The following is a 69346-nucleotide window of genomic DNA, read 5'->3' as shown; positions in this document are numbered from 1 at the left end:
TTGTTTTCATATCTCATGTTTTAATTTCCCCCAGAAAAATAAAATCAATTTGCATAGAGATTGCTGTTCTCAAGGCAGAGAACCGCATGCTGAGAGCCAGGAGCCTGAGGGTGGGGTCTGGGTGCTCCCCTGCTGGCTTCCCTCTTCCTCCCCCTCCTCTTCCTCTCCACCCCTCCCCTTCTTTCTTGCTTCCTCACCCTTCTTCCTCTCCAGTTTTCTCCCTCTCCCGCTCTTGGGTCTCTTTCCTTCTGTCTCTTCTTTTCCCTTCCTCCTTCCCTCTCCCTCTTTTCTACCCTTCCATCTTCTGCCTTCTTTAGGCTGGTCCTGCACCTCTTCAGCCTGCACCTCTGAAGTTTCTAGAAATAAAAAGCAGGACAGATGAAGCTCCACTGACCCAGGAGTGCCTCCTCCTGTCCCCTCTTCCTCCTCCTCGTCCTGATGCACCTGCCTCCCCACTGGCCTTCGAGATAGCGGCCAGGCTGCCTTTACAGTCACGAGGGTCTGCAGCAGCCTTTCTTATGTGGCAGCCTTTCTCTTTCCTTTGGACTCCTGGGGTAGGAAAGAGCCTTGCCAGGAGCAGAAGATTGGGTACCCCCATCCAGCTGAGTGGGTTGGGGGCGTGTGACTGTGTCTATGGGAATTGTGCATGTTCTCTGTGTATGGCTGGGAGCATGTGTGTGCACACATGCACACAAGTCTGTGAGCACCGCCCGGGTTGGTGCAGTCGTGCCTTGTCTGGGCTCCCAGCAGTCGGAACAAAAGACCAAGTGTCAGATGGCTGCTGGCTCTGGCCCTTTTAGATCCCTCCTCCAAGTTCAATTTGCACCAAGTCTGGGCGTTAATGGGTCGTAAGGCCTTGCCCTTGGGCAATTACCTTATCACAGCCGACCATCTATGGCACCCAAAAAGTATTTTCATTAAACAAGTGTGTGTGTGTGTGTGTGTGTGTGTGTGTGTGTGTGTGTAGTGAGCCCAGTGCAGTCTGGCCTGAAGCTCTGAGGCAGATCTGGAGTTTGGGACTGTGCATCAATCCAGGGAAAGCCTCAAACCCAGGAAAACTTTCCCTCAGCCACACCCCCCAACTCCCCAGGCTTTTTAGGGGCACCAGGAAGGATGAGAATGGGGATGGAAAGATCAAACACTACCTGTTCTCCACCTCCGATTGGCCAGTTGCCAAGAGGAAGCTGCTGGAATTGGACTCCTTAGGCCCTTGGGGCTCCTGCTTCTTCCTGCTTCCAAATGAGTACAGGGGAGAGGGAGGTGTCTCTCTCCACCCCTGTCAGCTGGGGCAAAGGTCTTGGAATTTTCTGGAAGCTCCCCCAGTAGGAGGGCATTGTTCTATGTATTGCTGTCTCCCCTCTGTCCTCCTGGATGCTCAATGTAGTCTCCCTGGTTGAATGAATGAAAAAATGAATAAATGATTCTCACATAAGCAGGCTATCTGGGTTCAAAGGAGAAAAGCTGAAGGACATTGGCTCAAATCTTAGGGACTCAGTGGGCCATCTGTGTGGTGAAGCCCAGTCACAGGCTGCTAGTCCTGAGTCTGGTGGCTGGGTTGGGTGAGAACATGGAGCCCTGCCTACAGTTGACACTCTGCTCTTTCCCTTGGCAGTAGGTGGCTTGGGTCCATCTGTCTGTGCCTCTGCTATGCTTGGGCTTAGCACATGAAGTACAGAACCAATGCTCAACGATTGTGAGTTGCCCTGACCTCTGGAATATGTCTCCTCTGCCCTGGGGATGTAAAGCTGCCCTGTCGTGGGGGGGATATGGGGGTTATCAAAACTCTTGTTCTAGAATGAGGAAATAGGCTATGCTCTGACTCAAGGTATCGACATCAGTTTCCCCTGGATGTCGATACCCAATATCAGGCATGGAGTGAACACTCAAAGGAGTGAATGAGTGAATGAATGAATGAATGGATGATTGAAGCTGAAGCCTCCTAATGGTGCCAGGATTTTAAACCCTAGAGGCATGGTGGAAATGGGGAAATCGAAGACCGGGAATTAGAGCTAAGAGAAAGTGTGGGGTGGATGAACTTATCCGAGGCATTTGCAGTTTCTGGAGATCTGGCTTTGGCTTCAGGTGTGCCGCAGAGGAAGGAGGCAGCCATCATGAGCCTTTGGGCCTGCCTGGTGCCCGGCCTTCATTGGAATGTGTGGGTGGAAGGGGTGCATGGCTTATTTGTCTAGGTGAATTAGAAGCACAATCCCGGGCTCCCAGAGGGAGCCATTGGTTCATATTTATACATTTGGTCTTACAGGTGTAAAATAGGGTTCCTTTATGCTTATATCGTAATTTTTCATTTGAATTTCAAGGCTTTATTCCCTTCCTTGGATTCAAGCCTTCCACCTGAACTCGATTCTCTCCACAACCATTAATTCCTTCATCACAGAAATGAATTCTATCTAATTTTCTATAGTAGCAGTTAGAGCAGATCAAAAAAAGTGCCCCGGCAAAAGCTCCTTCCACCACGGTGGCTGTCGGCTCCCTGCACCCCGCCCCCACCAAGGCTGAGGTTTGGAAATCAGGGCCTGAGAGCCTGAAAATGGACCTCCCCTCTCTCACTCAAGGCCCTGCTGGCTTGTGGGGGCGCAGCAGTGTTGTGCATGCTGGAGAAAGCGGTCCTCTCTTTCAGAAAGGTCTATTTCACACTTGCAAAGGCAGGCAGTGAGCACCAGGAGCCTCACACTGGAGATGAAGTGGTAAAAGCCCAGAGATGTGAAGTAAATTCCATGGAGCCCCACAGCTTGTATGTTGGAGGCGGCTGGGCTTGATTCTTTTTATCTTTAATAGCTCTGGGGGCTAGAGATAGCTCAGCAAGGAAGAGTGTATGTTGCTCTTGCAAAGGGCCTGAGTCTGGTTCCCAACACCTATATTGGATGGTTCATAACCATCTGTAACTCCAGCTCCAGGGATATGACGCCCTCTTCTGGCTTCTGTAGGCATTGCACCCATGTGACAGATACCAGACATGCACAGATACACATGAAGAAAAACAAATATAATTTTTGTGTGTGTGTGTGTGTGTGTGTGTGTGTGTGTGTGTGTGTGTAAGAGAGAGGGGGAGGGAGCGAGGGAGGGAGGGAGAGAAAGGGATTGTGTGTATTTGCAGTGTTCACATGTACACATATATGCATGTTATCTACATGTGTGTTCATGCTAATAATTATTCATTGGTGCAGGCACATGAGCCCATGGTTCTCTGGTGTGGTAAAAAAAAACGGTTTGTGAATGGAACTATGTGTAACCTTGGTTTCATGTCTTGGGAGGGTTCCCCACAGAAAGTCACTCAGCTTTTATCCCTCCTAAAGAACAAACACAGTAGCCTCAGCGTGTAGGAGCCTCTGGCTAGGCAGAGCACAGCGGCTCTAAGCTAGCCTGGCTGCGAGAGGCTCATCACCTATGCTCAACAAGAGTCATTTGCTTGCAGTCCTACGTAGTTACCCACATTCCACCAGCTGCAGAACCAGTTGGCTGGCATCAACTATTATCACCAGGGGCTGGAGCCATCGGTCTTTGGGAGTCACTGGGGCGTGATGACCTGTGACCTGTGATCCCAGCCAGCAGGGGTAGGAGCCCAGTGGGTTGAGGGTCATTTTGGAATTCTGGAAAACCTGATGAGCCACTTTCCAACTAGGACTTTTCATTATGTAGCAAATCAAAGACACTGCCCCAGGCTGCAAGCTGGAGAGGGCCGGTGGGTTGGGCAGGGTATGGGCTAATAGACCAGGGGGCCCCCTGCCTGGTGACCAAGTGGATTTCAGAGGAGCAGAGTAACATATGAAGAAGGGAAACCAGTGGCCAGGGAGCTTCCGTGAGTAAGAGCTCTCACTGCAAGCATGAGGATCTGAGTTCAAATCCCCAGCACCCATGTAAAAAAGTAACTCTCTCTCTCTCTAACTCCAGAATTAGAGGACACGGAAGATCCCTGGGTCAAGGCAATAAGACAGAAAGCAATAAAGGAAGACATGGTACCCTTCTCTGACCTCTTCATAGATGCTTATGAGTATATACTCACATGGATTACACATACACACACAGACAGACACACATACACACACACACCAAGTTAAAAAAAATAAAAACAAAGAAAATGACTGGCCCGAGAAGATACCTTTAGAGTCTCTGCTTTAGAGGCCTGGATATCTTTGCTATATAAAGAGCTTTTGTAAATCAATAAGAATGATAAACAAGTTCTGAGCCAAGGATACAGAGAGGCATTTTATGAAAAACATACCAGGGCCTGGAGAGATGGCTCAGAGATCTGGTGCCCTCTTCTGGACTGGAGGAACACATGGAGTGCTGTATACATAATAAATAAATAAATAAATAAATAAATAAATAAATAAATAAATAAAACTCTTTTTAAAAAAAGACATACCTGAGGGCTTCAAGTGTGTGAAAAAATTTCAGTCTCACCCAATATCCAAGTAAAAGGAAATGAGAGCAACAAGATGCCACACTCTCCCACCAAAGTGGCAGCCACGAGGGGATGATGGTATCAGGGCTAAGGCCCTGGAAACTTTTACTAAATTAATACCAGCTTGCTGAGGCGCAGTTGGAATGTCTGAGAAGCTGTAGCAATGTTCATCGCCATCCTTGGCATATCATTCCTGTGTCTGGGGTTGGTCACGCATGTGTGCCGAGACATAAGAACATCCCAACATTCCCACAGTGGGGACGCGGGATAGGACCAAAACTTGTAATGATGGGATAATGACAGATATGGTAGGAAACATCCATCTCATGGAATGTTCTGGAAGCATCGTGCGGACCGGAAAGAAGATGTGCAATTGTGCTGTGCGTATTTTTTCCTCTCTGTCTTAGCCACCGTCTGTGCATGGATTAGCTCGCACCGTTCTCACAGCTTGCAAAGTACTAGCAGCATTTCAGTTCTTATGGAGAAGAGGGGTGGGCACGGCACCCCCTCCTTCAGTCCCGCTCCCTCCCTTCCCTTTCCTCTTCCTCCTCGTCTTCCTCGTAACCCCAGCACTGCAAGGTAGGAGAACAAAGCAAAGAGCCACCCAATCCAACCCAGGCTCCTGACTGTGGAGTCGGTCACCAGAGGTGTCCCCAACCCCACCTGTGAGCCTCTGTCTTCCCTCTGTTTCTCTCCTCTCAGGAGGCAAGAGGCCCTGCTGTGGTCTGACCCTCTCACCTACACAGTAACAAGCCGAGACACCCTTGATCATTGCTGTGGCATGCCTACCAGGGCTGGAACTGCCTGAGTCCACCGTGTCTGTACGACTCTGTGCATGTGTGTGTTCATGAGAGCACGCAAGGGGCATTGCACAGGATACACACGCGTGTGGAAGCCAGAGGTTGAAGTCAGGTGTCTTACTCCAGCACGATTCATCCTATTTTTTGGGGGGGCGGGATAGGGTCTCCCTCTGAACCTGGGCTCACTAACTGGGCTAGCTTGGTTGGCTGGTGAATCCCAGAGGGTCCTCCAGCCTCCACCTCCCCACGGATGGAGTTTCAGGTGTGGCTTTTCACATGGGTTCTGGAGATTTGAACTCCGGTCCCCTTGCTTTCACAGAGGGCATTTTACCCACTGAGCCCTCTCCCCAGTGCCTCCTTGACTTTGAGTCCCAAGCCCTAAGAAACGCACCCTTCTGCTCCAGGTGAAGAAAGTCACTTTTCTGTCTGAACATCAGTGTAGCATTTAGGGCGTGCGCTGATGAACCTTGCCACAGACCAGCAGCCTCTCAGTGTCTCATCTCCTGGGAGCTTGTGGGGAATGAAGCATCTCAGACCCCATCCCTGCCCCCAAAAGACCCCACCTCCCAACAGACCCCACCCCTTGCCCCAACAGATTCTTCCTCACCCCAACAGACCCACCTCTATCCGCATCAGACCCCAACCTCACTTCAACAGGCTCTACCCCATCCCAACAGACCTCACTCCACCCCCAACAGACCCCACCCCCAACAGACCACCCTACTCCCTACAGACTTCACCCCGCCCCAAACAGACTCCACCCCACCCTCAGCAGACCCCACCCCCAACAGACTTGCTGAGTGAGAGCTCTGAAGAATGGGAAGGCAGGTGGAGGCAGCAATCTGTGTTTCTGAAAGCCTTCTGGAAGATTCCAAGGCACATGACTGGTGAGTCACTGATGCTGAGGGCCTAGTATGTATAGGATTTGGGATGTCTGAGGAGGACGAACACTTTTCCCATCTCCTTGAATACTCCCAGAGTGACCGGCTCTGCTAAACTCATTTCTGAAATTGGGAAGCCAGGCTCTGGTAAATGAGTAAGTGTCTCCACTAGCCCTCCCTCACAGCACACAGAGACAGCTGATTAATGGGAACAACTCCCTGAAGATCTCTCCACATACATTAAGCCAAGAAAGTCTTTGAGAACTCTCTGTAGTGCTGGTGTCCGCAGAAGTTCCCTCCGTGACTCTCCTCCTGGAAGAGAGCATTATCTGTTTCTTTGTGACTTAGACAGTGTCCTCGACTCTTCGTAAATTTTTGTTACTATTATTGATTCTTATTTTATGTGTATGAGTGTTTTGCCCGTGTGTATGTGAGTTCACCAGGTGTGTTCCTGGTGCCTGTGGAGGCCAGAATAGGGCATTGGTTCCCCTGGATCTAGAGTTAGAGAGTGTTGTGAGTTAACAGATAGTTTTGAGTTGCAATGTGGGTGCTGGGAATTGAACTCAAGTCCTCTGCAAAACCAGACAGTGTTCTTAACCACTGAGCCATCTCTCCACTCTCCTCCTCCTCGTCCTTCTTCATATATGTGTGTGTGTATGTTTAAGTATGGTGTGTAGGCACATGGCTCATGTGTAGTGGTCAGAGAGCAATCTCTGGTGTGTATTCTAGCCTGGCAAGCTCCAGAGCTTCTGACAACTCTCTGTCTCACCATAGGTATGCTGGGATCACAGCGCATGCGCTGCTCCTCCTGGCTTTAAGGGGGCTCTAGGATCTGAACTCAGGTCCTCATGCAAGTATGCCATCCACTGAGCCATATCCCCAGCCCATGTATTCAATCCTAGGCCTTTCTCTCTAGAGTTGGCTCTGCAGGTCACAGGCCTGGGCACCCACTCCAGCTAACATAAGTTACTAAAACAACATTGTGCCCCTTCCTTCCTTCCTTCCTTCCTTCCTTCCTTCCTTCCTTCCTTCCTTCCTTCCTTCCTCCCTCCCTCCCTCCCTTGCTCCCTCCCTCCCTCCCTTCCTTCCTTCTCCCTTTCTCCCACCTTCCGCTTTTTGATAGGGTCTAACTGTGTATCTTGAAATGAATTCACTATGTAGACCAGGCTGACCTCAAACTCACAGATATCTGCCTGCCTCTGCCTTCCCAGGGCTGGGATTAAAACCATGTGCTACCATGCCCTACAGTATCTTACATTGAACAAAAGATTTATTTACTTGCTATGTATACAGTGTTTGCCTGCATGTATGTATATATGCCTGCCAGAAGAGGGCACCAGATCTCATTCAAGGTGGTTGTGAGCCACCATGTGGTTGCTGGGAATTGAACTCAGGTCCTCTGGGAGAACAGCCTATGCTCTTAACCTCTGAGCCATCCCTCCAGCCCAGTAGGTTACTTCTTGACCAGGCCTCCTTGTCCCTTGATTTAATTACAGGCTCAGGGGCCCCTGACCCTGAATCCATGAATTGATACCTGGAGCTTCTGTTGGGTTTTGCTGGGTACTGTTGAAGGTGAAAGAGTGAAGCTGAGCTTTGTGGACTAACTTATTCTAGGGAAGGAAGCTGAGTCTGTGTGTGTGTGTGTGTGTGAGTGTGTGAGTGTGTGAAAGAATGTGAGGGTTTGACTGTGCATGTTTGTGCGTCTGATAGTGTGTCTGTTCCGGTGTGTCCTGCTGTGTGAGATAGGGGGTGTTCATGTGAGTAAGAGTGAGCATGTTTAAGAGTTCCTATAAGTGGGCATCTGAGTGTGTGAGTGTGTTTGAGTGGATTTGTGTGGTGTGTCCCCCAGAGCTCTTCTGGGTCTGTCTGTACTGAACTTCTTGACTCTTCTCTGCAGCGAGTGGTCACAGGACTGGGAGGCCTAAACCACCTGCAGCTGCCTCCCCTCCTGCCATGAGAATTCTTTTCTCTGTGAAACAGCTCTGCTGTCCTGGAACTCACTCTGTAGACCAGGCCAGGCCTCAAACTCACAAAGATCTGCCTGTCTCTGCCTCCCGAGTGGTGGAATTAAAGGCATGTGCCACCACTGCTCAGTTTGCCACAAGAATTCTTGCTGTGAATGTTGCTACAAGACAGTGAAAAAGACTGTGGGTCACTTGAAGCTGAGAGCCTTTTCTTTTCTTTAAGACAAGGTTTCTCTGTGTGACAGCTCTGGCCGTCCTGGAACTTACTCTGTAGACCAGGGTAGCCTCGAACTCAGAACCCTTTCTAAGGGAGGCTGTTCTTTGATATTTTCTGGAATTTTCTTGGGGGAAAAAAGTATTGGATTAAAAAAGCAATAGTAGAGATACAGCTCAGAGGTTAGGAGCACTGGCTGCTCTTCCAGAGGCCCTCGGTTCTGTTCCCAGCATCTACAAAGCTGTTCATAGGCATCTCAAGTTCCAGGGGAATCCAAGGCCCTCTGCTGGCCTCCTCAGGCACTGCACACATATGGTACATGTACATACATGTAGGCAGAACATGAATATACATGAAGAAAGAAACCCTCAAGAGCAAACAGATTCATTCTTGGCAGTCAGGAGAATGAAGGGAATGTGTCTGGAGGCTGGGGATGCGCGTGCGTGCGTGCGTGCGTGCGTGCATGTGTGTGTGTGTGTGTGTGTGTGTGCATGCGCGTGCATTCTCTCATCTCATGCAGGAGGCCCTGGGTTCAGCCCCATCAACTGGGCATGGTGGAGCACACCTGCAATCTCAGCATTCCAGAGGTGGGGGCATGAGGATCAAGAGCTCAAAAGGCATACTTGTTTCTACAACGAGTTCAAGGCCAGCTTGGGCTACATCTCATAAGTAAATAATTAGTCACAAAAAAGGGCCGGGCATGTGGTTGAATGCTTGCTTAGTATCTACAAGGCTCTAGATCCATTCTCAGGGGTGAGAAAGCCAGTCAGGGCCAGGAGCCTGCGAAGGGCATCTCCTTCTCAGGGGTGAGAAAGCCAGTCAGGGCCAGGAGCCTGCGAAGGGCATCTCCTTCTCAGGGGTGAGAAAGCCAGTCAGGGCCAGGAGCCTGCGAAGGGCATCTCCTTCTCAGGGGTGAGAAAGCCAGTCAGGGCCAGGAGCCTGCGAAGGGCATCTCCTTCTCATCCCATCTCTGCAATTTTGGAAGCTCATCTGTATCACACACTCACCCGGAGCAGACAAGTGTGAGAAGCCATGGAGCTGGGAGGATGGACTGGGGTCCTGGGCTGCCTGGGACGCCAGTCAAAGGGATATTTTGTCTACACAGGAGTGTGCAGCTGGTTCAAAGCTTGGGTTTTTGTTTTCTTTTCCCTTGCTTGGACTGGCCACTTTAATTTCATGAAGAAGCAATTTGAGATTGACTGGGGAAAAATAATATTTTCACTCAAGACCAGGGATCCAAATTGGCCAGTTAATAGGGGAGGGGCAGGGCTATCTTTGAAGGAGCTGGCCCTCGGGCAATCAGAGCCAAAGTCAGTTTTGTTCTTACTCCAATCCAGGGAGAGATGACGAAACAGGGAGACCCAGAGCCTGTCCTCCTGGGAGGGCTACTTAACAGGTGTGCTGGGTCACTGTTTACCCCGAGGTGGGGTGAGGGGCTGGGCCCACAGTGGGGAGCAGTGAGCACAGCTGCTGTGTCCACTAGACAGAACACTGAAGCTCTGGGTCATGCTGTTTGCAAAAATAAAATAAGCCAAAGGACAAGAAAAAACAGCTTTGTGTAGATGTAAGTGGATTGCCGGAATCAAACGTCAGATTGCAGGTGTCCATTGTGTTTATTACTATTATTATTTTTATTTCAGATAGACAGGCATAGAAAGGTCCACCATGCTCTCCTTCCCCCACCCATTTTTAAAAATTTATTTTATGTGCATTGCTCTTTTGCCTGTATGTATATCTGTGTGTGGGTATCCAATTCCCTGGAACTGGAGCCACAGACAGTTTTGAGCTGTCATGTAGGTGCTGGGAATTGAACCCAGGTCCTTTGGAAGAGCAGCCAGTGCTCTTAACTGTTGAGTCATCTCTTCAGCCCCAGACTCAAGTTATTGTTGTCGTCCTCCTCATCCTCCTCCTTCTCCTTCCATCATCATCATCATCATCATCATCATCTTCTTCTTCTTCTTCTTCTTCTCCTCCTTCTTCATTTATTTACTATGTATACAGTGTTTTGCCTGCATGTATGCTTGCACGCCAGAAAAGGGCACCCGATCTCATTATAGATGATTGGGAACTACCATGTGGTTGGTGGAAACTGAACTCAGGACCCCCGGAAGAGCAGTCTGTGCTCTTAACCTCTGAGCCATCACTCCAGCCCCAAGTCTCATCTTCTTAGGCCTGATCTGGAACTTGCTATGTAGGAGAATGACCTTGGCCTCCCCCATCCCCAACCTAGAGTGCTAGGATGCCATCACACCCAGATTTTTATTTATTTATGTATTTGTTTTATGGTAAAACAGACATAACCCTTGTTAAAGCCGTCTCTAATTGTTGGGGAGGCTGAGGCAGGAGGATCCAGAGCTCAAGACCAGCCTAGGCTACAAAGTATCAAATGATATGGTGAGAATGACAAACTTTAACAGGTGCAGCCATTTCCACTGTTTGACCGGAACACCTGCTTGATTTACTTCCCGTCTCCGGAGATCCAGCTGTCTGGGTTTCCTGTTGGTAAAGTTGCAGTGTGGGTCCTTGGGAATCTAGCTTCTTTCATTCATCACATGTTCCAGGCCCTGTTGATCCCTGAACCTCTTCTTCAGGTATTCCTGAGTGCAGATGCCTGTTTCTGCCCATTTGAGTCTGGTGGTGCCCCGGGCAGCTGGTCAAGGGCACAGGAGGGGAAGTGTGGGGATAGCTGCCTGGGACTGGGTAGATGGGGTCCGATGCCAGCCCGTTGGGGTCTTTGCCTGTGGGGAGAACTGATGGGACTCGCTTTTGGATGAGGTGATCTAGTTAGGTCACCCATGTAGGCTGGGGTGCTGCGTTTTCTCACCAGCTAAAGGAAGTCATGTCATGCTTGCAGGGGACATTGTGCGGATGAACAGTCACTTTAGATCACATGCGAAGCGCTGTCACTAACACTGTCACTGCCCAAGTGTGTGAAGCTGATCGCCCTGGTCTCTGAAAGTTCCCTTCAGTTCTCCAGCAAGTCTCAGCTTGTGACTCACTGGACACCTGGACCTCAGTTTCCTCACCTGCTTGCTCTATAAAACGCTGAGCTAATTCACAAGGGAAGCTGCACATCGGCTGGGGGATGGCTCCGTTGGGTGAGATGGATCACACAAGAACCTGAGATCTGTGCTCAGACCCCACCTACATGCTGAGTGTGGTGGCATGCATCTGTAATCCCGGATCTGGGGGACAGCTGAATCAGCAAGTTCCAGGTTCGCATGCACATATGTGTGAACATACATACAAGTGCACATACGTGTGAACATACATACGAGTGCAAGATAAAGAAAAGTCCTGAAGGGCTGCTGCAAGGAGAAAAGGGGAGAGTAATTGAACGTGAGAGTTGGATGGGAGTTAAAGTTAGAAACCTGAACAGTTAGGTTTGAGCGGACGACTAACTAGTTAAGAGCATGTGCCCCTCTTCCAGAGGACCCAGGTTCGATTCCCAGCACCTACATGGTGGCTCACAACCATCTATTACTCCAGTTCCAGAGGGTCTGATGCTGTCTTCTGGCCTCTTTAGGCACGAGATACGCAGGTAAAACACTCGCACACAGTCAACCATGAGATAACGTGCCCAGCAGTTTCCCTGGCATCTGCCCTGCTCCCAGCTGTGATATGGCCAGATTGTCTTCACTGCTCTACTGGAGACTGGAGACAGGAAATAAACCTTGTTGTGAAGTCTAGGGACACTGTGTCCCATTCAGGAAGTCACTGGCGCCTCTAGATGACTCCATTTGCTTTCTCTGTTCTATGCCACTTCCTTCTTGAGCTCATTCCCTTTGGAGTGCCGGGCTAAGTATTCCAAGTATGGCTCCCAAGCATTATGTCCTGGGATCCTCAGAACACGTATTAGAATCTTAATGAGCCCATTTCACAGATGAGAAGACTAAAGGTCAGAGAGGTTAACCCACTGGCTAAAGCTACTCCAGTGGCTTTCACTGCTAGAACTTGCGGTTCTTGACGGGCCAGTTTCCTCCTCAGTGAGCAAAAATTTCCGGTGAGCAGCAAATATGCAGGCAAGTTTGTTGTCATAACTAGGGAGGGTGGGTCTCCCATGCTCTGGACAGTGGTCCAGATTGGGTAGAGTGGGCCTGGTGGTGATGGGAGCTGTGGAGAAGCTGAGAGGATGCTGGGAAAATGGTGTGCTGTGGTTTGGGTATGCTTTTTCTTTAATTGACTTATTTTTATGTGCATTGGTGTTGGGTCCCCTGGAACTGGAATTACAGACAGTTGTGAACTGACATGTGGGTGCTGGGAATTGAACCCGGGTCCTTTGGAAGAGCAGTCCACGCCCTTAACTTCTGTGCCATCTCTCGGGCCCTGGTTTGGGTATGATTTAAGGATATCTGTCAGAGTCCTCAGTTGGAAGGGTGCTAGCTGGCACGGCTGTGTTGAGAGGGTGGTGGGTCCTTTAAGAGGCGGGCCTAATGGGAGGCTTTTCCCACTGCAAAGTGTTTCTCAGGACCCTGGCTAGTTCCTGCAAGAGCAGGCTGGGGGAAAATAATGATCCTGCCCTTGAATTTCAGGCCTCCTCTCCTGCCAAGTGCCTTCTCCTGTCTCTTGGCTCCTACCACGATGCTCTTCCATGTCCCGATGTGGCCAGGCCCTACTCCAGACGCTGGCACCACGCTCTTCAGCCTGCGGAATGTGAATTAAAGAGACCTCTTTGCTTCGTAAAACACCACAAACCAGGTATCTTGTTACAGCAATAGAAGTCAGACCACGATACTGTGCCTCCAGTGTGACTCGGGGTTTGGCAGCTGCAGCCCCTCCCTGTCCGTCTCTCAGAGTAAAAGCCTACAGCATACCCACAGCTCGTGGATGTCTGCCCTGGCACACAGTTGGCTGTGGCTGGGAATCGGCGGCGGAGCTTTAAGATTCGAGGCACACATTTGTATTTACTTTAGGTTGATGAGAAGTTGGGTGATGAAGGTTTAATCCTAGACTCACAGAAGCTCCGTGGGTGCTGATGCTGGTCCCCAGGAGGGATTTGGAGTACATACTGAAGACACCCAGGGGAGGACAGGTCACACCCCCACCCCCACCAGCTTGACACCTCTTCCTCTTGTCTGCTGGGAGGATGAAGCAGCCCCTCCCCATCCCCCCATGCTGCGGGCAAGACTCACTGAGAAGCTGTATGTTATAGAGCCCGGCCCTGTCCTCCTTATTTTTGAGAATGGGTTGCGTGTAGCCCAGGCTATCCTCAAGTCAGCTTGTAGCTGAGGATGACCTTGAACTTCTGACCTCCCGGTCTCCCGAGTATTGGGATTACACCCCTGGTTTATGTGGAACTGGGGGGAGGTTCGAACCTAGGGCCTTGTGCATGCTAGGCAAGCACTCTGCCTACTATACCACACTTCCAGCCCCACTGCTCAGTTCTCACGTTCAGAGTTAGGAGGTCTCAGAGATGTCCAGTCCAGTCCATCACGATGGATGAAAGTGAAGCCCGGACTTATGCTGGTGGAGGGGTGAGCACTTGCCACTGGTCAGAGGAGGAGGAGCCGATGGGAGAGCTGAGCCCAGCCTGCAGAAGCCCTCTCCCCCTGAACCAATCTGTAATGAATGGCTTGTGGCCATGTCTCCTTGGCCTCTGGGGCAGACCTGCTAAACCTGTATGGGAAGCTGCAGTGGGCTGGGCTCCTTTGTTCCCTAGCTACTATAAGGGGGGGTTGATGGCACCTTCCATCCTGGCCCAGCCCTTGCCTGCAGCCAGCCACCCCCGGGCTGGCTGTCTAGGCTGTCATTTATGGCTAGTGAAGGCTGTTCTGAGTGTGGTGTCCTGCCAAGGGGGTTGTGGGGGAGTCTCTGAGGCAGGGGGTGCACAGAAGACAGCTGCCAACTCCAGGCTGAGCAGGGGCATGAATCCTGTAGTCAGGCAGCCTCCCCTCCCTGTCTGAGGCCCCTGGGGCGATGCCACCCAAGCCAGCCGGAACTCTGGGAGCCAGCGTCTCTGCCTTAGCTGCTGACTTTGGCAAAAAGGGAACCCTCCTCCTGCCTACGAGAGATGGGGTTTGGAATCAGAGGAGGAACGGGAGGCAATCTAGTTACTAACACGCCGTGCAATACTGTAAATATTCTGCTGACGGCCCCAAGCCTAGAAAACAACCCCGACCCTCCAATAATAACAATAAAGACGATGAAGCAAGACCCGGAACCTTCCAGAAGCCTGTCTCTCCTTTGGTAAAATGTTATGCCCATAGGAAATGAAGCCAGCTCCCTGTCCCCCACGGTTCCTCATGACTCCCCACAGCCCACCTTCACTTCCGCACCTCAGTCTTGGGCTAGGGCACCTCCCTGTGTTTGTGTGAGGGCACAGCAGTCCTGGGGTGGGCACCCACCTGAGCTCCCGTCCTATCCTCTAGCCTGTCTCCCAGCACCCCACATTTACATGTGGCTTCAGAAAAAGCCGTCTGGAGTTTTCCATTAAATCTGGGAGTCGATAGGAAAGGAGTGACCTGGCTACTTCAATTAAATTTTCCCCCTTTCAAATCATGAGGGTTCTATTTCCTTGGGAGAGGGGGTGGCGTCTTGCAGGGTGGTGTGGCATGGAGAGCGGAAGGCTGAGTTTGAATGTTCTCTCTCGATAGCAGATAGGGCCAGCATGGAAAATTACCCCTATCAGTCAGTGCGGAGGGGAAGGCGAGGCCTGGCCAGCATACCAAGAGCCTGCCAGCCCTTATCATAATCCCAGGAGACAGCCGCCCCCCCCCACCCCTCCCTCATCAGTCACCTCTGCTGTTCCAGGCAAGTGTCACACTGGCTTCCCTGCTGAAGGAGCCAGATAGCACGGAGTAGGGCTGGCGCAGCGGGCATAATAAGAAGTGAAAATTGCTCCTAAGGAAAGTTTCTCAGGAATTAACTTCGGATGGGTGGAGAAGGTGGCATGGGGGTGCATGGTAAGGAGAGTTCGGGGAGCAGGAGGCGGAGGAAGACCTGGGCAGGAATATGGAGGGCTTTCTGCAGGCTGAGGACAGAGGTCGAGGCCATGGGCATTGCATGGCTCTGCTGGGAAGTGTGTGTGTGTGTGTATGTGTATGTAAAAGGGGAGCACGTGACTGCGAAGACCTCAAAGACCCTGAGATGCCCAAGGGGCGGTGTCTGAGTTCTTCTGTTGGTACTGACTGTACCAAGTAGCGGGCTCCACATCTCTGCCTCCCCTGGAGGTCTGGCTTGATGCCTTTGCTTATTCTTCAAGTTGGAGTCTCTATCCCTGCCACCTTGGCCTAGTTGCTTCTCTCCGGTGACTTCCCCTAAGGTTCCCCACCCCTGTGCGGCAGACCCCTCAGCCTGCTGCCACACACGGCTTCTAACCCACACTCACATGGGTGTGTCGAACATTTACTCACTGTGCACCTGCTCCGAGCTCTGTTTTCCCAGCATGGAGGAGGGTGGGGTCAGGGCAGACCAAACCACTTACTTTCCCTGGAGCAAAGGCAGTGTGTTCTAAGGAACATGAAAGCTGCCATTTGTGGTGGTGGCTGTGGTGGCACATGCCAGTAGGCAATTGCTGAAGAGGTTGAGATGGGAGGACCATGAATTCAAGGCCAGCCTGGGCTTCTTTTCATAGGAAACAGGCAACCATTAGATGGATTTCAACTATGAGAATCTGGCTAATCTCCACCTTGACTCCCATTGTATTGATTGATTGGTTGATTGATTGATTGATTGATTGACTGATTGAGACAGGGTCTCACAAGATAGCCCTGGCTGTCCTGGAACTCACTCAGTAGACCAGGCTGGCCTTGAATTCAGAGATCTGCCTGCCTCTGCCTCTGTGCTGGGATTAAGGGTATGCGCCACCACACCCAGCCCAACTTCTATTCTTATTCTGCAGGGTTCTCAGGAGTGAGGTTGCTTGGTGTGGAATTGGCTCTGTGCCAAAGGTCCAACTGACTCCTCTTGGCCTTTTCTGCCAGCCCACAAGTGTCCACACTGGGAGGGGTCTGTGTCGAGCCCTCTGGCTTTACTGCCAGCCTACAAGTGTCCACACTGGGAGGGGTCTGTGTCGAGCCCTCTGGCTTTGAGTCCTGGCTCACTCGCTACTTTCAGGCACCTTCATGAGGCCTCGTCCACCTGCCTCAGGTTCCTTATTCACAGATTCAGGGTGCTGGATAGTAATGACTCTGTGGATGGTTGACTGGGATTGATGCATTACTTTGGAAAATTCTGGAACTTCAGCTAATGGTCACTTGTCCCCCTGGAGGCTAAGATGAGGAATGGGGAGGAAGCTCTGTCTCCTCCCAATCAAACTCACCTTTTCCTTGGTCACTTGGCACACAACTGAGGGGCCAAGTTGGGGTGGAGAGCCAGTGTGGTGATGTGTTATTTATGATTTATTAAAGCTTGCCTGAGGATTCAGAAAGCAAAGTCAGCCACAAGCCATAGAAGCCAGGCACACACCTTTAATCCCAGCAGCCAGAAGCTAGGAGGTGGTGGTACACACCTTTAATCCTAGGACTCGGGATTAAGAGATAGACAGAGCTCTGTGAGTTCAAGTCCACCCAGCGATACACAAGAGTGATTCAGTCTAAAAGAGAATTAAAGTTCACACCTTTAATCCCAACATTAGGGAAGTATGTGAGACAGAAGCAAGGTCTCAGGCGTTTCTTCTCCAGCCACAGTGAGCAGAGGCAGCAGTTTGAGACTTGGTGAAGAGCTCATGTGTGGATCAATCAGCTTTTTAGCCAGAGCTGAATGTGAGAGTGGCCGGCTGCTTTGCTTTTCTGATATTCAGCATGAAGCTTGAACCCCAATATCAGTCTCTGGGGGATTTTATCTTTTGTGCTACAGGCCAGCCCCTTGACTAAGCTGCCAACTGATGAAATCAGATTCCCAGAACGGTATGCAAACCTCCAAAGGCCATACAGCATCTGGAAGGACTGTGTCTTGAATGGAGGGCACCTCTGGCTCCTGTCTGGCCCTTGGAGTGGGCAGAGAGGTGGTGGGAATGTGGCTATGAGTGTCTGCATGAGCACCGGGGGCAGGGGGGAGAGCTGCTGGCTATGAGCTGTGGCTATGAGTGTCTGCATGGGCACCGGGGGCAGGGGTGGGGGGGGAGAGCTGCTGGCTATGAGCTGTGGCTATGAGTGTCTGCATGGGCACCAGGGGCAGGGGTGGGGTGGGGGAGAGCTGCTGGCTATGAGCTGTGGCTATGAGTGTCTGCATGGGCACCAGGGGCAGGGGTGGGGGGGGGAGAGCTGCTGGGTAAAAATGCCATCTGCCTCCTCCTCTCACAGCTCTCAAAGGAGCCCCAAGCCTTTACATGACAATGCCACCATCAACTCATAAATCCTCAGGCCTGCTGGGGAGAGAGGTGGGTGGTATCACGCAGGCCAGGAATGAACCTTAATTAGCTCTGCTTTAGCTTTTGGGAGTTGTCAGGTGGACTCCACGTTGTCAGTGTTCCTGGGTGGGTGTGGGTGGAGATCCAGGGGCTGAGAGGGATGACTCTGTTGGCTCATCTCAGCCTGGATCTGGTCCACCAATTCAGGGCCTAGCGGTTGGCACAGTATAAGGGTTGGGTTTCTATGTTGAGAGGAACGGGACTCATCTGAAGTCCCATGGGTAGGAAGGAGCCAACTATGAAAGTAACACCAGTGCCACCCCCCAGCATAGAGTGATTTCACTATGGGTTAGGGCAGCAGTGTGTGTGTGTGTGTGTGTGTGTGTGTGTGTGTGTGTGGTCTGTGGGGATCCAACCAACCACAGGACTGCTCAGATGAGTTTAACCAGGGCCAGAATTCAGCAGAATTCAGTCACATAAGCGGGAACTTTATCTTGTTGGAGCCATGCTGAGGGCCTGGAACAGGCAGGGCCTGTGGAGTTCAGGTTTCGGGGAGCTCTGCCTCCTGGAGTAGGCAGTTCCCATCCCACAGGTGTAGAAACTGAGGCTCAGAGACGTGACAGGATTCATCCAAGGTCACATCCCTAGGCCTGTACTAGATTCTGGGAGTCACAGACTGCCCCAACACTCTCCTGGGAGGACCTCAGAGAGCTGGGAGTAACACTGCAGAGGGCTGGACCTCAGACCAGCTTTGTGGAAAGTGATTGTCAAAGTTTTTTCTTTTCTTTTTCTTTCTGTGGTGCCAGCCTTGGAAACAAGGACCTTGTTCTAGGCAAGCACTCCTGGCTCTTGTTTCATGGGTCTTTTTTGTTCAAACGGGTGTTGTGTGTTCACAGCAGGGCCCAGGGTTCCAGACCAGCATGGCTCAGGTTGCGAATGGGACAGACACAGACACTGGGCTTGTGCTATCCTGTCCTACCTGCTCTGATTCTTAAGGACAGTGGCAACAGGATGGAGAGGGGACAGGCATGTCTCAAGGGGGAGGGGAGCAGGTGTGCCTCAGGAGAGACAGCCAGATTTAGCAAACAAAAAACAAATAAAAAAATTGCAGGTTTAGCAAACCATAGCACAGACGGAGCAGATCAAATTGCCCAGTGAAATGTGGATTTCGAACGAATGGCAAACACATTTTTAGCATAAGTGTGTCCCCAGCCTTTGTCTTATGACATGTCTGCCAAGGTTTGTTTCCTGGGTAGAGCAGATAAGGTGCACAGAGCAAAATGACCTCCCTGGGCCTCAGTGTCCCTGTGTGGGGCAGAAATCCCATTCCCCAGCAGACAGGAGTGAGAAAACCCTGAGAACCTCCAACGGCTGCCTCAACCTATGGCGATGATGGGACCTGGGGAGGTGACTACCATCATACCTTACTACTTCTAGGCTTGGTAGAGCTGAGGCAAGAGGATTCATCTGAGGTCATGGGAATTGGTCAGAGCATGTACTTATTCATTCACTCATCCATCCATCCATCCACCCACCCACCCATCTACCCACCCATCCACCCACCCATCCATCCACCCACCCATCCACCCACCCACCCACCCACCCATCCATCCACTCACCAGTGTGCACACCCCTCCTATCTACATAGCATATTTTAGAGGATGAGAACACGGCGCCAAGCCAAAAGAATCTCTTCCTGGTACCCATGGCCAGTTGGGAGAGAGGCATGGGGCTCCAAGAATCCCTCAAGAGACTGCTGAGTGCTTGAAGAGCCGGTCTACTAGTGTTTGAATTAGTTTAGGGTTGGAGCAGAGACATGGCACTCTTTAAAAAGTCTGTATGTAGATGGAATCTTCTGTCTTGCCAGCCCCGCAGCTGTTTAGTTCCAAATAAACACACAGAGGCTTGTGTAAATTATAAATGGTTTGACTTATTGCTCAGGCTTCTCATTGGCTAGCTCTCTCTTGATTATTAACCCATTTCTATTCATCTGTGTATCTCCATGTAGTCTTGGCTTACCCAGACCTCCTGCTTTCTCAGCAGCTACATGGTGTCTCTCTCGTGACTCTCTGCATTTCTCCTTCCAGCTTTCTCCTAGTCTGGTAGCCCTGCCTATACGTCCTGCCTGGCTACATCCTGCCTGTCCATTGGCTAAAACAGCTTTATTCATCAACCAGTAAGAGAAACATATTCACAGCATACAGAAGGACATCCCCCATCATGTGTCTGTCTGTCTGTCTGCATGCATACATGCATGTACATATGTGTGGGATATCACAGTTTGCATGTGAAGGTCAGAGGCCAACTTGCAGGAGTCAGTCTCTCCTCCTATATTGGTTCTAGGGATGGCCCTCAGGTTGTCAAGATTATTGGCAAGCCCCTGTATCTGCAGAGCCCTCTCGCAGGCCCTGGCACTCTGAGGGTTCATAAAGATGGTCAGGCAATTACAGCATTCTTCTCCTCTGGCGGTGCCTGCCTGTTTCCCCCCTTCCTTTTCTTCTGACAGGCTTGCCCTGCAGCCCAGGCTGGTTGTGAACTCACAATCCTCTTGCCTCAGACTCCAAGTGCTGGGATGACAGATGAGGGCCGCCACAGATGTGTCACTCCATCTTTATTTGGCCCAGGCTCACTCTGGACCTCACCCTGTGCTGATGGGGACGGAGCTCTGACCCCTCTGAAGGGTCTGCCGCTGCCAATGCTCCTCTGATCAGCTCTCCCTTCTCATCTGCGTTCCACACCTGAGCCAGAACCAGACAGGCGGCCTCCCTCCCCCTCTCTGCCTCCCCTCCCCCCACCGCCAGTGTGTTAGAGTCTGAAAGGGATGCATCAGTGGTAAAGAACCCCCATCTCCACCACTGGGGCGTTTGGGGCAGTCAAGCCCTGTCCCTCTTTTCAGGTGTGAGTGGACCACGCATCCCATGACCCATGGATGCCAGCTTGTGGGGTTTTCTGGGACCACAATATGTTTGTCATGGCAACCATGGAGCATCATCATGTCTGTCCTCATCAATGACAGCGAGGGGCCTGGACAGCACGCCGCAGGTTCCACAGCCTTCTCTGCGGAGTAATGCTGCCACCTAGTGGCCATACTCACCACCCCCTTCTGCAATCTAGGAATGACCCGGATGCCTGGCTGAGGGAGCTGTCCGAACAGGAGCCTCCCACAAATGTCCCCTTGCAGCACAGTCATGTTTAGTGAGGGGGGGGGGGAGCTATTCCGAGACCTGTATTGTTTGAACATGGGGCATTGTGATAGCTATTACGGGTTGTCAACTTGACTGCATCTGGAATGAACAATTCAGGACCTCTGGAAGAGCAGTCAATGCTCTGAACTGCCGAGCCATCGCTCTGTGATTAAATCTTAAGGCAGGAAGACACACCTTTAATCTGGGCCACACCTTCTGCTGGGAGCCTACATAAGGGCATGGAAGAAGCTTTTGTTCTTTGCCTGCTTGCTCTCTCCCTGCTAACACATCCATTCCTTAACTGGCATTAGAGCCTGCTTCTTCAGGATTCCAGTATGCATTGAAGAGCAGCTGAGACCTGCAGCCTTGTGGACTAAGCAACTACTGGAGTTTTGAACTTTTTGTTCATGGCCACTGTTAGATTAGCTGGACTGCAGCTTGTAAGCCTTTCTAATCCATCCCCTTTATATCTTTGTATGTATGTATGTATGTATGTATGTATGTATGTATGTATGTGTGTGTATGTGGTCTGTCTGTCTGTCTGTCTCTCTCTCTCAGACAGAATCTATGTAGCTCTGACTGTTCTGGAGGTCACTCTGTAGACCAGGCTGGCCTTGAATTCACAGAGGTCCTCCTACTTCTGTTTTCTGAGTGCTGGGATTAGAAGTGTGGGCCACCATGCCTGGCAGGACCCCTGTTTCTACATAAAAGTCTCCCTATAGGCACATGCCCCTCCCTTCTTTCTCCCTCTCTTCCCCATGACACCCTCCCCCACACCCAGTATTGGGGATGGAACCCAGGGCCTTGGACAGGATAAATAAAAGCTCTGTCATTGACCAGTAACTGGCCCTTTTAAATTATTTTAAATTACAATTATTTTGTGTGTGTGTGTGTGTGTGTGTGTGTGTGTGTGTGTGTGTGTGTGTGTACTCATGCATGCATGTGTGTGAATGCCTCCATACATGCCTGGAGATCAACAACAACGTTCAGAAGTTGGTTCTCAACTTTTGCCCTGTAGGTCCTGGGAATTGAACTCAGGTCTTCTGCCTTGGTAGTAAGCACTTTTACTTACTAAAGTATCTTACCAGCCCAGTTTTTAATTAAATCCCTTTGAGTCAAGCTATTACTATGTAGCCCAGAGTGTCCTCTCACTTGTGATCCTCCTGCCTCAGCCTCTTGAGGGCTGGAATCACAGGCTTGCCCCCTTTTGCCCAGCTTGGTTCACTTTCTATCTCTGGTGTGGCCTTTTAGTGCTGCCACAGGCTTGGGTGGCAAGCTCCTTTACCCATCGAGCCATCATGCCAGTGCAACAAAGGAGTTGGAGCTGTCAACTTGACACAATTTAGAGTTAACCAAGAAGAGAGTCTCAATTAGAAATGACCTGGATCAGGCTGGCCTGTGGGCATATACTAGTCAGATTCCCATTACTGTAGCAAAATGCTCAAGACAACCAGCTTATGAATGGGAAAGGTTTATACTGGTTTGTAGTTTGGGAGGTTCCCACCCATGACTGATTGGCCACATGGCTCTGGGCCTGTGCTGAGGCTGTCAACTATGTGTGAACTTATGGGAGAGCAAAGCCATCTACCTCACAGTCAGGAAGTAGTGGGAAGAAGAAAGGGGGTTCTAGAATCCTCCTTGGAACCCGTCTCAATCACAAAAATAATAAGAACCAGATAGTAGAAATACCAGTAAATATAATGTGTTTAGTTAAAGGAAAAAATAGATTGGATTGGAAAAACAAATCATATCTTGCCATCCAAACCAGTATAATTCAAGATTTAAGCCCTGGGTCAAGGCGTGCCAGGCAAATGTGGATAAAAACATTACCATATCTTCCCTCCTTATTTTCCGCTCCTTTGGTTCCTGGATGTGAGATAAATGGCTTTTTTCCACCACAAGTTTCCATATGGCGTGCCGTCTCACCACAGACCAAAAGCCATGGGGCCAATCAATCATGGCTGGGAACTATACGTCCATTGTCTCCAGGTCTTTGTCATTGCAGTGGGAACTGAGTTTTGAATACTTGCTCTTGCTTGGCTGGTGGGCATGTGAGCATCTCTGCTCCACAGAGGGCTTCAGGAATCAGAGGCCTCTGCATGTTTCGCTGTCCCTCCCATTGGGCACTACCACTTGATACTGGGTCACTGAAGTTCTACAGGGGACATACATAAGGCTGACCACTGGCCTCTGTACACACACACACACACACACACACACACACACACACATACACACACACACACACACACACAGAGGAGTTTCTGTCCTTCTCAGTCTCACAGCTGTTTAGTCCCAAATAAACACACAGAGGTTTATATTAATTATAAACAGTTTGACTGATGGCTCAGGCTTCTTCTTCTTCTTCTTCTTTTTGGTTTTTCAAGACAGGGTTTCTCTGTATTGTTTTGGACGCTGTCCTGGAACTTGTTCTGTAGACCAGGCTGGCCTCGAACTCACAGATATCCGCCTGCCTCTGCCTCCTGATTGCTGGGATTGAAGGCATGCATCACCACTGGCTGGCTCAGGCTTCTTATTGGCTAGCTTTCTCTTAATTATTAATCCATTTTTATTAATCTATGTATCTCCATGTGGTCTTGGCTTACTGGTAATGCCTGGGGCTCTTACTTTCTTGGTAGCTACAATGTGTCCTCCTGACTCCCCCTAATACTATCCTAATAATATCCCTGTTTGAATTTTCCACCTGCCCAAATCCTGCCTGTCCATTGGCTGAAACAGCTTTATTCATCAACCAATAAGAGAAACATATATTCATAGCATACAAAAGATCATTCCCTATCATCTCCTCTTTTTTGTCTAAATAAAAAGGTTTTAACTTTAACATAGTAAAATTATACATAACAAAACAGTTATCAAGAAAGAATTATAGTTACAATATTTAGTACACTAACATTTGGCAAAATTTAAAGAAAATATTCTATCATCTGTCCTATTTCTGTGAGTCTAAAGTTTTATATGTAACTTATCTTTTATCATAACTAAGGGAAACCATATCCATAACTGTCTTCAACTCCATCAAAGACCCCAGGAGGAAAATATATAAACTCTAGAATTGACAGAGACATCTCACTACCTGGACAGTCACCCAAAGTTCCTCTGTAATGTTGGGGCATCCTTCTTCAGCCTATAGGTCCAGAATGTCTGGCAGACTTTTTGATGAAGCAGGAGCTTTGAAGGACCTTCCTGTCCCTCAGCAAATTCAGCAGTCACTTTCCTCCCCAAATACGTGAGCCCCTTGGTCACATTTCTCACTCAAACACCCTGTCCCCTCCCCCAAATAAAGAGAGCAATGGAAAAAGGAATATGATGTTGATCCCTGGCCTCCATATGGGCAGGCATAGGTGAGCATGACTGCGCAAACATGCACAGACATCATATATGTGTACAGCAGAGAGAGGAGGCTATGTTTCCGTTAGGTGTTTGTCACAGTAGGAAGTAAAGTAGACACTCACGGGCAGAAGGAAGGAACGGCCAACCTTCAGAAAGCTGTTTGGTCCCATTTATCTCAGCTCACAGACACATCTATGACCTAGGGTCACAGGACACTGTCCTGTTGGGCATGACAGCTGTCATCATCTTAATCATCACAATGTGACTACCCAAAAGAGACCTTCAACAAGACCAGGCCTGCTGACTGTTCCCCATAGAAGAACTAGGGGCACACATCTCTCTCAGTTGAGTGTAATTATGCCTGAGCTCTGGAGGTTTGTAGAGGGTGGAGAGTCGATGAAGTGGGGTCCCCATCTATGCATCCGTGAGGCTGTCGCTCATGTTGGAGTTAGATGCGACGTGACTGTTTAGGGGTCACTCCTGCTCCTGTAAGTAACCCCAATGAACTCATTGGTTTACCTGGCTAGCCTTGGGTGGCATTGTGTCTTTGATTTGTCCCCAGTGCCCAATATGAGGTGAGCAGACTTTAGGGAGTCAACCAATGTTAGCAGATATGGACTAGGACATTCTGTCCCTGATACTGTCGTCTGTTGCTGTTATTAAGACCTATTTTAAATTATCAGCAGCATATCCAGTGCTGTTCACTATTCCCAATAACCCAAACATCCATTAGAGGGAAAATGCCCAGATGCAAAATGATGCTGCCAGCCAGTGGAGCATGTGGAAGCCGTGAAGATGGATGAAGAGCCACTGCCTGCAGAGCACAGGCATGGCTCATGGAGCATTGGCAACCAGACCCCGGGACACCTACAGCTTGATTAAATGACAGAGTCAGGGATGGGACCCTGTGGCAGAGGACAGGCCTCATGTCTACAATGCAAATCTGAATGCTAGCCTAGCACGTGCACACGACGACCTGGGTTTAATCCCCAGCACTGCAGAAACCAGGCATGATGGCACATGCCTGAAATACCAGTGTCAGGGAGGTGGAGACAGGAGGACCATACGTTCATGGTTAGCCCTCCACTAGTTAGTGAGTTTGAGGCTAGCCTGGGCTATAGGAGACCCTGTGCCAAACAACGCTAACAATGATTAAAGGCAGACAATGCTGAGGACAATAGAAACAGAACAGTGACCATTCTGGGTGTGACAAGGGCTTCCAGGCTGCAGGTCATGTCTGGCTTTCACTGAGGGTAGCTGTTTCACATGATGGAACTCCATCGTATCGACCCTGAGTTAGTTGTGACTTTTCTATAAATGTGTTCCGTTTCAAGAAATATTTTAATTAACAAAACTAGTAGAAAACAAAGGAGAAGAAAGAGCAGGAAGATACATTGAGTTCCAGGAAGGATGCTCAGCACCATGTAATTTTAATTATCTCCAAGCTAGTTGATAAATACACTTTGATTCTCATCATGACAGCGGCTGGGCTGGGGAGATGGTGCACTCAGTCAAGGGCTTCCCTTCCTAGCACAGAGACCTGTTTAACGCCCAGAATCCACGGGAAAAGCTGGTCTTGATAACCCATGCTTGTAATCCCAGTGTTGGGCAGCTGGAGACAGGCAGATCCCTGGGGCTCACTGGCTGGCCAGACTCACCAACTGGGTGGGCTCCAGGCCAGTGGAAGATTCTGTCTCTAAAAAATGGATGGCGGCACCTGGACAACAGCAACTGAGGTTGTCCTCTGCATGCACAATGGTGCAAGCCCACTTGTGCACACACACACACACACACACACAGCAACAGGGTTGGGTTTTTGTTATTGGTAGTTTGCTCTTACTGGATTTTAATTTATTCTTTGAATATTGTGTACATTTGTACAATGTATTTTGATCATATTCCTCTACATCTGCCTCCCTCCAATTCCCTAGCACACTTACCCCATCTCCCTCCCAACTTCGTGTCCTCCATTTTTTTGTGGTTATTTTCAACAAAGCTGAGTCCAGTTTGTGACGCCTGTTTGCACACAGGTGTTGGTTGCTATTGCTTATGTCAAGTTAGCCTAAAACTAGCCAGTTCAGTGATGGACCGTGACCTGGAGGTATAAACTCTTTCCTCCCCAAGTTGCCTTTGGTCAGTCCTGTTGGTCACAACAAAGCAATACAAGGCAACCATGAAACCTGCTCACCTTGCTTTTATGTTTTCGTTATAAAACATGTTTTTTAGATTTATTTATTTCATTCTATGTGTATGGGCATTTTGCCTGAATGAATGTACGTATGTCCGTGGATGTCAGGAGAGACATCAGATCCCCTGAAAATGGGATTACAAATCTGTGTGAGCTGCCATATGGGTGCTCAGACCCAAACCCAGCTCTTCTGCAAGTGCAGTCCATCCTCTTGACTGCTTTTAAGCCCCTGCTTTTGCTTTCTTTTTTGAGGCAGGGTCTTACACAGCTCAGGTTGGCCTCCAGCTTGTTACATAGTTGAGACCGGCTGTGGACTCCTGATCCTTTTGCCTCTGTTCCACGTGCTGTGAGAACGCATTAGCATGTCACGACTTGAGATGAACTAAACTTTGGCATAAAGCCCCAAGGAGGCATGCTATGCCCATACTCTGGTCTCCATTCTAGAACGTCTCCCTGCTGAACCTTGGGAGTGACCTCTGCCCTGGCTGCTCTGAGCTCCACAGACTGCAGGTCCCTGTGGGTGCTGCACCAGAGAGTCTCCCTGAATTACACAGAGCTCTGACAGGGGTCCAGCCCCTCCCTCTCCTTCCCCCTCCCATCCTATCTTAGTGTTCTATTGCTGTGAAGAGACACCATGACTGTGACAACTCTTATAAAGGAAAGCATTTAATTGGGGCTGGCTTACAGTTTCAGAGGTTTAGTCCATTATCGTCATGGCGGGAAGCATGGTGGCATGCAGGCAGACATGGAGCTGGAGAAGGAGCTGAGAGTTCTGCAGATCCACAGGCAGCAGGAAGAGAGATACAAGCGCCAGGCCTGAGTTTTTGAAACTCCAAAGCCCCTGCTCAGTGACACGCTTCCTCCAACAAGGCCACACCCACTTCAACAAGGCCACACCTCCTAATATCTGTCAAGTAGCACCACCACACCCTGGTGGCAAAGCACGAAAATATATGAGCCTTTTCTAATTTAAACCACCGCATTCTACTCCATGGCTTCCTAGGCTTGTAGCCATATCATAATGCAATAAGTGCATTCAGTCCAGCTCAAAGGTCCCTGTAGTCATCAAAGTCTCAACAATGTTTAAAAGTCCAAAGTTCAAAGTCTCTTCTGAGACTCACGGCACTCTCTTAGCTGTAATCCCCTGTAAAATAAAAGTAAAAAAGCAGATCACATACTTCCAACATACAATGACACAGGATATATATTATCATTCCAAAAGCTAGGGAAGGGAGCAAGATTGAAAACCAGCTGGGCAAGCTCCAAACTGCATCTCCATGTCTGATGTCAAATCACTCTTCAGATTTCCAACTCCTTTCAGCTTTGTTGACTGCAGCATACTTCTCTCTCTTGGGCTGGTTCTACTCCCTATTGGTAGCTTTCCTCAGCAAGCATCTCACAGCTCTGGCTTCTCCAACATTTTGGTGTCTCCAAGGCAATGCAGGCTTCACCTTCACAGCTTCATGAAATGTCCTCTCTTGGCCTCCATGCAGGGACACCCCCGACACTTTCCTTAGCCAAGAAGGAATATTCCATAGCCTCTTTCTTCTATCCTTGACTCTAAACCAGAACCACGTGGCCAAAGCTGCCAAGTTCTGTTGATTGTTGGGGCTGGAACTTGTCTACTCATTCAGTTACATCTGCACTGGGTTTTTGTTGTTGATCCTTTACCTCACTGCTTAAGCTTTTCTTTAATTCCCTTTTCACAAGTTGGAAGCTTAACTGGCCGGGGTCTTGTCCGGAGATCACCACTGCCTTTATTCCATTTAGTATCAGGCTTTTCTTTTGGTGTTATCTCCTTAAACACAGAATTCTATCCCATTACACTTCCTGGTGTCCCCTTTCTCCACAAACTGTACGTTTTGTATTTTTCCTTTCTCAGCTTGCTCTTTTTCATTACAGATCTGTGTAAGACTGGCCACTAATAACCGAACCGTGGTGATATCTGGCTTGTACAAATAACACTTGTTTGAAGGCCAGGGAATGGAGCTTGCCACTAGCTAACCATAGAGGTCTGGAGGTCTGTACAGACAGACAGGAAGGAGATGGCTGGGCAGAGATAGGATATAAGCAGGCAGAAACAGGAAAAGGCTCTCTGGTCTGCTGAGACGCTAGTGAAGTAAAGGTGGCTGTGGCTTGCTCCTTCTTCTCTCTGATCTCTCAGCATTTTCCTCTATATCTGACTCTGGGCTTTAATTATTAGACCAATACAACTCCCATTTACACCAGACAACAGTCAATACTATGTGGTTTTGAAATCTCCTCAGCACCATGAATCCAAAAGTCTTCAATCTAACTTCAGGCAGATTTTTTTTGGACAAGGACAAAAGCAACAACCTTTTTTTTTGCCAAAATATCATAAGAATCTTCTTCGTCTCTAGGTCATTTAATAATCTTCCTGTCTGAAACTTCTTGAACTGGATCATCATAATGTACATTGCCCTCTGTGCTACTGTAATCCTTGCTGGCCCATTAGACCCTGCTGCACCCCTAATCCAAAGTCTCAAAGTCCACATTCAGCTGACACGGTCAGGCATGGCCAGCGAGGTCAGCAGCATGGTCAAGCTTCTCACAGCACTATCCTGCTCCCTGGTACCAACTTCTGTCTTCTTTATTTTTTATTAATATCCCAACTAGAGTTTCCTCTCTTTCCTCTCTTCCCAGTCCCTTCCCTCCACCTCCCTCTCCCCTTCTCCACCCCATCCTCTCCTCATCCACTGTTTCTCTCCAGATACTGGAGAGCCTCCCATGGATCTCAGCCAGCCATGGTATATCAGGTTGCAGTGAGACTAGGCATCTCCTCTTCTGTTAAGGCTGGATGAGGCAATCTGGTGGGAGGAAAGGGTCCCCAAAGCAGGCAACAGAGTCAGAGGCAGCCCCTGCCCTCACCGAGGAGTGTCACACAAAGATGAGTTAAAAATGATTGCAGCATACATGCAGAGGGCCGAGGTCAGTCCCTTGCAGGCTCCCTGGCTGTCAGTTCAGTCTCTGAGTTCCTATGAGCCCAGGTTAGTGGTTCTGTGGGCTTTCTTGTGGTGCCCTTGACACCACTGGGTCCTACAGTCCTTCCTCCCCCTCTTCTGCAGGATCCCCCTAGATCCACCTAATGTTTGGATGTGTGTCTCTGCATCTGTTTCCATCAGTTGCTGGGTGACGCCCCTCTGATGACAGCTAACTTCTGCCTCAGTCATTGCTGCAAAGAGACACCATGACCACGGCAACTCTTACAAAGGAAAGCATTTAATTGGGGCTGGCTTAGAGCTTCAGAGGTTTAGTCCATTATCAGCACAGTGCTGGAGAAGGACCAAGCATTAAAATATGTGAGCCTATAGGGGTCATTCTTATTTAAACCAACACGCGTCCCATTCCCAGAAGCCACCTTTAGTCACCCCGTGGAACAGACATCATGCCTATGCCTGTGTGGGCCATGGGTCAATTTTGGGATGGTCAGATGTTAACTGTGTGTACACACTAGCCCCCTTCATTCCATCAGGGTGTGAACGAGTATGCCTCTGGCCCCAGAATGGCTAATGGCTATCCCATAATGACTTCAGAGGTTGACTGTTGGGGTTAGAATGTGAAATGCCCCCACCCCAAGTGTCTGAACATTTGGTCCCCAGCTTATGACATTGTTTGGGAAGGTGGCTCTTTTTCCTAGTCACCATCTGCTTTCTGATTGCAGATGCAATGTGGCTGGCTGGCCTCCTGCTCCTGCCACTGGTGCCTTCACTGGTATAGTGGGATGTGCATCTCTGAATAGCAATCAGGATAAACCTTTTTTTCCCTTAAACTCCTTCTCACTAGGTATTTTGTCACAACAGTGAGAAGAGCAGCAAATACGGCAGCTCCAGGGCAGGGCAGAGAGCAAGGAGCAAGGAGCAGATTCTTGGCATCGGGGCTGTGCAGTAAGTCCTTGCCCGACCAGACCTCACCACTCCTTCTCTGTGGTTCCTTTTGCTGGGTTTTTGATTGACCTTGGTTTCTGGTTCCTGGAAGTCAAAATCCTGCTGAGAAGGTGTCTGGTTTCGTTACCCCATCCACAGAGGAGCAGCTGAGGCATCGGGTTTGCATGTAACTTGTACAAGGGCCCAGAGCTAGGTAGAGGTGGTGGGGTTTGAGTCCAGGCCTTGATCCAAGTGTCACCTGCTAAGGGGACCTGGGTACACTTATTTCACCAACCAAGACATGGTTGTGGCCGGGTGAGCATGCTTTAAGGGTGTTCTTTCCAGGACCAAGCCTGTGGTGCTGAGAAGCAGGCCTCAGTTTCTCCTTTTACACTACAACGGGCTGAACTGATGAACTTCCATGCTTTCCTCTAGAACCCCATGCCTCATGGGGTTATGTGGGGTTCGGTGTGTTACTGGGGTGTCATGCACCTACCAGCTACTCCTGGGACCAAGGCAGGAAGAAGAACATACAATTTATGAAATGGTTGGGTGTGGGCTTGGTGTGGCACTGTTGGTAAGGATGAGGTGTGTGACAAGCCACTCAATGGTGGCAAAGGCAGGCTGGAGGGAGGGTCGCAGGCAGGGTCCTGAGCTCCAGCTCCAGGGTGTTCCTGTGGCCCATACATAGATTAATGCCAGGGACTAGTCAGGGGGACAATGGCATCTCCACGTCAGTGCCTGCCTGACACATCTGTCTGTCCACATAAGCAGGCTTGCATACCAGGCATGTGTGTGTGTGTATGCTCTGTGGCTTTGGATGGCACCAGCTTGGCCTTCTCTCCTGGGTTTGAATCTCATCTCTCAGGTGACCTGGGACCTGGTCTTTTAGGGCTGTGTCTTTCATTGGCCCATCAGTGGGTGAGCTGAAGCCATGATTCTACCTCATTGGGATGTTGGGTTGGAAAAGGCTGCACATTTCCTTCCTTTGTCATGTTTAGGAGAGTAAAGGAGGTGGAGACAGAGTTCTTAGGCTGCTATGCAACCTGGGGTCCAATCCAGGGCTGAGAGAGGAAGGAGCCAATCACAGTTGACCAAGTGATGCCCCAGCTCAGGGAACCCTGCAGCTGGAGTCTGTGTCCCCAGGCAATCTCATTCATCTTCAGCCAAAGGAGGCCGGTCCACAGCGTTTTTATGAGTTTATAAACTGTGGAGACAGGCTGCTGGGGCCTCCAGGCTGTCAACAGGGCCATCAGTTCATGCTCATTTTATGGAGGTGCTAGGCAAGAAGGTTTCTCCTTAGCTGCCCTCAACCTGGACCCCTAGCTCCTCTCTGGAAACCACTGGTGGCTTCCCTAAGGAGCTAGGTTTACAGCCTCAGCTAACTCAGAGATAAAATGAGACAAGAGCAGGGAGGTGAGAGTACTCTCCTCGCTTTCCCTGGAATCCCTGTTCTGAGCCCCATTACCTCAACCATGGATTGCTGAGTGGCCTTTTCTGTGGTCTCTCTGCCTCCCCCGCACCCAACATACAATTCTATTCCTACATTGAAGCCTGAAGGAACCCGAATCAGATTTTGCCTGGCACTTCAGTGCCCCCTTGAGGACATCCAATGTCCTTAAAATACCCTGTCCCTAGTCCACCCCTGTTGTGATCACCCTGCCTCTTGCCACTGTGGATGGCGGCAGCCCTTTCCTGCCCCAGGACCTTTGCACAGGCATAGCTACCCTCACATGTGCTATGACCACCCACTACTTCCTTCAAATTTTCTCAAGTGTCGCCTCTCAGTTAAAGTGGAAATTTTAGGGCTAATGAGATGACTTAGCTGGTAAAGATGCTTGCCACCAAACCTGGCGATCCTTTCAGCCTCTGAGACCACACGGTAGAAGGAAAGAACCAGTTCCTACTAGTCCATCTCTGACATCCACACTTGCAACCTGATATATGTGTACACCCCCCACCCAATAATGATGGTGACGATGGTAGTGACTATGGTGGAGATGATGGTGATGTTGGCAATGATGGATATGGTAATACTGATAACAGAGATGATGGTGCTATTGCTACTGATGATGGTAACACTGATGAAAATGGTGATACTGATAACAGAGATGATGGTGCTATTGCTACTGATGATGGTAACACTGATGAAAATGATGGTGAAGATTATGGTGATGGTAATATCGACAAAGACGGGGGTGGTGATGGAGATAAAGTTGATGGTGGAGATAATGCAATACTGGTGTTGATGATGGTGGAGATGGTGGAGACGGTGGGGATGACGGGGGTGATGGTGGAGATGGTGTTGATGTTGCTGGTATGGAGGCGATGATGATGGTGGTGGAGATGAAGATAGCGATAATAGTGATGATAGTGATAGTGCAAATGGTACTGATGATGGTGATGGAGATAGTGGAGATGCTGATGACAGTGGTGAAGATGCTGCTCTTGGTGTTGATGATGAGGATGGCAAAGATGATGCGCATGCAGGAGAAGACGGAGAAGCAGGTGACGGCGGTGGATGGTGGTGGTAAAGATGGCGGTGGATGGTGGTGGTAAAGATGGCAGAGGATGGTGGTGGTAAAGATGACAAGCTAGTTTTTATCACATGCTTTCCCTATCACAGGATTTGGATCCTAGCTCTTTTGCCACCTAATAAATCACCCGTTTTCTCCATATCTCAGTTTTGTTTTTTTAGCTGCCACTCCACCTGTAAAGCAGTGCTGACCCCAGATGAGACTTTCACAGGGTTAAAGGAGGTGAGCAGTGCTTACACACTGCCCAGAATTGTTTAGTTCATACCAGCTACTAGTGGGTCTGTGTAGTCAGTAAGCCACATACCAACCCAATCCTGCAGTTACTCTAGCTGAGTATGCCTACCCTACACAGCTGATGAGGGTTACTTGCTTCTCATAATTAGCTAGCTCAAAATTAGTGTCTCAAAATGACGTCCATCACTGTGGCCTCTCAAGCCTGGCTGGCTGCTCAGGCCACAGCCTGTTGGGAATTCTCTTCCTGCAGGCACTGGCTCTGCTGATAAAGGCGGTTTTGGTTAACTCTCTGTTGTTCTATTTATGAATAAGACTCAAGATTCAAAGACTGGGTGAAAACCTGGTAACTCAGAGAGGTTGAATAACAACTAGCTAACTTTCTTTCCTTGATGACATTTCCCAGAAATAGTATTCTGCTCTGCCAAACAAAAATACTGCATCACTCCAGATTCCTCCCTGCCCCTCCTGATACATCTCTCTATCTCTTCTAGATGCTCTCTAATGCTCTATGATAACTTCCTGTCAACTAGTTGCTAACTCAGCCTCCTGACCCTAAGTTAATTTTATTTAATTAATGCAAATGCAAACTCAGGGCTCACAGTGTGATCAAATATCCCTCACCACAGGAGGCTTTCCATCCTATTAACTCTGGGCTCCAGTTGAGGTCACGTGGATGGAGCATCCTACCTGGGTATCTAGAGCAGGTAATGGACAGTTGTTCTAGGAAGCCAAGGAAATGGTGGATACTGTCTTGAGATCGAGCCTTGGAACCTATGTGACACTGCAGCTGCTGTGTTCTGTGGGTCAGGACAAGAGCATGGCAGGTGGATGTAAGAAAGGAGTCTGGCTTGTGCTTTGGGAGAAGTACAGAGGGAATGGGCCCTTTATAGACAGCCTTGCTGAGCTCAGCCAGAGCCCCAGTGTCTAAGCCTAAGGCTCTTCCATGCCTTCCCACCCTTCAGTGCTTAGCTCCCAAGGTTATCCAGGGGGCCTCTCTTCAGTCTGTGCTGGGGAAAGTGGCCTTTTTTCCATGTTAATATCCCTGGGCTCAGCCTCCTTTCTGTTGGACTTGTTCCAGGTTCAGCTAGAGAACTGCAAATGGACCTGACGCCATAGCCACCAGAGGGCAGCAGAGTCAAGGCTTTGGTGCAGCTGGACTGAGTTGGACTGAGACTCCTCTTCTTGGGTAGACTGCCAGGGTGACCCAGGGGACCGCAGTGCAGGCCCCACCTGTGATCTTGGCAAGCTCCCATCCCTGGGCCTCCTGAGGTTCAGCTTCCCCTTTGTATCAGGTAGCTGATTGGCATCTGAAATGGGCAGGGAACCACAGAAGGGAGCGGAGGCTGGCTAGTGCCTCATTTCCAGGCCTGGCCCCTATCAGACTCTGGGTTGAAGAGGGTTTGGCATCTCTCTGGGGTCTGCCAGCTGGACAAGGGATGTCTGTGCTCCTGACTGCTGTCTCTACTCTCTGTCCCTTCATTCCCTGAGAGCCAGTGACTGATTCCTTTCAGAAATATATGTATATATAGCAAACATGAGTGGGGATATACATATATATATGTGTGTGTGTGTGTGTCTATGTAATAAATATATACATATATGTATGTACATGTAATATATATATGTATATGTAATATATACACACATGTATGTAAACGGAAATGAGATGAGGTTTTGAGTTTGTCCTGGCTTAGCAGCTATGGGTACTTCGGGATCCAGCCTGGTCCTAGGGTGGGTTGAAAGCCAGCTGTTCCCTGAGGCTGTCTGCACTTCTGTCTGGTGACACTTGTCCTTTGGTCCTGTGGTTCCCTGTATGTCTGGGAGTGGGCAGTGTATGGAACCCATATGCATCCTGGGACCCGTTTGGGCTGTTTTTAGACATCTTGACAATAGTGACCAACTCTCATGGGAGGTACTGAGCACCATGTTTTCCTCAGAGTGACCCCACAACTGTTGTCCCTAATTGCAGATGGGAAGACTGAGATCCTGAAACCTAGACAGATAGCTGACAGTCACGATGTCCTCGGTGTCAGAGGCAGGATCTGAACCCAGTCCAGAGGGTTAACTGCTTTCCCAATCTACAGTAAGCAAGCGTTAAAGAGTTAGTGAATGGGTGAATGATTAAATGAATGACCAAGTGAATGAATGAGTGAGTGGGTCCCTTAACCTAGTGTCTTAGTTTCTCTTACTGTTGCTGTGCTAAAACACTCTGACAAGCTGCCTGTGCTGGTGCTCCCCAGTCAGAGGAAGATGGAAACAAATGCACAGATGCTAGTGCTCAGCTCACTTTCCTTCCCTTGTACGGTCCAGAATAGCCCGCCCAGGGAATGGTGACGCCCACAGTGGATGGGCCTTCCCATCTCGGTCGACATCAACAAGATAGACCTCCACAGACACACCCAGTGGCCCATCCCTCAGGAGAGCCAAACTTCTGTCAAGTTGACAATTAGTACCAACTGTCACCCAGGGAAGTCTACAGTGACGGTAGAAACAGTTACCTGCATGGACCTGGGGACAACCACAGCTTTGTCCATTGCTGCCAGCATCTCTTTAGGACACCAAGCGCAGGGGACAAGTTGGACATGCACCTGCATCGTAGAGCGAGGCATACGATCAAGTCCTGGGAGTGTTTGCTTGACCAACCATGTGGCTAAGCGATGACAGGGAGTTCTCCTTGTGCAATACTGATACTGGCTTTTGGTGGCAACTCTGGATTCAGAACCTCTTTAAAAAAGAAAAAAGCCCAACTTCCTGATTGATTGCTCAATTGATTAGTTGACTTATTCATTAATTCACCATGCGTTTATTGAGTGCTCACTGGGAGTTGGGAGCAGTGCAGTGGACAAGAGAGACAGGTCCCTGCCCCGTGGGTCACATGCCAGGGATGGAGTCAGAGCCGAAGCTAGAAAGTAAACAGAAGGCTGTGACAGGACAGAAGCAATGTAAACAGTGAGGGGAGGGGCATGCTTCTGGGGTACACTGTGACTGAAGCCTTCAGCTATGACATTCCTGAGCCAGGGCCAAGAAGACACAGAGAGCCGGGGACAGAAACGGATTGATGGTTGGGACGGGGGCCTTGCTGACGGTATGGGACGCCAAGAGTCTGCCATGCGAGTGGCTTGGACTGGTGTTTGCCATGAAGAGGCAGGCGTTTCTCCACACACAAGCAAAGCCCAGGAGGCAGGGTGGCAGAGGCCTGGCCTCTCCCTGTGACAAGCTGCTTCAAGGAGGGGGATGTGAAGGTAGGTTCCCTGAAGGAAGAGGGCCTCCACCAGGATGCAGAGAAGGAACACAGGGAGATGGGGAGGGCACTCCTGGGAACAGGTGGGCCGGCTGGATGGAGAGGACAGGAAGGGAAGGACAGGTGCCCACAGCATGCAAAGGGATCGCCTCCCAGTGTTGGGAGCAGAACCTCAGGCTGCACCTGTTGACGCTGCAGCCTCCTGCAAGTTGCTTGACCTTGTAGAGTCTGTAACAGATGTCTCTACTTGGGGCGGCTTGACACTGATTTTAGCTGGCTCAGGATCCCTCGGCACAATGGAGCCTTAGCTTAGCTCTGTTCAATGTCTGTCCTTAAGTGCTTGATTTAGGTACTTCTCAATTAGGGCCTGAGGGCACACCCCCCACCCCCTGTCAAGTAGCCAATAAAGTCACCTGGAAGACCCAGCTTTACCCCAGAGACAAGCAGGACACTATTTCATTTGTATTTGTATAGAGCAGTCTCCCCAGCACCAGGGGCTCCAGGCAAGATTCCTCAGAGGTAACCCACGTGGAGAAGAATCCAGCCCACTCCCTTCTGCTCCATTCGGAAACTGTTCCCAGAGCCTCAGCCCCTCTCCTGGGATTGGGTTCCTCGGTGACTGAGCCAGCAGGTACGGAATGAGTTAGCAGGATAAGGCAGGTGCAGATCTGTGCCTGGGAGCTAGTGACCAGGGTGGCAAGGCCAGCCCAGGCTGGTGACTTTATCTGCTGGAGGGACCAAGCAAGCCAGGTGGTCTCTGAATGACCACTAGGCTCTTGACCCTTTGAGGGGGTGGGGGTACACGGGCGAGTCTGAACGGGTGCACCAGCCTCTGTCCCCAGCAGGTGGCAGCAGGTGACTGGATCCTGTTTGCCAACTCACCAGCAGCCTCCGTTGTGCAGGTGTCCTCAGGGGTGGCCTCAGTTCCTGTTAATAAGGTCTTTGGCCATCTGCTCTCCAGCTCTGGGCAAGGAGTGTGGTGGCAGGTCTGAGCATCCCATGGGCGGGAAGGGGGCTCAGCCACACACTCCAGCGATCAGGGAGGCAGTGGCCACCCCAGAGCATCCCTGGATAGCACCTAGAGCAGTGGTCCTCAGACTGTAGGCTGTGACCCCTTGGGGGGGTTGAATGACACTTTCACGGGGGTCTCATGTCAGATATGCTGCATATCAGGCATTTACATTACAATTCATAGCAATAGCACAATTACAGTCACAAATAGCAAGGAAGTAATCCTACGGTTGGGGTCACCACAACATGAGGAACTGTATATATTAAAGGGTTATAGAGTTAGGGAGGTTTCCCGCTCTGGAAACCTGCTTCAGATCTGGGTTTTGCCACTGTGAGCCGGCACCCTGGTCCTCCCAGAGCAGCGGCAAACAACCACACCCTCAGGGCACCCAAAGATGGGGTAATCCTGGCCACTGCCACCTGGTACCTCCTGGCCTTATCCCTGGGAGAACCAGGCAAGGTTCGAGGCCCACTCAGGAGCCTCACTGGCCCTCCCACCCCAGGGTAAATTTTACAAGGTAACAGTGACCTCTTTTTCTTTCCAGAGAGTGCCTTGTACAGCCTCTGACCTCAAGCACCCTATGTAGCTGAGAATGACCTTGAACTCCTGCCCCTCCTGCCCCCACATTCTGAGTGCTGCTGGCCTCACAGATCTGAGTAGTCAGGCTTGACACTAGGTCTGTGATTTTTTTCCAGATGATCTTACTTGCTGAGACTGACCATTGGAGATGTTCAGTCATGAATGTGAGGTGTACCAGAGTCCTGTCACTCACACCACACTCAGCATGGCCACCCCTACTGGGCAAAAATAGAGACAGAGACCGTGAGGGGAGTCAGTCCTGTCTGGTATGCACAGCTGGGAGATAGTGATTTAGTTATCTCGCCCCGGCCTGGCCTGACTTTGGAGAGATGGCCCTCAGCACAGCAGGGAGGTTATAGGAAGCCGGGAGCGTGAGGAGTGCTGTGGACCATGAAGGACACCAGGGGAAAATCTGTGCCTGGGATGGGACACATGGCATGGTACCTGCAGGTCCCTGTGTCCCTGTGTCCCTCTGAGTCTCAGTGTCGGGGAAGGGCTGGGACAACCATAGCTGTTGTACAGATGGGAGACCCCATGCCTTGGGAGGGCTGCTGAGGTCACATGACCTGTCATGGCTGAAATCCCCGTGTCTCCAGCCCCAATTCTTTTCCTTTCAAAGGCCTTGTACCCAAGCCCGACCCTCCTCTACCCACAGCCCAAACTCTCCTCTCCCAACCCCAGTCCTGCTGCTCACTCCAGGTTCTCAGACTTCAAGGACACTGATAAGCATCCAGGACACTTCATGACTCTGTCAGCGCAGAGAATGACTTTGAGAGGACCCTTGTCTTTTAAGGTTCAGAAAGAAATAAAAATAGCCGGGAATGACAGGGAGGCGACCATCTCCTTCCCTCATCTCCTCTGGATCGAGACTCCCAATCCGTCATGCTGTCACCTTTGGAAGGTTCCTGCACTGCCTTTCCCGGGCAACATGTGGGCGGCAGAAGTGACAAAAGTTGTTGGCAGCTTGACCACTATAGCCTTGGGTGTCCAGTGGCAAGGGTCCTGTGTGGGGAACATGGGAAATTTGCTGGACTCCCAGGGGCTAGTTTGTCCTGTTGGGATTCCAGGCCACCATGTTCAGCTTAGAAAGTGCGCAGGATCATTTTGTGCACGGTAGGTGAACTCTCTACCAACTGAGCTCCATCTTGGTCCAGGTCTTTTTCTTCTTCTTCTCAGGCTCCAAAGCTGAAGCTGGAACCATCATGGACTCCATCCGATTGTGGACCTGCCTCACAGGTGTTTGCTAACCTCATTCTGTACCAGACATGCTGGAAAGAAATACATTTTAAAACCACGTGCAATTTAAAGCAAGTTTAATCTGCATGTCTGGGGTTCATTAACACGTAGATCATCAAATTAGGAATGGCTCACAGCTGTTTGACATTCGAGCGGCCTTCTGAGTATCTTTAATAAGTGCCTTTAAATATCATTTTCCCTAGAATCTCAGGACTGGGTTGTGAGCAGGCTGTTCTCGGAATGGGAATGGGATTCAAGGGAGTTGGATGGTGGCAGGCCAAGGTCACATGCTCAAGTGTCCCCTTGTTTGTGGCAGACACTGGCTGCGCTCTAGTTCCATTGAGATTCTCTGGGGGAGCTGGGATCATGGACCCAGCCCTTGCCCTGGTCAGAGTGTTGACCTCTGTATGGCCTAGAAGGGAGGATAGAGGATTACAGGTTATGCAGTGAGTGATGGCTTTCTCCTCTGCTGGCCCTTGAGCCTGGGGGACCTGGGTTGGGGCTGTATGTCTAAAGCCTTTTATCATCACAGAGGCCTAGACAATGAACCTAGACAGGGACAGGGGCAGGAGGAGCAGACAGGGCAGTCTAGGTCGGATCTAGGCACTGGTTGTACCACTGCCCTCTCTCTCAGTCCTAAACTCTTGGTGCCTATGATGTGATTTTCTTCAGACACAAGGTCGCTATGTGTCATGATCCCAGATGAATGAGGTTACCTTGGAGTGGGTTGGCTGCTGATGCCATGGGATAGCATCTTTAGAGAAAGAGCCATTGGCACAACCAGGTACCTAGAGGTGACCCAAAGACACAGAGACGATAGCTGCCCACAAGCCAGGAGTCCAGTAGTGGCAGTCTGGAGTCCAGTAGTGGCAGTCTGGAGTCCAGTAGTGGTAGTCTGGAGTCCAGTAGTGGCAGTCTGGAGTCCAGTGGTGGTAGTCTGGAGTCCAGTGGTGGCAGTCTGGAGTCCAGTAGTGGCAGTCTGGAGTCCAGTAGCCCTGGTGACCCTGATATCGCATGTTTGTATTTCAGAAATGAAGAGGAAATACCTGTCATGTAAGCGTGAATTTGATTCCCAGAACACACACACACACACACACACACACACACACACACACACACACACAGAGAGAGAGAGAGAGAGAGAGAGACAGACAGACAGAGAGAGACAGAGAGAGAGAGAGAGACAGAGAGAGAGAGAGAGAGAGAGCGAGCTAGCTAGCTTAGTGGTTAGGAGCACATGTTGATCTTGCAGAAGACCTGGGAGTAGTGATATATTATTTATGATTTATTAACGCTTGCCTGAGGACTCAGAAAGCAAAGTCAATCACAAGCCATAGAAGCCAGGCATACACCTTTAATCCCAGCAGCCAGAAGCTAGGAGGTGGTAGTGCACACCTTTAATCTTAGGACTCAGGATTAAGAGACAGACAGATCTCTGTGAGTCCAAGGCCATCCAGTTCTACACAGGAGTGAGTCAGTCTAAAAGAGAATTATAGCTCACACCTTTAATCCCAATATCAGGGAAGTATATAAGACAGTATATAACGTCTCAGTAGAGGTATTCAGTCTCCAGCCACACGAAGGAAAGGAAACGGTTTGAGACTTGGTGAAGAGCTTGTGCGTGAATCAGCCCTTTCAGCCTGAGCTAGGGGTAAGAGCGAGTAGCCAGCTGCTTTGCTTTTCTGATATTCAGCTTGAATCCTGATATCTGTCTCTGGGCTTTTTATTTATTTGTGTTACACCTGGGTTCAGTGTTCAGCACCCATACAAAAGTTCAGAACAACCTGTAACTCAAGTTGCAGAGAGGGGATCTGATGCCCTCTTCTGTCCTCGGAGGGCACCTGCATGCACATACAGACGAGTAGGCACACATGCATGTATGTAAATTAAAAGCCCCAAACAAGGTAGATAACATTTCAGGAAATACAGTCAAGATTGCCCTGAATGCTTTATATTGGATGCACACACATGTGTATGTGCACCTACACACACAGTTGGGACACACACACACACACACACACACACACACACACACACATGCATGTATACCTGCACACACAGCTGGGGTATGCCACCTGTGATAGGCAGACTGTGGGAAACTCTGGGTGCTAGACTAATGTGTACCTTCACATTAGTGACAGATGATTACAAGTGCATGGAGTTGGTCGCTTAAGTGTGACTTTCATGCATTTCCTATCCCAATTCAAATAACTTGGTACAACCAAGAGAAAATTCCTTCATTGACCTCTCAGGATGATGTCAGCTCTAATCTCTAGCTCTCCTGCCTCTGAGCATTGTAGATTCCCGGGTAGTCCTGTGTGGACAGTAGCAGGACAGAGTTCCTGAATGTAGGAGGGGACAGAGAATGCACAGTTAGTTCCTGAGTGGGGTTGGAGATCAGGTAGGGGAGGCATCCAAGATGAGAAACACAAATTGACAAGTGCCCTGGGTGGGGGTTGGTACCAGGCAGGCATGTGATCTTGATTGTCTTTGGTTTTTGTCTCGAATGACTGACATTCCAGAGCATCCCTCTCTGGCTAGGCGGTTGAGACAGATCCCATCTCCCTCTGTAACACAGATAGTGATTCCTGGCCTCTCCGGGTAGAGAGGGGACTCAAAGATGTGACATCCATGGGGCCCTGCCCCCACCACCTTGAACAGTGTTACACATATTTCATTGAGTGGGCAGCAAGGTCCCATGTGTCTTGTCTCTGAGACACCAGTCAGCACTAATGGAGCCCTTGTCTCCTCTGGGCCACACTCACTTTTCTGCCACCTGCATGGGGACATTAGGTGGCAGGTGGATGGTGCCATTCATCTGTGAGTCTAAAGGTTAATTCAGAGGGCACTGTGGCTGGGAGATGGCCTCCTCCACCTGACTCCAGCTCACATCCCAGACAGGGCATCAGGAGGGAGGGTCACTGGCTTGCCTGCAGGTGGATCTTTGGTGTCCCTTCCATGGCATCCTGGTCCCCTGTAACTACCCCCTCATTATGTACACTGCAGGGCCCTGACTTAGCTGCTTCCCTCCTTCACTTCCCAGCCATGTGTTGGGACAGTGGCCCAGGTGGTCCCTGGGAGTCCTTCTGGCTGGTTCTCTCTGTCCACTGGTTGCAGTCTCCCGCTTCCCTGGCACCCTGTACCCACACGGCTTTGCCATGTCTGAGTTTTTGCATTTGCTGTATGTCCTGCTTGGGCCACCCCCCTTGTCACCCACATCTGCCTTTCTGAGAGGAAAGTGTATTAATTATCTTTCTCCTTGTTGTGACAAATTACCTGACAAAACCGACGACAGAGAGGAAGTCTTTATTCTGACTCACAGTCCCAGGGTATAATCCATCATGGTGGTGAAATTACAGCGATGGGAGTGGGAGGCAGCTGGTCACATCGTGTCCAGTTAGGAGACACAAGGGAGAGTCACAGCCATGGGAGTCAGAGGCAGCTGGTTACATTGTATCCAGAAAATGGTGGATGCTGGTGCTCGCCCTGAGTTCTGTTCGTACAGCCCAGGGGATGGTGCCACATCCAGGGTGGGCTCTACTTCTTCAGTTGGGTTTCTGGATACACCTTTATAGTCATAACCAGAGGAGTGTTTCCATGATGAGTCCACATCCCACCAAGTCTACAACCGAGATTAACTACCATAATCCCATCCTTTGTCAATTTGATGCCCAAATAAAATTTTGTTTAAGTAATATTCCACCCTCTTCCCCAAAGTCTTCTGTTCATCTCGCATGTGAAGTGCATTCATCCTAATATTGAAGGCGTCCTTGGTCTCTAACAGTACAAACACTGTCAACGCAATCCCAACATTGTGAGAGTCTATCAAGTCAAATCACAGATTTCTAATGTACAATGTACAAGATGAACTTCTCCATCCCAGCCAGGAAGAAGGTGGGCACAGCAAGACTAAAACCCAACACGACAAACACCAAATCCTGCAGCTCCGTGCCAGGCATCTGAGACTCATCGGGCATCCAAAGGGCTTGGGCATCCCTGTCCCTCTAGCTTTGATGCTTGCAAAACACACTGCATCTCTCTTGGATTGGCTCCATTCCATGGTTGTAGATTACTCATGGTCCCAGCATCTCCAGTACCCCGGGGGTCTCTATTGCAGCTTAGGTTTCACCTTCACAGGTTCCCACAATGTCCTCTGGGAGCTTCCTTGCAGGGGCTCCAATCCTGCCACATATTTCCTGGCTCCAGCTGCTTTCTGGAATCTTGGTGCAAGGCCCCTATGAACCACCCCCTCGCTCTTCTGCTTTTCATGCCTGTAAAACCAGTACCACTTGGGCAATTCTGCCAAGCTCTGCACCAGCTTGAGCTATGGCTCAAACCCTTGAAGTGCAGCTAAAGTGGCCTCTCTGTCGTGGTGGTTGAATCTGTGAGAAAACTTTCCCAGGCATTTGTTTTGTGGGAAGGGGACCCCTTCCATGGAGTCTATAGCACAAACTCTCTCCACTCAAACGTGTTTGTCTTTAAACAGCTCGGAGTCTTCTATGTTGGTGGATGAAGCCTTGCTCTCAGGTACCTTCCTTGTTACCCCAGTGCAGGGCAGTTAGGTTCTCTACCAGTCGGCCCTTTTTTGTCAGATGCTTTGAACTCCTTTGTCCTTTGCCCTCTGTCAACTTGATACATGCTAGAGCCATCTGAAAGGAGGGAACTTCAATTGAGAAGATGCCTCCGTAAGATCCAGCTGTAAGGCATTTTTTCAATTAGGGATTGATGGGGGAGAGCCCAACCCATTGTGGGTGGTGCCATTCCTGTAATAGCGGTCTTGAATTTTATAGGAAATCAGACTGAGCAACCCACTGAGCAAGTCAGTATGCAGCGCCCCTCCATGGCCTCTGCATCAGCTCCTGCCCCCAGATTCCCATTCTGTTTGAGTTCCTATCCTGACTTCTTTCACTGATGAACAGTGATGTGGAAGTGTAAACCCTTTCCTCCCCAAATTGCTTTGGTCAGGGTTTTCATCACAGAAATAGAAACCCTAACTAGGACAGAAACTGGTACCAGGAGTGGGGTATTGTTGTGACAGACCTGGAAGGACTTTGGAAATTTGGTTTGTAAAAGCCATTGAGTGTTGAAAAGCTTGGTGAGCTGCTCTGTGGGACCTTGGAAGATATGGCAGCTGAAAGTAATGCAGATAGTGGAGGTGGGGCACATAGTAAGTTTGACAATCCTGTAATGACCCTATCAGTGACATTTGCTACTCTGAGTTCTGGCTAGATGGGGCTGAAGAGTGAGTTGTGATTAAGAAGAGACTAGTATCTGCCTGGGTGGTGGCGCACGCCTTTAATATCAGCGTTTAGGAGGCAGAGGCAGATGGATCTCTGTGAGTTCGAGGTCAGTTTGGTCTACAAAGGGAGTTCCAGGATATCCAAGGCTGTTACATAGAGAAGACCTGTTTTGAATGCCCCCAAAATAAAAATAAAATAGAAAGAAAAGAAACCAACACCACTGAGGTGAAGTCTTCCTGTAAATGTCCCTTCATGGCCCAAATTGTACCTCACACTGGCAACCTAACCTGGTAGTGTAAGAGTCACCCAGGTGGTACTAATTTTGAAGGCATGAGGGGGTCATGAAGAGCAGCTGGGGCTTGGCACTGTGAGAGGCCAGGAGAGGCCATTGGTGAAGATACAGCCTTAGTGGCAGTTGAAGGCTCAGTGTTAAAGGGGTCATGCTGAGAAGCTGAGAATTGTCACCATGAAGAGAGCCCAGGAGAGGCCATTGGTGAGAGTGCAGCCCAGTCATAGCAGAAGACCCCAGCGTTTTGGAGACACCAGTACCATGGGATGATCACCAAGGACAGAAGCCAAAGTAGAGTGGAGCCAGCAGGAGCATAGAAGACCATGTGTGCTGCAGAGGGCGGAGCCAGAGAAATGATGCAAGCCCTTTGGAGGGGTCCAGAATATCACGATTGGATCCCAGATGTCGGACATTGAGTTAAGTTTGCTTTTGCTTTGTTCAGATTGTGGCTGTGGTCTGGTTCTTCCCTCTTGAATAAGAAGGTATTTAACTTAATTTTGATTTTACAGGAGCCCATCGTTGAGAGGCTTTGAACTTTAGAAGAGTTTCTGGAATCTTACAAAGATTCTGGATTTTAAAAAGAGACTGAACCTTTAAGTGTTTGGTTTGAAGTTTTAAAGACTGGGACTTTTAAAATTCGGAGTGCTTTTATTGTAATGTTGATATTCATGGGTCGTATTGGGATGAACAAGAAAGGAGAGGTTATGGGTTAGCAGGGATATGTGTGTGCGTCAAGTTGACAAAGGGTCAATTGTCCTGGCTAGTTTTATGTCAACTTGACACAAGCTAAAGTTAGTAGAAACCTCAATTGAGAAAATATCTCCATAAAACTGGGCTTTAGGTAAGCCTATAGAGCATTTTCTTACTTAGTGACTGATTGGGGAGGATCTACCCAATTGTGGATGGTGCCATCCCTGGACAGATGGTGTTACGAGAATCTTTTTCCTTTGCTAGCCGCTTTGGTTTATCCCCTGCCAGTCACCTGGGCTCTGCCGCGCCAGCCTGGTTCTAGATCCGCTTGAGTCCCAAATAAACACACAGGAGGCTATATTAATTATGAAGCTGTTGGCCTTGTTTGTCTCTTACTGGCTAGCTCTGCCTTAAGTAATTACCCCATAATTGTTAATCTAAGTATGTTTCTTACCGGGGAGGTTCCAGGCTTCCTACCCCAATGGCGGTTACATCTCGAACTCTCCTGTGTTTCTCCTACCCAGAATCCTCCTCGACTCCTAGTCCCTCCTATCTAGGTTTTCTATTGGCCAGACAGTACTTTATTGACAAATGCACAGGCAAATAACAGGACTTCCCCAACAAGATGGTCCTGGGTTCTATAAAAAAATCAGGCTGAGCAAGCCATGGTGAGCAAGCCAGTAAACAGCATCCTTCCATGGCCTCTCATCTGCTCCTGCTTCCAAGTTCCTGCTCTGTTTAATTAAGTTCCTGTCCTAAATTTCATTGATGATGACCTATGATGTGGACGTATAAGCCAAATAAACCCTTTCTTCCCCAAGTTGCTTTGATCATGGTGTTTCATCACAGCATTAGAAACCCTAACTAGGACACACCCTGTCGTAGTTTGTATGAAATGGATCCCCATAAGCCCATAGGGAGTGGTGCTATTAGGAGATGTTGCTTTTGTTGGAGTAGGCATGGCCTTGATGGAAGAAGTGTGTCATTGTGGGGGTGGGCTTTGAGGTTTCCTGTGCTCAACATACAGCCTAGTGTCTGAGTTCATTTCCTGTTGCCTTCTGATCAGGATGTAGCCAGCACCATGTCTGCCTTCATACCACAATGCTCCCTGCCATGGTGACATCACCACCACAATTAAAAGTTTCCCTTATAAGAGTTGCTGTGGTCATGATGTCTCTTCACAGCAAGAACTCCCCCTCAACTGTTTAGTTTTTCCTATCTTTCTTTCTTTTATTGTTTTTGAGACAGACTCTGGCTGTCCTGAAGCAGCACACTCTGTAGACCAGGCTGACCTGAAACTCACAGGGATCCGCCTGCCTCTGTCTCCCCAGTGCTGGGATTAAAGGCGTGCCCCGCTATACTTGGACTCACTTTTTCTCCATATTTCTGTCCCACTTGTTGCCCTTGCTCACTGTAGACCTCGGTAGGAGCAGTGAGCAGTCTGAAAGCTGTGTTTTCTTGGGAGTCCCTTCTCCAAACAAATAAGTCCATTGCTTAAAAAATGCATTTTACTTTTTACTTTTGAATGTGTATCTATGTATTCTGTGTGCGATTATGTGTGAGTGTGGGGTGCACATGCTGTGACACATATGTGGAAGCTGGAAAATGACCTTGGGGGCTGGACCTCACCTTCCACCTTGTCTGAGACACAGTCCTGTCACTGCTGTGTAAGCCAGAAACTTCTGGAGTGCTCTGTCTCTGCCTCCTATCTCATCATTAGAACACTATAAGCAGTCAGCTTTACGTGGGATCTAAGGATTCAAACGTAGGTCCTGAGGTTTGAATGAGAATGACCCCCATGGGCTCATACATTTTAAAAGCTTAGTCCCAAGTTGGTGAACTGTTTGGGAAGGATGAGGTGTGGCATTGTCAGAGGAAGTGCATCTCTGGAGGTGGGCTTTGAGTTTTCAAAAGCCCACACGTGGCCCATTGTCTCTTTCTACCTGCCACCTGCCCTGATTAGGATATAAAGCTCTCAGCTACTACTGCTTCAGAGATGCCTGCCTGTTCCTGCGGTAATAATCATGGACTAACCTTCTGGAGCTGTATGCAAACTCCCAACCTAATGCTTCCTTTTATGAGTTGCCTTGGCTATGATGCCTCCTCACAGCAGTAGCATGGTGACTAAGACAGGCCCTTAGGTTTGCACAGCAAGCACCCTGCCCACTGAGCTGACTCCCCAGCCTTCGTCCATTGCTTTTAACTATGGCTTCACTCAGGTTTTTGGGTACAAGCATCACACAGCCAGAGTCTTTACTAGAATATGCCATGCGCAGCCTCTAGTGCAGCTCCGGAGAGAGGCCTTGTTCCCTCCAACCTCCTGAGCCTCCGCTCTCCATTTCTCTCGGCATTCTGGTTTCCTAAACACCACCACAATGGCCCATCAGGCCCTGCTTACAGCTTCTCTAGGCTACAGCTCCAGACTCCCCCATAGTCCTTCTGCAAGCCAGTTCAGTGCCTGTGGACCACGTGGTCAGGCTCATGGCAGCCAGGGCCCCCCCCACCCCTGGTACTGATTTCCTGTGTCAGTTACTTTTCTCATTGCTGTAACCAAATACCTGGCAAAGGCAACTTGAAGGAAGAAGGGTTGGTTTTGTCTCACAGTTTGAGGGTGTACAGTCCATCATGGTGGGGGAAGGCGTGGTGGCAGGGTTGTGAGGCAGCGGGTCACATTGTCTTCACAGTCAGGAAGCAGTCAGAGATGAATGCAGTCCAGGTCAAAGTGTGGTCCCACCTACCATCCTCCCACCTTAGAGGCAAGCATTCTCCCGGGGATGAACCTCTTTCTGACAGAGGAGTTTCCTCTCTGGCTGGCCAAGGCTCTTTCTCTCCTAAGGTAAGATTCCTGGGGAAAATTCTCATCTTTGGGGGGTGGGGGTGGGAGGAATCCATTATTTCCATAGTCTGATAGATTGATGGATACAGTGTTTCTATAAAGTATCTTTATTTCTTCCTGGCTGGAGATTGCCGAGGGCAGAGTCATGTTTCTGCCACCAGACTAATGGGTCCTCTGGATTAAAGACTGAGTCTCCTCCCTCTGAGTGGCTTCCTATGTGCTACCAGTCAGACAGAGCACCCCTAAATCCCACCCCTCTCCTCCCCCAGTCATTTTCCTTTGGATTGACCACATCATTGGTGGCTACAAGTCAGGGGAGTTCCCACCAATGTCTACATGAGCATCTTCATAAAACATGTCAGTCAGTCATGTTCCCCTGAAGAGAAGGGTGCTATTTCCATGGGTCCCATCGCCCCCGTGTTACAGGTGTCTTTAGTTAGTCCTTCTACCTTTGGTGGCCATCAGCTCACAGGGCTGCAAGCAGGTCCAGTGAGGGTTGCTGAGTGACAGCGGCTCTGCCGCCTCTGCCTCACTAGGATTGGGAGAGGCTAGCAATCGATGCTCTTTAAAATTAGAGACACAATGGCTGTACCAGCATCTGCCCATAATGCTTCTCACCCAGAGTGTACCTCTGGGACAATGAGATGGAACCAGGAAGGAGGGAGAAGTACATCCATCCAGTGACTCTTTAGAGGGGCCAGGGCGGCCCAGGCACAGTGGTGATCCCAGCTCAGCCATCCGTCTTATTTGCTTCATGACAAATCTAGGACTCTCTGTGTCTTAGATTAGGCAGAAGAGGTCCAGAGAGGGCAAACAGAAAATGCAAGATCACACAGCAGAGGAGGTAAAACACAAAAAACAAAACCCAATGCTGCTTCCCAGGTCTCCTGCTGGGCCCTCTCCCTCCTGGGCCCCTCTGATGGAGCCTTGAACACGTGACTTCCTTCCTGTCCTTGTCTTTTCTGCACCACACCCATTTCCTGTGCTGCATCTTTCCATGAATGGTGGTGGGAGATTGGGAGATAGGACCTCTTCCAGGGCGTGGGGTCTGGTCAGAACAGACTTGTCCCTTTCTGTCAATTTTCCCAGAGTCCCCTAAGGTTCTTCCACCTCAGGGAACATTCCAGCATCATTACAGGGCTCGCAGCTTCCTACACTCCCACAGCATGGTACCAATGTCTCTATTACAGGAGACAGCTTGGAACTGGGTGCCCAGCCATCATCACCTTTATGCTAGAGCCACTGTGGGGGGTTGAGCCAGGTATACTTCAAGCCAGACCCTTGTTGACAAAGAAGAGAGCTTGAATCCCACCCTGCACCTGGCTGTTTGCAGACGCGCCGCCAACTGGCCTCTGCATGCCCACACTGTTCAGTCCAGAGATGGGCCCTTTGACAAACGTGCTGGCCAGGCTGGATTTGAGCAGTCGGATGCTATGCCAATAACCAGCAAGTGAAACTCAACCAGTTCTCCCAGAAGCCACTGGGTGTGCTGAGATCAGCCAGACAGATTTTGGCCGACAGCTGGTGAGTTTGAAGCAGGTTGACTGTAATTGGCCGAGAAGCAGCAGCTTGCCCAAGCACAATAATAAGCGACGACAGCTACCCGTTACGGAACGTCTGCTCTGTGCCAGGCACTTTCGGGCATCGCAGCTTCCCAAAGTTGGCGTTGAGAGTCCTAGTTGACTGATGATGAAGTTAGGCCTAGAGAAATCTGCTCACCTCCCTCAGGTCACACAGAAGGTATCCTGGCCTTGCATCTAGTTCCTAGATATGACAGAGCTCATGCTCTTCCCTTCCCATCCTGCCTCAGTCAGTTTGATGTGACTGTGGAGGCTCCCCCTTCTCTCGTCTCCTGTTAAGCTGAGCCACACCTGTGACCTGTTGCCACCCCGCTTAGCTTCCTCTCTTGGGGCTCCATGCAGACTCAACTGTCGCCACACAGCAAAGGATGCTGAGTTGTGCGGGTTCAGGTCTGTCTTCAAAGGTACCACTGGGACTGGAGAAATGGCTCAGTAGGGCATGGTGCTTGCCACACAAGGACCTGAGTTTGATCCCCCAGAACCCACAGAAAAGTCAAGCTGAGTGGTACATGCCAGGAATCTCAGTGTCAGGGAGGTAGAGACAGGCGGGTCCCTGCAACTTGTTTGTCTAGCCTGTTTGTTGAGCTCTGGGTTCAGTGAGGGACCCTGGCTTAGAAAATAAAGTGAGAAGCCATCAAGGAAGATACCCACCACCAACTTCTATCAACACACACAGACACACAAGACACCATTTCACACCTTTTCCTTCCTCCCTCCCTCCCTCCCTCCCTCCCTCCCTCCCTCCCTCCCTCCCTCCCTCCCTCCCTCCCTCCCTCCCTCCCTCCCTCCCTCCCTCCCTCCCTCCCTCCCTCCTTTCTTTCTTTCTTTCTTTCTTTCTTTCTTTCTTTCTTTCTTTCTTTCTTTCTTTCTCCATAGCTCAGTCCAAAGCACAGAGGCTAATCCAGGAGGCCTGACCCAGCCCAGAGGGTCTGTTTAGCTTAGGAAAGATGGGTGAATATAGTTCATAATGAAGCTCAGGGTGACAGAGACAGAGTACCTACAATGCACATGCTTAGACCTTTCTCTGACCTGGCATATGGTGAACACATGAGCCACACTGTCTGAAGCCATACCATGAGTTTGCCATTTGACTTGGGCAAGTCATTCACCTTCCCCCAGCTTCAATTTCCTCCTCTGTTGTGGGAAAAAGCAGAGAGGCAAAGGACCTAGGGTGAGGCAGGGTTTGTAGCCAGCACTATATGAAGATGGGGTTTAGCCTCCTGTTTTCCCTTTTCTTTTTTAAAATCTTCACGGGAACCCCAGGGGCTGGTGTGAGTCCTACTGTACCAGAGAGGAAGCTGAGGTTTTGAGAGGTTTGGTAGTTTGGCCACAGGCTGCAGAGCTGAAGTGTGAATCTGGGCTTGTTGCTTGGTAACCATGCAAGAGTCTCGTGCATGGGACCTGTGTCCAGGATGCTCCCTTTGGCTGGCAGGGTTCCCTCTTTATTGCCAGTTGACTTTAAGGACATCTTTAAGCTAAACACACAGGAGGGAAGCCAAGGCCCGAGCAGGCACAGCCTGGCTGGGACACCCAGAAGCACTGGGGCCAGACCAATGCTCACATGCTGCCCATTCCTTTCCCCAGGGAGTTTGCTGGCAGGACATGGGAGACAGGTGACCAGGGGCTGATGATGAATCTACTGAGGGACAGGCGCCAGTCACTGTCGGTTGATTGATGGCCCAGCAGGTCATTTCCTGGCCAGATGCAGAGCTGCGCCAGGGATGAGAAATCTGTCAGCTGGCATCTCATCTCTCTGAGCTGGAGGGCATGGGGGGAGTGGGGAGCCACTGGGGGAGCTGCAGGGGCCTGGGGTGGAGATGCTTCCCCAGAGAGAGCTAGCCTTCACAGTGTGGGACTTCTGAGGACCCAGTGCTTCCTCATGGCTCCCCAGGACCAGCTGAGCCACAGAGGAGCAGTGCAGGGGCTGCCGCTGGCTGGAGAGGGTCTGAGCCAAGTCCTCTGCCCGAGGTCCCTTCAGCACACTTAGAAGTGGGTTTCCGTGCTACCATGCTTGTAGCAGGAAAACAAGCTTAGAAAGGGCAGGCTGTTTGCTAAGGCCACACAGCTGGGGGGTGGTGTTGTATTGTTTTGGGAACCCAGGGCTCTTGGTCTCCTCTCTGATGTTCAGAATGGAGTGCATTTGAATCAAAACACACCCAGAGACTCACACACATATGCATACACACCTATATACATATATACACACATATACATGTACACATACACCCATGTACACATAGAAGCATGCACACCATATGTATGCATATATATGCATGTACATAGATACATACATATATCATACATATATATACACACATGCATGCACACATAGAGGCATGTGACCCATATGCATGCATACATGCTTATGCACCCATATGTATAAACATATACATGTGCACATAAAGGTATGTGCATTCATATGCACACATACACACATACATATATATATAGATAAGTACATACATATATACACATACACACAGCTATATGTATATGTATACGTACAAAGCCTATAGACATATGCACACACATACATACAAACACATACATAATATCACACACGCATACACACACACAACTCTCCCATACAGATAACCATTCAAAATTACCTTTTATCAGTAGGCCCAAACAATTGAAAAACAGCAACTGTGTAAAGTTCAGTCAGGCATAAATTATCTATCTAATATAGTACATGCATATGTAATTTGTCTCCTCATTAACCAAACATTGTCTATTGCATATAGAATCTCTCTAAGGAACATCCACGCACAGCCGTGCGTAGTCACATGTTGCTTAATGATGGGGAAACAGAAAGAGATCCATCTTGTGAGGCCACTTCACTGTTGTGACAACAACACAGTACAGCCTCACGCACATTGGGGCAGCCATGTGTCACCAAGGTGACAGGAATTTATTGGACCACTTGTTAGCTCAGGGCTGTAGTTGAACAAAACACAGTAACAGGCACAGAGCTGTCTACACAGAGGTTCTCTGCAATAGATCCAGTTGCCATCAGTGGGAGCTGATGGGCAGCCCCGTGCCTTATAGAGATATAAATTCTCCCATCGGGGATGATTTCAAGCAGTTTCTAATGTCACAAACTTGAGTTGCTGCTGGTATGAACTGGCTCAGTCTATCCAAGAATTTTGTGTCTCCATGGAACTCAGAACCTGTGTATCTCCAAAATGCATCCATGTAGGACTTGGGGGTAGCTCAGTGGTAGAGCACATGCCTAGCCTGTGCAAAGCCCCTAGTTCCCCTCTAAGTACAACAAGAGCGCAAGATGAAGCAAACATGCAGTCTTATGTTTGTAAGAATAGATGGTGTGTAACCTATCCCCCCATCTTGGGGGTCTCCTATCCCAGTCTCTCACCCATCCACACACCCACCCATCCCCCTGCTCTCTGATTCTGACACTTGGGACAGGCTCTCTTTTTGTCTTTTGGGGTACTCTGGGGTGCTCTTGTCTGCTGAGTGTGCAGGTGGGCTTGGAGGTGGCCCTTTTCTGGGAGTTTCTCTCCCAGTGGCCGGTCTCAGGTTTGCCACACAACCGACTGTAGGCAAACTCGCCTGGTCCTTATGGGCGGACGTACCTCCTATTCTTTTGGAATTTATTATAGCCTCGATATTGGTCTCTGCAAGCCATGGGTGAAGTCTTGCTGGGATGTTTGACATATCTGTCCATGTTCCCCCGCCCCACAGGACAGCTGTGTCTCAGGGGTCTCCTCCATACCTCATCACTGGTTTGCTGTGTCTCGGTGTCTCTGACCAGCTTTTGCCCCCAGGAAGTCGATAGCTTGGACATTTTTTGCTCTTTGGGTTTCTGTTTGCCCCTCTGAGGAAGGGCAGGTGGCTTGTGTACAATCGGAAATGGCCAGAGATTTTGGCAAAGGCCTTGAGATTTCTTTTAACTTAAAATTTATGAAAGTCTCAACCTCCCCTTGTGTCATCCATCTGTATTTGTTTGGATATAGAAATAATACACTAGGAACAAAGCCTTTTCTCCTGAGTCCTCAGCTGAAGAAGTGTTATTTCTCATCTTCTGGCTGGGTCAGAAGGGGAGGTGGCTGGAGTCACCTGGTATTCAGACTCCAGGGGTCTGGCTACTTATCCTCTGGGTGGCTTTGGGTAAGGGCTGTTGTACTTCTGAGCCTCTGTTGTCTCCTCTGAAAAATGGGAGAACAGTGAGACCCTGCCATGGAATGGGGGTGGGGGAGTGGGTGGTGACTTTCTGGGCTTTAAACTGCACGGGACCAATGAGGACATTGAGGACAGTCAGCGAGAAGGGTACAGGGCTGCAGGCCAGGCCAGAGAGCAAATGGTTCTTTCTTTCCCCCTTGGCCCACTCCTTCTGCTCCTCTTCCTCCATCCTCCCCCACCCCCTCCTCCTTTCCCTCCCTCTTTGTCCTCCTTTTCTCCTCTTTTTTTCTTTTTGAGATGAGGTCTTCCTATGTAGCCCAAGATGGCCTAGAATTCAGTAGGCAGCTGTCCTTGAACACATGGCAATCCTCCTGCCTCAGTCTCCCAAGTGTTGGAAGAGAGGTGTGTGTTGGTAGCCTGGCTTGGCTTTATTTTCTTTGTGGCTTTTATCATCTGCTGTATTTCAGAGGGAATCGTTTGAGCCTTGCCAACCCTGCCTAGGAGACCTCTGCTTGGCCAGGGCAGGGTAACACTGCAAGATCCCAGGCCCAGGATGGCACCTGTCACCTAAAGGACACTTAACTCAGAAGTGTTAAATGAAGGTATGTGTGTGTGTGTGTGTGAGAGAGAGAGAGAGAGAGAGAGAGAGAGAGAGAGAGAGAGAGAGAGAGAGAGAGAGAGAGAGAGCCCACCTATTTGAGAGCATACACATGCAGTGAAACCCAGTAGCACCCTAGTGGCCAGGAGCAAAGGGGACACACACAAGATCTTACCACTTCCCTTGTGATTTTGGGAGGAGCCCTCATTTGTTACCTACAGAGTCCATTGCTGCTGCTCAGCTGTCCAGTACCTTTCTGGGCTCCACCCGGCCTGTTGTCTTTCTGCTCCCACGGTCCTCTTCTGAATTCAAACACAGACCCTGAGGAGCCACTTTGGAGAAACTGGGTTTCAGTGGCCAGCAGCAAGCTCTGCCCTTGGCTGGGAAGCACCCTGAAGCCTCCTGGGGTCATTAGGAGGAGGACAGGGGCAGAAAGGACAGCTGAGGCCATGCCTCTTTCTTTAGACAGGGTTCAGGACTGTCTCTTCCATTAGACGACCAGTCGGCTCTTACCCTCCCTTATTTCGTCATCATCATTGTCCTCCTCCTCTTCCTCTTCCTCTTCCTCTTCCTCCTCCTCTTCCTCCTCCTCCTCCTCCTCCTCCTCCTCCTCCTCCTCCTCCTCCTCCTTATACTCCCCTTCTGGAAGCCCTTGTTCTGTCTGGGATTTGGAGTAAGCCCAGCAGTTAGGGCTATCTCCCTGGTGCAAGGGCCTTACAGACAGGTGAGTGGCAAACTCTGGCCAACCTTCACTCCAACTGTCCAGCCTCAGATACAGATAGTGCACGGTGACCTGTGGTGGCCTCGGCCCCAGGGAGGCCTCCCTGCCTTTCCCCCACTGCACTCATCAATGCTCCTGGCATCCTTCCACTGACTCCACCCCAGGCAGCATGTAACCAGGCTACCGCCCTCAGAGCCCTCCCTGCAGGGAAGGCAGCTGTCCTTCGAGGAAGTTTTCAGGGCTCTTTCAGGAGAAGCTCCAGGCTGCAGGATTCTGAACCCACAGTGAGGGCCACGTTCCTCCCTCAATCATCGTGGCGATGGGGGGGGGCATTCACTAGGAGCATGGCAACCACAAGCCCTGCGGAGGGAGTGACATCAGCTGGGGCAGCCTGGCGATAGGATCCTGCCACTCTGCTGCTCGAGGAGACTCCTTGCAGAACTCAGCAGAAGATAGGTTGCCATGGTGACAATGGCCTCCCTTGCCTCTCCGAGTTCTTTCTGTCACGGCTTTCCATCGTGTTCCCTACCACAGGGCATTTGCACTTGCTCTTCACTCAGCCTGTGTGGTTCACTGACCCGGCTGGAGCAGGAGTGTACCTGGGAGGCGTTTCCGAGCAAAGCCTTGATTGATTATCTAGCGATCGATCGATTGATCGTACTTTTGAGAGAGGGGCTTAATGCAGGGGCTAATGCAGCCCAGGCTGGCCGGGAACTCACTATGTAGCTGCGGATGACCTTGAACTTCTGCTCTGTCTGTTCCCACCCCAAAGACTGGGGTCATGGTGAGTGCTTGTGTTATACTGGGTCCTAGGGATGGAGCTACATCTCCAGCATGAACAATAGATTTAAAATCAGCACTTTGCCTTTCTCTCCGGTGGCCTCTCCTGGTTTATTCTAGCCTCACCCATGCTAAGCCCTGACCTATTCAGCCCTCTCTCTACTCTTTGGTCTCTTCCTTTAAAGCTGCCACTAGGAGCCCATCATCCACTGGTGACTACTTCACCATGATGCCTGCTAATGGCCTGTGGGGAGAGAGCCGATGGTGGCAGCTGCTTGGGAGCCCTTCATGTCACCTGACCAGCAGCCTATAGCTCCAGGTGACAGGGTGAGCAGGGGACAGTGTGGACACCCCAAGTGCAACAGTAGAACTGAGACGGAGGGACACACCCAGGCAAGCCCAGCCTGTCACCTGCGTGCAGGCAGCCACTGAGACACAGGCTGAACTCCAGGGGAGGTCCTAGCAGCTGCTGGCGTGGACTGAGTCCCGTCTCCTCCCTCTTCCTCAGTTTCCCCTTTGGTAAGCCTAGGCCCACCACAGCAATGCTGAGAGAAACACTTGACGTTCAGGATCTGGCTGCTGCCTGAGGCTTTCTGTACAATGGCTGACCTGCCGAAAGGTGACGTAGAAAGACATGTGGTTAGGGATAGGCTTCTGTCAAAGTTGGGGTGTGGGGCCAGGAGGACAAAGGTCAAGCGTACAGGGCTTACTAATCAGACCAGCATCTACCAGTTCCAACTGGACCCTTGAGCATAAGCCACCGTGCTCTATTGAACCTCAGTTTCCTCGGGTGTAGGTTGGGGTTAGTTTATACCCAGGCTCCTCACATGGGACATGGGTTTCTCCATGGCAGCCCCTCCCTGAGTGCCCTAAGGGTGTCCAATTCTTCAGGGAGTGTGGAGTGGCGTTGGAGTCCTCCTCCATCCTTCCCCACCCCCTCCTCCTTTCCCTCCCTCTTTGTCCTCTTTTTCTCCTCTTTTTTCTTTTTGAGATGAGGTCTTCCTATGTAACCCAAGATGGGCTGCTCATTAGTGGGGCCCTACAAGCTCTGTCGCTGCATCCAGGAGCCACGGGTGTGGGAAGAAGTGTGAATAGCTTTGAAGGCACTCTCGTGGGTTCTACTGTGGCTCTGGCTGGGGGCGCGCTGGACCAGCCAAGGGATCAGGGGCATCAGTAGGGCAAAGGACACCCAATAAAACTCTGGGATTCTGAGCAGAGTGTGGCCTGTGGGGGAGGACAGTGATGTGGCTTCTGTGGGTACCACTGCCAGTGGGTTTCATGAGATGTGTCACTGTCACCTCACTCAACCCAGAAGGCCCCCATGGCCTCCCCTGGAGCAGCTGTGCAGAAGTGCAGATGTTTCTTGAAGCAATGAACTGTTTCTTCAAATAAAACCTGACACAGTGTCAGTTTATGACCAGACGAGAGCCATGCTTGTGGATGACAGAAAGTGCCTGAGAGGGCCTGTCCTCTCTGGGGTGGTTTTCTGTGGCCTCTGTGAAGTCTAGGGAGTCCCAGGACACACATGACTGCTAGTGACCTAGGAGGCTGCTTCTAGACTTTTCTGTACCAGGTGTGAGCATCATGCTTAGTGTTTGAGTCACCTGGTCTACAAAATAGGGGTGTTGTCAGAGGAGAGACATAAACAGATAACCTATCTGTAAATGTGCATATGTATGTATACACACAATATACATGCATGCCCATGTATGTCTGCACCTCGTATGTACATGTATATATGAATGTGTAGCATGTGTACATATTCATTTACTAATGTATGCGTATAAATCTATATGTATACACATGCACATACATGCTGTGTGTATATCTGTATTCATATGTTTACATATGTGTGCATATGCATGAGTGGGTTTGTGTGTATATGTATGTGTGGGTAGGTATATACATATGCCTGTGTGTATGTGTGTGCATGTTTATATATGTGTGCATTTGTGTATATCTATATACTTAAATGTATGTCTATGTGTTTTTGTATATGTGTACCTATGTATGTGTGTATTTGTGTACATATGTCTGTATACACATCTGTGTATTTGTATGCATATGCATGTGTGTGACTGTATATGCATGTTAATATGTGTGTACATGTGTATGTGCATAAATGTATGCATATGTTCATGAGTAGTATGGATAACAGCATATATCTGTATGTGTGTGTGAGTGTGCATACATTTGTGTACTTACATATATTCAGGCATGTGTACATGTGTACTGTGTGTCCATGTGTATGCCTGTGTGTGTGTGTGCATGCATGTATATGTATTTGTATGTGTGCTTGTGGGCATGTGTGTATGCACTTATATCTAGGTGTATACATGTATATATGTTTATATGTGTGCACATATGTGGATTGTGGATAAGTGCATATTTGTATGCATACATGTTTATTCAGTTGTTTACTTGTGTGTGTGAGTGTTTGTGTACTTGGATATATGTGTGTACACTAGTGCGTACATGGATATATGTGCTTATATGCATATGTGTATGTGTATTTGTACATGTGTATGTTTGTTTGTGCCTGAAGCTGTTTTCATGAGTGAAGAGCAAGTGAATCTGTGAGGCCTGAGACCCAGGCTACACTGTCATATTCAGAGACATTCACTGACTGCCTGGTACAAGCTGCAGGTGTCATGTGACTTTCCCTGGGGAGACACAATGGCCTGCTCCTTCTAGACAGGGCACTGATGACAGACCAGATAAACACTTCTTCCCGAGTCTAGCTTAGTGACTCAGGGCATTTGCTGGCTTATCACCCGAGCACGCATGGCTCAGAGACAGGCACATCACTGAAAATCCCACCCCAACACGGGTGAAACTAGGAAAGCCGTGTCCCTGGAGCTCCCTGCATACTTTGAGGGTGGCTTTGCTGGTCAGAGAGTCGCCATTCACCAGCCATTGTAACCTAGGGCAGGGCCTTGGGATTCCTTTCGGCTCCAGGAGTTTCCTGAGAAGTATGAGTTCTGTTTACACTCTGAGCCTTAGTTGGATGTTTCCATTGGCGGCAGAGGTGGCTGGTGCCTGGCTGGTGCCTGGCAGGTGCCTAGCAGGTGCCCGGAAGGTGAGCAGGGTTGTTCACAGACCTCAGTCCTGCCTGGCACCCTGGAAACACCACAAACATGTCTTCTAAAGACTGTAGGGGGCCAGGTGGTAGTGGCACGTCTTTAATCCCAGTGCTTGAGAGGCAGAGGCAGAGGCAGAAGGATCTCTGTGATTTCAAGGCCAGCCTGGTGTACAGAGTGAATTCCAGAACAGCCTCTAAAGCTACACAGAGAAACCTTGTCTCGAAAAACAAACAAAAAAAGTAGGGTCTGGCTGTGTCAGGCAAGGGGTGCAGGAGCTGTCCTCCTCAGGGTGAACGTGTTGACACAGCAGACCCTGGAGGTGGTAAGCTTCTCTCTAATTGTCTCCGCTGAGCTCCCGCTGAGGGGAGTGGTTGTGAGGCAATTAACAGAAAGGCTGGCTTGAAGCTGTCACTTTTCCAGCTGGCCAGCCTTGTCTCACTTCCAGAGGCAGCTCCACTCTGGGCTTTGCGCCTTTCCTTCTCAATCAAAACACCTGGAAAGGACATAGCGATTGCTTCTCACCCTGCATCAACCTGACAGATGTGACAATCAAATTCGCTCTTCCCATGGGCTCCCTCAAGAGCAGGACAGGAAACTGACTGCGGTGGCCAGTGGGGATGGCTGGACACAGGGAAATCCACAGCCCCTGAGGAGACAGGAACTACTCCTCGGCCTCTCTTCCTCCAGAGGGAGAAAGTTTGAGTTGTTCCACACCCCCAATTTTACCTCTTACCAGCACAGGGGTTTGGCCAAGACTTTCTAGTTCTCTGAGTCACTATGTCCAGGACCATCAGGTCCCATGGCAGGACTGTCCTGCTCTTGACTGTAAGATACCCATGAGGATCCTATCACAATGCCTAGGGCCATGTTAGCTCTGCCTGGAGGGCCCTGTGCAGTGTGCTCCTGGTCCCCTTCCTCTGAGCTCCCTGAGGACAGCTCCTGGCTTCCTTAGGGTTGGGTGGAGCCTTGGGCTGCTTTCAGCCAATCAGTAGTGTCAGGAGGGTTTTGCTCCTCTTTGCCCTTAGTGTGCTGAAGAAGGCTGGGTCCTGTGGGGGAAGGAGGAAGAGGATGGGGAGGAGGAAGGGTGAGACGAAGAGGCAGAGCAAGAAGACAAGGAAGTGAAGGAAAAAGAGCATAGTCTCTGCTGTGTTAAGTCACTGAGAAGTAAAGCCCTTGGGATGTTTGTTACTGCAGCAGACACAGCTGCTACTGGCAGACTCTAGAAAGAATTCCCTTTGGACCTGTTTCCTTATCTGGGAGATGAGATGCTGGATGGATCTTCTGTAGGCTCCCTCCATCCCGCCTTTTGGAAGACAAGCAGATGAACCCATTTCCCTCATGCACATGTCTCCCCTTCTTCATCTCTGTCCCAAGTCACAAGACTCTATTGTTCCTGTGGCTGGGAAGCATCTGAGGGCGAAGAGGACCAGTGTGAAGGAATGGTCTGCCATAGGTATTCTAAGCTTGGGACCCACAATGCCTCTTGCCATAGGCTCTCAGGGTGCTGGCTTCCCTGGCTTGGGGCTTTCCATCGGGCTAGTGGTCAGTGTGGATTCTGGTGGCCCTGGTGGCCCTCAAGGTTCTCAATTTCCCCCTCCCGGCCTCTTTCCTGGTTCTTCTATCTGCTGCCACCATTGCTCCTCCTCCTCCCTTCATCGTCTGTGTCCCCGCTAGTCCCTGCCACCTACCCACAATCCCACTGCCCAAGGAATCATCATGAAGGACAATGTGGGCATGCCACCCTCCTTGGTACACAAACCACCAAGTCACCTGTCACCTCTAGTTGTCCACCAGGGTGTTGGCCATGCTGACCCTTCTGGGATTCTCCACCTCTCAGAATTTCCATGCCACATCCCAACTCCACACAGGTACAGCCCTGTCTGGCATCGCCAGGCTCTCTCCTGGGGGTGTATTTGTGCCTGTCACCCTTAAAGCAAGGCCCTTGACACATTACAGCAGCTATAAACAGCAGAGGGTGGAGAACTTGCATGTCTTACCCTAGGGATTCCCAAACATGGGGGCTGGTATACAGTAGGTGCTCAGCAAACGTGTCTTTCATTTTAGTATTCCAGGTGTGGAAATCGGGGGAAGGAGGATGGAGGCTCACTGTCTCCTCTCTCCCTCTCCCTGATTCTTTGACCTACCCTCTCCTCTCCTCCCCTCCCCTCTCAACCCCCTCTTCATCCCTCTTCTCCCTTTCTGTTTTCATTTCTCTGTGTACTTCTACTCATCTTTCTCCACCCCCAAACAGGATCTCTCTACCTAGACCCCGTGGTCCTTCCATCAGCATCTTGAACACTGGATTACCCTGTGCCCAGCCATGGAGCTGAGAAAGACGCTTGCTTTTCCCCTCTGGACTAGAAGGGGAGAGGGAAGGTTCAGCAAGGACTAAATACACGCACAAAACCACAGGCAGCAGAAAAAATACTCAGTATACTCAGTAGGTGGCCAGGAAAGGTCTCTTTGAAGAGCTGGCATTTGATCTAGAAGCTGAATGATGAACCGATCCCTCTATGTGGATGCCTGAAGGACAAATGTTCCAGCCCATGGGAATGGCATATGCAAAGGTCCTAAGAAGGAAGCGCTTATCGAATGTACATAGGGATGGGGAGGTGGATGGATGGAGGTACCTACATCATCTTCTTAGATCATGGATGCATGATCTCACAGGTGGCTGGAGCCAATTATCATTGCTGTTAAGATGCCAGCATCCTCCCATTGAAGGTGCTGGGACCTGCCCTGCATGTCTTCCAACCAAGACAGTGTGGCTGCTACAGGCTCCTGCTTCATCACTCAGACTCCTAGGTGGCTGAAGAGGAAGCGCTTGGCCAGAGTCTGCTCTGAAGAGGCCTCTCTGCACTGCCGCAGTGCCTTCTTCCATGTGAGCATCTTTCTGAAGAAGCAGGCTCCGGTGTGTGGATATTCGAGCTCTGCACTGCCTCCCCCATGCAACACACACTGTTTAATTTCCACAAAGGGCTCTAATGAGAAGGTGCCAATTAGTGGGACCCAGGGCTGAGTGGAACTTGCAGTAATCAGCCTTGGCCGTGTGCTCTGTTCTGTGTGGCACTTGCCTCACACACCAACCATTAGCCTGGGGCTGGTGCTGTGGCTGTCCCTAGGGAAGGAGAGACGGCTGCTACTGTTGCTGTTGCCGCTACTGCTGCATGTGTGTGTGTGTGTGTGTGCCCGCACGCGTGTGTGTGTGTGTGTGTATGCGTGCGTGCATGTGTATGTGTATGTGTGTGTGTGTGTGCGTGCACCCGCTCAGGCTGCCTGTGTTCAGTGTGCTGTATGAATGTGAACATGTCAGCGTAGGAGAGTGTGTGGGGTGCTGTAAAAATGAAATTTGAGACTCTAGTTGCTGCTCAAGCCACAACATCCGCAGCCTTCCCCTCTCACAGACACTGACACAGGCACCTACTGAGATGGTGTGAGTCCCATCTAACAGACTCTCAGGGGCCCACATCGCTCACCTAGGAAGTGAGTTTACATCAAAGAGGGTATCAATGGTATCAGTGGCTACACGCCCTGCTTCCCACCCATTCCCTGCCTTCTGCCTGGGAACCCGGGCCTGACTGTAAGCATGTGCTATGAAACCTCCCCATCCTCAGAAAGATGTAAGAAAAGCCTTCACTTCTGTCACTTGGGCATAATCCTTCTCTTCAGTGCCCCGGCCATACTGCTGTCTGTCTTTCCACAGTATTAATATATTTTAAAATGAACTGTTGCTTCCTGGTACTCCGTCCTAGTATGCCCCTTGAACCTCTCCATCTGAGGCCTGTCTGGTGTAAATACCTACGAGTGAGAATCTGAGGCCTGTCTGGTGTGAATACCTACAAGTGTGAGTCTGAGGCCTGTCTGGTGTGAATACCTACAAGTGTGAGTCTGAGGCCTGTCTGGTGTGAATACCTATGAGTGAGAATCTGAGGCCTGTCTGGTGTGAATACCTACAAGTGTGAGTCTGAGGCCTGTCTGGTGTGAATACCTACGAGTGAGAATCTGAGGCCTGTCTGGTGTGAATACCTACAAGTGTGAGTCTGAGGCCTGTCTGGTGTAAATACCTATGAGTGTGAATCTGAGGCCTGTCTGGTGTGAATACCTATGAGTGTGAGTCTGAGGCCTGTCTGGTGTGAATACCTACGAGTGTGAATGTGTTGTTCGTCTTGCGCACGCACGGTAGCGTGTGTTTGGTTGTGTGAGTACATGTGTTTATGCGTGGGCATATGTGCATTATATGCACATCTGTATTGCTGCATGGTTGTATGAGTGTGCAGGTATTCAAGTGTGTTTTGTGTTATGGACACTTGTGTGTTAGCAGATGAATGAATCTGTGTGTGACTGCCCGAGTGTATGTGAGTGTGAGATGGATGAATGTGTTGCTTGAGTGTCAGCCTCTGGCCACCGCAGATTATGTGTGTACATAAGTATTTGTGAGTGTGTGTTTTCCTTGCAAGGCTCTAGCTGACTTGTCTCCAAAGCAGCTTTCCCTTGGTTGTGCTGGTTCAGTTTCCAGTTTGCCAGCGGGAGGAGGTGAACTTAGATTCTAGACCTGCCAATTTCTGTGGTGTAAAACTTCCACCCATGGTGCCTGGAACTGCAGGGACCAGGGAGAGGTGTGCACGGAGAGAGATGTGCATGGGGAGGTGTGCACCGGGAGGTGTGTGTACCGGGAGTGGTGTGCACAGGGAGAGGTGTGTATAGGGGAAGGTGTGCACAGGGAGGGGTGTGCACAGGGAAGGGTGTGCACAGGGAGAGGTGTGCACAGGGAGGGGTGTGCACAGGGAGGGGTGTGCACAGGGAGAGGTGTGCATGGGGAGGGGTGTGCACGGGGAGGGGTGTGCATGGGGAGAGGTGTGCACAGGGAGGGATGTGCATGGGGACAGGTGTGCATGGGGAGAGGTGCATGGTGGGGGCAGTTCTCGGGAGCAGGTGTGAGTTCTCTGCAGCCTCCTGGGCCTCTCCCTTTGTCTTTCAGAGTTTGTAGCCCCAAACCCTGTCCCTCATTCCCTCCACTCCTCAGCCTGAGCTCACAGCTGCCAGGGTATGGTTGAGGAACAGTGGTCATGCAGGTTGCAGGCTGCTTCCTGGGAGGCCCCTGGTCTTGGCTGCCAGGAAGGCAGGTGGAGCCTGTGGCAGGCCTGCTAAGAATCTGTTGGTTGAGCATTTGACCAGGGAAGTATTGGAGGACTCACGTGCTTGAGTCATGCAGGAGATTTCCTGGGCTCTGAAGGCAGTGGCAGGGGCGGGGAGTTGACATGAGGCTCCAAGGGGTCCAGGCTGGCTAGTGAGGTTGGGGACTTCACAGCTCCTTACTTGAAGCACTCCCAGACCTCCCTGGAGGTCCCCATGGCCAATTCTTGGGAGTAGCTCATCCAAGCATTCCCTTCCTCAGGCCTAGCAGGACCCTATGTTGCCTGAGGCCCTGGCTGCTGATACCATCTGGGGGCTTGTGGATGGTGTCTGTAGAAACTCTTCATCATTCTCTCCCCCCCCCTCACACACACACACTGTCTACCAGGTGTTTTCTGCTTGTGGATGGTGCCTGTAGAAACTCTTCATCATTCTCTCCCCCCCCTCTCTCACACACACACACTGTCTACCAGGTGTTTTCTGCTTGTGGATGGTGTCTGTAGAAACTCTTCATCATTCTCCCCCTTCCTCTCACACACACACACTGTCTACCAGGTGTTTTCTGCTTGTGGATGGTGTCTGTAGAAACTCTTCATCATTCTCTCTCCCCCTCTCTCTCACACACACACACTGTCTACCAGGTGTTTTCTGCTTGTGGATGGTGTCTGTAGAAACTCTTCATCATTCTCCCCCCTCTCAAACACACACACTGTCTACCAGGTGTTTTCTGCTTGTGGATGGTGTCTGTAGAAACTCTTCATCATTCTCTCCCCCCTCTCACACACACACACACACACACACTGTCTACCAGGTGTTTTCTGCTTGTGGATGGTGTCTGTAGAAACTCTTCATCATTCTCTCCCCCTCTCTCACACACACACACTGTCTACCAGGTGTTTTCTGCTTGTGGATGGTGTCTGTAGAAACTCTTCATCATTCTCCCCCCCCTCTCACACACACACACTGTCTACCAGGTGTTTTCTGCTTGTGGATGGTGTCTGTAGAAACTCTTCATCATTCTCTCCCCCTCTCTCACACACACTGTCTACCAGGTGTTTTCTGCTTGTGGATGGTGTCTGTAGAAACTCTTCATCATTCTCCCCCCTCTCTCACACACACACACTGTCTACCAGGTGTTTTCTGCTTGTGGATGGTGTCTGTAGAAACTCTTCATCATTCTCCCCCCTCTCTCACACACACACACACTGTCTACCAGGTGTTTTCTGCTTGTGGATGGTGTCTGTAGAAACTCTTCATCATTCTCCCCCCTCTCTCACACACACATACTGTCTACCAGGTGTTTTCTGCTTGTGGATGGTGTCTGTAGAAACTCTTCATCATTCTCCCCCCTCTCTCACACACACACACTGTCTACCAGGTGTTTTCTGCTTGTGGATGGTGTCTGTAGAAACTCTTCATCATTCTCCCCCCCTCTCACACACACACACTGTCTACCAGGTGTTTTCTGCTTGTGGATGGTGTCTGTAGAAACTCTTCATCATTCTCCCCCCCCCTCTCAAACACACACACTGTCTACCAGGTGTTTTCTGCTTGTGGATGGTGTCTGTAGAAACTCTTCATCATTCTCTCCCCCCCTCTCTCACACACACACACTGTCTACCAGGTGTTTTCTGCTTGTGGATGGTGTCTGTAGAAACTCTTCATCATTCTCCCCCCTCTCTCACACACACACACTGTCTACCAGGTGTTTTCTGCTTGTGGATGGTGTCTGTAGAAACTCTTCATCATTCTCTCCCCCTCTCTCACACACACACACTGTCTACCAGGTGTTTTCTGCTTGTGGATGGTGTCTGTAGAAACTCTTCATCATTCTCCCCCCCTCTCACACACACATACTGTCTACCAGGTGTTTTCTGCTTGTGGATGGTGTCTGTAGAAACTCTTCATCATTCTCCCCCCCCCTCTCTCACACACACACACTGTCTACCAGGTGTTTTCTGCTTGTGGATGGTGTCTGTAGAAACTCTTCATCATTCTCTCCCCCCTCTCTCACACACACTGTCTACCAGGTGTTTTCTGCTTGTGGATGGTGTCTGTAGAAACTCTTCATCATTCTCTCCCCCCTCTCTACACACACACACTGTCTACCAGGTGTTTTCTGCTTGTGGATGGTGTCTGCAGAAACTCTTCATCATTCTCTCCCCCTCTCACACACACACACACACACTGTCTACCAGGTGTTTTCTGCTTGTGGATGGTGTCTGTAGAAACTCTTCATCATTCTCTCCCCCCTCTCTCACACACACACTGTCTACCAGGTGTTTTCTGCTTGTGGATGGTGTCTGTAGAAACTCTTCATCATTCTCTCTCCCCCTCTCTCTCACACACACACACTGTCTACCAGGTGTTTTCTGCTTGTGGATGGTGTCTGTAGAAACTCTTCATCATTCTCCCCCTCTCTCACACACACACACTGTCTACCAGGTGTTTTCTGCTTGTGGATGGTGTCTGTAGAAACTCTTCATAATTCTCCCCCCCCCTCTCTCACACACACACCCTGTCTACCAGGTGTTTTCTGCTTGTGGATGGTGTCTGTAGAAACTCTTCATCATTCTCTCCCCCTCTCTCACACACACACTGTCTACCAGGTGTTTTCTGCTTGTGGATGGTGTCTGTAGAAACTCTTCATCATTCTCTCCCCCCTCTCTCACACACACACACACACACACACACTGTCTACCAGGTGTTTTCTGCTTGTGGATGGTGTCTGTAGAAACTCTTCATCATTCTCTCCCCCTCTCTCACACACACACTGTCTACCAGGTGTTTTCTGCTTGTGGATGGTGTCTGTAGAAACTCTTCATCATTCTCTCCCCCTTCCCTCTCACACACACACACTGTGTACCAGGTGTTTTCTGCTTGTGGATGGTGTCTGTAGAAACTCTTCATCATTCTCTCCCCCCCCTCTCTCACACACACACACTGTGTACCAGGTGTTTTCTGCTTGTGGATGGTGTCTGTAGAAACTCTTCATCATTCTCTCCCCCCTCTCTCACACACACACACTGTCTACCAGGTGTTTTCTGCTTGTGCATGGTGTCTGTAGAAACTCTTCATCATTCTCTCCCCCCTCTCACACACACACACTGTCTACCAGGTGTTTTCTGCTTGTGGATGGTGTCTGTAGAAACTCTTCATCATTCTCCCCCCTCTCTCACACACACACACACTGTCTACCAGGTGTTTTCTGCTTGTGGATGGTGTCTGTAGAAACTCTTCATCATTCTCCCCCCCCTCTCTCACACACACATACTGTCTACCAGGTGTTTTCTGCTTGTGGATGGTGTCTGTAGAAACTCTTCATCATTCTCCCCCCCCTCTCACACACACACACTGTCTACCAGGTGTTTTCTGCTTGTGGATGGTGTCTGTAGAAACTCTTCATCATTCTCCCCCCCCCTCACACACACACACTGTCTACCAGGTGTTTTCTGCTTGTGGATGGTGTCTGTAGAAACTCTTCATCATTCTCCCCCCCTCTCACACACACATACTGTCTACCAGGTGTTTTCTGCTTGTGGATGGTGTCTGTAGAAACTCTTCATCATTCTCTCCCCCTCTCTCTCACACACACACACTGTCTACCAGGTGTTTTCTGCTTGTGGATGGTGTCTGTAGAAACTCTTCATCATTCTCCCCCTCTCTCACACACACACACTGTCTACCAGGTGTTTTCTGCTTGTGGATGGTGTCTGTAGAAACTCTTCATCATTCTCTCCCCCTCTCTCACACACACATACTGTCTACCAGGTGTTTTCTGCCTGTGGATGGTGTCTGTAGAAACTCTTCATCATTCTCTCCCCCTCTCACACACACACACTGTCTACCAGGTGTTTTCTGCTTGTGGATGGTGTCTGTAGAAACTCTTCATCATTCTCTCCGCCCCCTCTCTCACACACACACACTGTCTACCAGGTGTTTTCTGCTTGTGGATGGTGTCTGTAGAAACTCTTCATCATTCTCCCCCCCTCTCACACACACATACTGTCTACCAGGTGTTTTCTGCTTGTGGATGGTGTCTGTAGAAACTCTTCATCATTCTCCCCCCTCTCTCACACACACACACACTGTCTACCAGGTGTTTTCTGCTTGTGGATGGTGTCTGTAGAAACTCTTCATCATTCTCTCCCCTCCCTCTCTCACACACACACACTGTCTACCAGGTGTTTTCTGCTTGTGGATGGTGTCTGCAGAAACTCTTCATCATTCTCTCCCCCCTCTCACACACACACACACACACACTGTCTACCAGGTGTTTTCTGCTTGTGGATGGTGTCTGTAGAAACTCTTCATCATTCTCTCCCCCTCTCTCACACACACACTGTCTACCAGGTGTTTTCTGCTTGTGGATGGTGTCTGTAGAAACTATTCATCATTCTCTCTCCCCCCCTCTCTCTCACACACACACACTGTCTACCAGGTGTTTTCTGCTTGTGGATGGTGTCTGTAGAAACTCTTCATCATACTCCCCCCTCTCTCACACACACACACTGTCTACCAGGTGTTTTCTGCTTGTGGATGGTGTCTGTAGAAACTCTTCATAATTCTCCCCCCCCCTCTCTCACACACACACCCTGTCTACCAGGTGTTTTCTGCTTGTGGATGGTGTCTGTAGAAACTCTTCATCATTCTCTCCCCCTCTCTCACACACACACTGTCTACCAGGTGTTTTCTGCTTGTGGATGGTGTCTGTAGAAACTCTTCATCATTCTCTCCCCCCCCTCTCTCACACACACACACACACACACACACTGTCTATCAGGTGTTTTCTGCTTGTGGATGGTGTCTGTAGAAACTCTTCATCATTCTCTCCCCCTCTCTCACACACACACTGTCTACCAGGTGTTTTCTGCTTGTGGATGGTGTCTGTAGAAACTCTTCATCATTCTCTCCCCTTCCCTCTCACACACACACACTGTGTACCAGGTGTTTTCTGCTTGTGGATGGTGTCTGTAGAAACTCTTCATCATTCTCTCCCCCCATCTCTCACACACACACACTGTCTACCAGGTGTTTTCTGCTTGTGCATGGTGTCTGTAGAAACTCTTCATCATTCTCTCCCCCTCTCACACACACACACTGTCTACCAGGTGTTTTCTGCTTGTGGATGGTGTCTGTAGAAACTCTTCATCATTCTCTCCCCCTCTCTCACACACACACACTGTCTACCAGGTGTTTTCTGCTTGTGGATGGTGTCTGTAGAAACTCTTCATCATTCTC

The 69346-nt window shown here is 49.9% G+C and overlaps 1 long non-coding RNA gene across 1 annotated transcript; it reads left to right on the top strand.

Annotated features, from left to right (window-relative positions):
• The first annotated feature begins 24375 nt into the window (after positions 1-24375).
• Positions 24376-39081, top strand: LOC106022027. Its single transcript, XR_001197122.3, has 7 exons — positions 24376-24592; positions 30114-30197; positions 34026-34239; positions 34917-35030; positions 35966-36189; positions 36663-36819; positions 38956-39081. It is a non-coding gene; the product is annotated as an uncharacterized LOC106022027 (long non-coding RNA).
• Positions 39082-69346: the final 30265 nt, after the last annotated feature.

The sequence above is a fragment of the Mesocricetus auratus genome, unplaced genomic scaffold (assembly GCF_017639785.1).
Source record: "Mesocricetus auratus isolate SY011 unplaced genomic scaffold, BCM_Maur_2.0 Super-Scaffold_100014, whole genome shotgun sequence".
Lineage (NCBI taxonomy): Eukaryota > Metazoa > Chordata > Mammalia > Rodentia > Cricetidae > Mesocricetus > Mesocricetus auratus.
The sequence above is the reverse complement of the archived record's forward strand: the minus strand, read 5'-3'. Positions and strand labels throughout refer to the sequence as shown.